Here is a 72,089-nt window from a genome sequence, read left to right as displayed (position 1 = left end):
CTAGGTATGCTCAGACGTGAGTCCCAGGCTCTCCACACCACTGGAGTCAAGCTATCCAGACTGATGAAGGCTGATAGCCAGAAACCGGTCCTTGGATGCTTGATTCCGGTCTGGGAAAGACATGGCTTGGTAGTTCGGACTAGACTGTTCCCATGAGGCACAGGGTCAGAGCTGATTTGCATATAGCCAGTGTCTAACCCAGGGTGGTGTGGAGTGCAATAAAACGATGGATTTAGGCCCAGATCTTTGTACTGGGGTGAATGTATGACATTGTTCTACATTCTGTCCTTCAACTGTGTTTTTTGCAATTTTCACCTCGAGTGGGCTGGGTATGCTCAGACGTGAGTCCCAGGCTCCCCACACCACTGGAGTCAAGCTATCCAGGCTGATGAAGGCTGATAGCCAGAAACCGGTCCTTGGATGCTTGATTCCGGTCTGGGAAAGACATGGCTTGGTAGTTCGGACTGGACTGTTCCCATGAGGCACAGGGTCAGAGCTGATTTGCATATAGCCAGTGTCTATCCCAGGGTGGTGTGGAGTGCAAAAAAACGATGGATTTAGGCCCAGATCTTTGTACTGGGGTGAATGTATGACATTGTTCTACATTCTGTCCATCAACTGTGTTTTTTGCAATTTTCACCTCGAGTGGGCTGGGTATGCTCAGACGTGAGTCCCAGGCTCTCCACACCACTGGAGTCAAGCTATCCAGGCTGATGAAGGCTGATAGCCAGAAACCGGTCCTTGGATGCTTGATTCCGGTCTGGGAAAGACAAGGCTTGGTAGTTCGGACTGGACTGTTCCCATGAGGCACAGGGTCAGAGCTGATTTGCATATAGCCAGTGTCTAACCCAGGGTGGTGTGGAGTGCAAAAAAATGATGGATTTAGGCACAGATCTTTGTACTGGGGTGAATGTATGACATTGTTCTACATTCTGTCCATCAACTGTGTTTTTTGCAATTTTCACCTCGAGTGGGCTGGGTATGCTCAGACGTGAGTCCCAGGCTCTCCACACCACTGGAGTCAAGCTATCCAGGCTGATGAAGGCTGATAGCCAGAAACCGGTCCTTGGATGCTTGATTCCGGTCTGGGAAAGACAAGGCTTGGTAGTTCGGACTGGACTGTTCCCATGAGGAACAGGGTCAGAACTGATTTGCATATAGCCAGTGTCTAACCCAGGGTGGTGTGGAGTGCAAAAAAATGATGGATTTAGGCCCAGATCTTTGTACTGGGGTGAATGTATGACATTGTTCTACATTCTGTCCATCAACTGTGTTTTTTGCAAATTTCACCTCGAGTGGGCTGGGTATGCTCAGACGTGAGTCCCAGGCTCTCCACACCACTGGAGTCAAGCTATCCAGGCTGATGAAGGCTGATAGCCAGAACCCGGTCCTTGGATGCTTGATTCCGGTCTGGGAAAGACATGGCTTGGTAGTTCGGACTGGACTGTTCCCATGAGGCACAGGGTCAGAGCTGATTTGCATATATCCAGTGTCTAACCCAGGGTGGTGTGGAGTGCAAAAAAACGATGGATTTAGGCCCAGATCTTTGTACTGGGGTGAATGTATGACATTGTTCTACATTCTGTCCATCAACTGTGTTTTTTGCAATTTTCACCTCGAGTGGGCTGGGTATGCTCAGACGTGAGTCCCAGGCTCTCCACACCACTGGAGTCAAGCTATACAGGCTGATGAAGGCTGATAGCCAGAAACCGGTCCTTGGATGCTTGATTCCGGTCTGGGAAAGACATGGCTTGGTAGTTCGGACTGGACTGTTCCCATGAGGCACAGGGTCAGAGCTGATTTGCATATAGCCAGTGTCTAACCCAGGGTGGTGTGGAGTGCAAAAAAACGATGGATTTAGGCCCAGATCTTTGTACTGGGGTGAATGTATGACATTGTTCTACATTCTGTCCATCAACTGTGTTTTTTGCAATTTTCACCCCGAGTGGGCTGGGTATGCTCAGACGTGAGTCCCAGGCTCTCCACACCACTGGAGTCAAGCTATCCAGGCTGATGAAGGCTGATAGCCAGAACCCGGTCCTTGGATGCTTGATTCCGGTCTGGGAAAGACATGGCTTGGTAGTTCGGACTGGACTGTTCCCATGAGGCACAGGGTCAGAGCTGATTTGCATATATCCAGTGTCTAACCCAGGGTGGTGTGGAGTGCAAAAAAACGATGGATTTAGGCCCAGATCTTTGTACTGGGGTGAATGTATGACATTGTTCTACATTCTGTCCATCAACTGTGTTTTTTGCAATTTTCACCTCGAGTGGGCTGGGTATGCTCAGACGTGAGTCCCAGGCTCTCCACACCACTGGAGTCAAGCTATCCAGGCTGATGAAGGCTGATAGCCAGAAACCGGTCCTTGGATGCTTGATTCCGGTCTGGGAAAGACATGGCTTGGTAGTTCGGACTGGACTGTTCCCATGAGGCACAGGGTCAGAGCTGATTTGCATATAGCCAGTGTCTAACCCAGGGTGGTGTGGAGTGCAAAAAAACGATGGATTTAGGCCCAGATCTTTGTACTGGGGTGAATGTATGACATTGTTCTACATTCTGTCCATCAACTGTGTTTTTTGCAATTTTCACCCCGAGTGGGCTGGGTATGCTCAGACGTGAGTCCCAGGCTCTCCACACCACTGGAGTCAAGCTATTCAGGCTGATGAAGGCTGATAGCCAGAAACCGGTCCTTGGATGCTTGATTCCGGTCTGGGAAAGACATGGCTTGGTAGTTCGGACTGGACTATTCCCATGAGGCACAGGGTCAGAGCTGATTTGCATATAGCCAGTGTCTAAACCAGGGTAGTGTGGAGTGCAAAAAAACGATGGATTTAGGCCCAGATCTTTGTACTGGGGTGAATGTATGACATTGTTCTACATTCTGTCCATCAACTGTGTTTTTGCAATTTTCACCTCGAGTGGGCTGGGTATGCTCAGACGTGAGTCCCAGGCTCTCCACACCACTGGAGTCAAGCTATCCAGGCTGATGAAGGCTGGTAGCCAGAAACCGGTCCTTGGATGCATGATTCCGGTCTGGGAAAGACATGGCTTGGTAGTTTGGACTGGACTGTTCCCATGAGGCACAGAGTCAGAGCTGATTTGCATATAGCCAGTGTCTAACCCAGGGTGGTGTGGAGTGCAAAAAAACGATGGATTTAGGGCCAGATGTTTGTACTGGGGTGGATGTATGACATTGTTCTACATTCTGTCCATCAACTCTGTTTTTTGCAATTTTCACCTCGAGTGGGCTGGGTATGCTCAGACGTGAGTCCCAGGCTCTCCACACCACTGGAGTCAAGCTATCCAGGCTGATGAAGGCTGATGGCCAGAAACCGGTCCTTGGATGCTTGATTCCGGTCTGGGAAAGACATGGCTTGGTAGTTCAGACTGGACTGTTCCCATGAGGCACAGGGTCAGAGCTGATTTGCATATAGCCAGTGTCTAACCCAGGGTGGTGTGGAGTGCAAAAAAACGATGGATTTAGGCCCAGATCTTTGTACTGGGGTGAATGTATGACATTGTTCTACATTCTGTCCATCAACTGTGTTTTTTGCAATTTTCACCTCGAGTGGGCTGGGTATGCTCAGACGTGAGTCCCAGGCTCTCCACACCACTGGAGTCAAGCTATCCAGGCTGATGAAGGCTGATAGCCAGAAACCGGTCCTTGGATGCTTGATTCCGGTCTGGGAAAGACATGACTTGGTAGTTCGGACTGGACTGTTCCCATGAGGCACAGGGTCAGAGCTGATTTGCATATAGCCAGTGTCTAACCCAGGGTGGTGTGGAGTGCAAAAAAACGATGGATTTAGGCCCAGATCTTTGTACTGCGGTGAATGTATTACATTGTTCTACATTCTGTCCATCAACTGTGTTTTTTGCAATTTTCACCTCGAGTGGGCTGGGTATGCTCAGACGTGAGTCCCAGGCTCTCCACACCACTGGAGTCAAGCTATCCAGACTGATGAAGGCTGATAGCCAGAAACCGGTCCTTGGATGCTTGATTCCAGTCTGGGAAAGACATGGCTTGGTAGTTCGGACTAGACTGTTCCCACGAGGCACAGGGTCAGAGCTGATTTGCATATAGCCAGTGTCTAACCCAGGGTGGTGTGGAGTGCAAAAAAACGATGGATTTAGGCCCAGATCTTTGTACTGGGGTGAATGTATGACATTGTTCTACATTCTGTCCATCAACTGTGTTTTTTGCAATTTTCACCTCGAGTGGGCTGGGTATGCTCAGACGTGAGTCCCAGGCTCTCCACACCACTGGAGTCAAGCTATCCAGGCTGATGAAGGCTGATAGCCAGAAACCGGTCCTTGGATGCTTGATTTCGGTCTGGAAAAGACATGGCTTGGTAGTTCGGACTGGACTGTTCCCATGAGGCACAGGGTCAGAGCTGATTTGCATATAGCCAGTGTCTAACCCAGGGTGGTGTGGAGTGCAAAAAAACGATGGATTTAGGCCCAGATCTTTGTACTGCGGTGAATGTATTACATTGTTCTACATTCTGTCCATCAACTGTGTTTTTTGCAATTTTCACCTCGAGTGGGCTGTGTATGCTCAGACGTGAGTCCCAGGCTCTCCACACCACTGGAGTCAAGCTATCCAGACTGATGAAGGCTGATAGCCAGAAACCGGTCCTTGGATGCTTGATTCCAGTCTGGGAAAGACATGGCTTGGTAGTTCGGACTAGACTGTTCCCACGAGGCACAGGGTCAGAGCTGATTTGCATATAGCCAGTGTCTAACCCAGGGTGGTGTGGAGTGCAAAAAAACGATGGATTTAGGCCCAGATCTTTGTACTGGGGTGAATGTATGACATTGTTCTACATTCTGTCCATCAACTGTGTTTTTTGCAATTTTCACCTCGAGTGGGCTGGGTATGCTCAGACGTGAGTCCCAGGCTCTCCACACCACTGGAGTCAAGCTATCCAGGCTGATGAAGGCTGATAGCCAGAAACCGGTCCTTGGATGCTTGATTTCGGTCTGGAAAAGACATGGCTTGGTAGTTCGGACTGGACTGTTCCCATGAGGCACAGGGTCAGAGCTGATTTGCATATAGCCAGTGTCTAACCCAGGGTGGTGTGGAGTGCAAAAAAACGATGGATTTAGGCCCAGATCTTTGTACTGCGGTGAATGTATTACATTGTTCTACATTCTGTCCATCAACTGTGTTTTTTGCAATTTTCACCTCGAGTGGGCTGGGTATGCTCAGACGTGAGTCCCAGGCTCTCCACACCACTGGAGTCAAGCTATCCAGACTGATGAAGGCTGATAGCCAGAAACCGGTCCTTGGATGCTTGATTCCGGTCTGGGAAAGACATGACTTGGTAGTTCGGACTGGACTGTTCCCATAAGGCACAGGGTCAGAGCTGATTTGCATATAGCCAGTGTCTAACCCAGGGTGGTGTGGAGTGCAAAAAAACGATGGATTTAGGCCCAGATCTTTGTACTGCGGTGAATGTATTACATTGTTCTACATTCTGTCCATCAACTGTGTTTTTTGCAATTTTCACCTCGAGTGGGCTGGGTATGCTCAGACGTGAGTCCCAGGCTCTCCACACCACTGGAGTCAAGCTATCCAGACTGATGAAGGCTGATAGCCAGAAACCGGTCCTTGGATGCTTGATTCCGGTCTGGGAAAGACATGGCCTGGAAGTTCGGACTAGACTGTTCCCATGAGGCACAGGGTCAGAGCTGATTTGCATATAGCCAGTGTCTAACCCAGGGTGGTGTGGAGTGCAATAAAACGATGGATTTAGGCCCAGATCTTTGTACTGGGGTGAATGTATGACATTGTTCTACATTCTGTCCTTCAACTGTGTTTTTTGCAATTTTCACCTCGAGTGGGCTGGGTATGCTCAGACGTGAGTCCCAGGCTCCCCACACCACTGGAGTCAAGCTATCCAGGCTGATGAAGGCTGATAGCCAGAAACCGGTCCTTGGATGCTTGATTCCGGTCTGGGAAAGACATGGCTTGGTAGTTCGGACTGGACTGTTCCCATGAGGCACAGGGTCAGAGCTGATTTGCATATAGCCAGTGTCTAACCCAGGGTGGTGTGGAGTGCAAATAAACGATGGATTTAGGCCCAGATCTTTGTACTGGGGTGAATGTATGACATTGTTCTACATTCTGTCCATCAACTGTGTTTTTTGCAATTTTCACCTCGAGTGGGCTGGGTATGCTCAGACGTGAGTCCCAGGCTCTCCACACCACTGGAGTCAAGCTATCCAGGCTGATGAAGGCTGATAGCCAGAAACCGGTCCTTGGATGCTTGATTCCGGTCTGGGAAAGACAAGGCTTGGTAGTTCGGACTGGACTGTTCCCATGAGGCACAGGGTCAGAGCTGATTTGCATATAGCCAGTGTCTAACCCAGGGTGGTGTGGAGTGCAAAAAAATGATGGATTTAGGCACAGATCTTTGTACTGGGGTGAATGTATGACATTGTTCTACATTCTGTCCATCAACTGTGTTTTTTGCAATTTTCACCTCGAGTGGGCTGGGTATGCTCAGACGTGAGTCCCAGGCTCTCCACACCACTGGAGTCAAGCTATCCAGGCTGATGAAGGCTGATAGCCAGAAACCGGTCCTTGGATGCTTGATTCCGGTCTGGGAAAGACAAGGCTTGGTAGTTCGGACTGGACTGTTCCCATGAGGAACAGGGTCAGAGCTGATTTGCATATAGCCAGTGTCTAACCCAGGGTGGTGTGGAGTGCAAAAAAATGATGGATTTAGGCCCAGATCTTTGTACTGGGGTGAATGTATGACATTGTTCTACATTCTGTCCATCAACTGTGTTTTTTGCAATTTTCACCTCGAGTGGGCTGGGTATGCTCAGACGTGAGTCCCAGGCTCTCCACACCACTGGAGTCAAGCTATCCAGGCTGATGAAGGCTGATAGCCAGAAACCGGTCCTTGGATGCTTGATTCCGGTCTGGGAAAGACATGGCTTGGTAGTTCGGACTGGACTGTTCCCATGAGGCACAGGGTCAGAGCTGATTTGCATATAGCCAGTGTCTAACCCAGGGTGGTGTGGAGTGCAAAAAAACGATGGATTTAGGCCCAGATCTTTGTACTGGGGTGAATGTATGACATTGTTCTACATTCTGTCCATCAACTGTGTTTTTTGCAATTTTCACCCCGAGTGGGCTGGGTATGCTCAGACGTGAGTCCCAGGCTCTCCACACCACTGGAGTCAAGCTATCCAGGCTGATGAAGGCTGATAGCCAGAAACCGGTCCTTGGATGCTTGATTCCGGTCTGGGAAAGACATGGCTTGGTAGTTCGGACTGGACTATTCCCATGAGGCACAGGGTCAGAGCTGATTTGCATATAGCCAGTGTCTAAACCAGGGTAGTGTGGAGTGCAAAAAAACGATGGATTTAGGCCCAGATCTTTGTACTGGGGTGAATGTATGACATTGTTCTACATTCTGTCCATCAACTGTGTTTTTGCACTTTTCACCTCGAGTGGGCTGGGTATGCTCAGACGTGAGTCCCAGGCTCTCCACACCACTGGAGTCAAGCTATCCAGGCTGATGAAGGCTGGTAGCCAGAAACCGGTCCTTGGATGCATGATTCCGGTCTGGGAAAGACATGGCTTGGTAGTTTGGACTGGACTGTTCCCATGTGGCACAGAGTCAGAGCTGATTTGCATATAGCCAGTGTCTAACCCAGGGTGGTGTGGAGTGCAAAAAAACGATGGATTTAGGGCCAGATGTTTGTACTGGGGTGAATGTATGACATTGTTCTACATTCTGTCCATCAACTCTGTTTTTTGCAATTTTCACCTCGAGTGGGCTGGGTATGCTCAGACGTGAGTCCCAGGCTCTCCACACCACTGGAGTCAAGCTATCCAGGCTGATGAAGGCTGATGGCCAGAAACCGTTCCTTGGATGCTTGATTCCGGTCTGGGAAAGACATGGCTTGGTAGTTCAGACTGGACTGTTCCCATGAGGCACAGGGTCAGAGCTGATTTGCATATAGCCAGTGTCTAACCCAGGGTGGTGTGGAGTGCAAAAAAACGATGGATTTAGGCCCAGATCTTTGTACTGGGGTGAATGTATGACATTGTTCTACATTCTGTCCATCAACTGTGTTTTTTGCAATTTTCACCTCGAGTGGGCTGGGTATGCTCAGACGTGAGTCCCAGGCTCTCCACACCACTGGAGTCAAGCTATCCAGGCTGATGAAGGCTGATAGCCAGAAACCGGTCCTTGGATGCTTGATTCCGGTCTGGGAAAGACATGACTTGGTAGTTCGGACTGGACTGTTCCCATGAGGCACAGGGTCAGAGCTGATTTGCATATAGCCAGTGTCTAACCCAGGGTGGTGTGGAGTGCAAAAAAACGATGGATTTAGGCCCAGATCTTTGTACTGCGGTGAATGTATTACATTGTTCTACATTCTGTCCATCAACTGTTTTTTTTGGAATTTTCACCTCGAGTGGGCTGGGTATGCTCAGACGTGAGTCCCAGGCTCTCCACACCACTGGAGTCAAGCTATCCAGACTGATGAAGGCTGATAGCCAGAAACCGGTCCTTGGATGCTTGATTCCAGTCTGGGAAAAACATGGCTTGGTAGTTCGGACTAGACTGTTCCCAAGAGGCACAGGGTCAGAGCTGATTTGCATATAGCCAGTGTCTAACCCAGGGTGGTGTGGAGTGCAAAAAAACGATGGATTTAGGCCCAGATCTTTGTACTGGGGTGAATGTATGACATTGTTCTACATTCTGTCCATCAACTGTGTTTTTTGCAATTTTCACCTCGAGTGGGCTGGGTATGCTCAGACGTGAGTCCCAGGCTCTCCACACCACTGGAGTCAAGCTATCCAGGCTGATGAAGGCTGATAGCCAGAAACCGGTCCTTGGATGCTTGATTCCGGTCTGGAAAAGACATGGCTTGGTAGTTCGGACTGGACTGTTCCCATGAGGCACAGGGTCAGAGCTGATTTGCATATAGCCAGTGTCTAACCCAGGGTGGTGTGGAGTGCAAAAAAACGATGGATTTAGGCCCAGATCTTTGTACTGCGGTGAATGTATTACATTGTTCTACATTCTGTCCATCAACTGTGTTTTTTGCAATTTTCACCTCGAGTGGGCTGGGTATGCTCAGACGTGAGTCCCAGGCTCTCCACACCACTGGAGTCAAGCTATCCAGACTGATGAAGGCTGATAGCCAGAAACCGGTCCTTGGATGCTTGATTCCGGTCTGGGAAAGACATGACTTGGTAGTTCGGACTGGACTGTTCCCATAAGGCACAGGGTCAGAGCTGATTTGCATATAGCCAGTGTCTAACCCAGGGTGGTGTGGAGTGCAAAAAAACGATGGATTTAGGCCCAGATCTTTGTACTGCGGTGAATGTATTACATTGTTCTACATTCTGTCCATCAACTGTGTTTTTTGCAATTTTCACCTCGAGTGGGCTGGGTATGCTCAGACGTGAGTCCCAGGCTCTCCACACCACTGGAGTCAAGCTATCCAGACTGATGAAGGCTGATAGCCAGAAACCGGTCCTTGGATGCTTGATTCCAGTCTGGGAAAGACATGGCTTGGTAGTTCGGACTAGACTGTTCCCATGAGGCACAGGGTCAGAGCTGATTTGCATATAGCCAGTGTCTAACCCAGGGTGGTGTGGAGTGCAAAAAAAGATGGATTTAGGCCCAGGTCTTTGTACTGGGGTGAATGTATGACATTGTTCTACATTCTGTCCATCAACTGTGTTTTTTGCAATTTTCACCTCGAGTGGGCTGGGTATGCTCAGACGTGAGTCCCAGGCTCTCCACACCACTGGAGTCAAGCTATCCAGGCTGATGAAGGCTGATAGCCAGAAACCGGTCCTTGGATGCTTGATTCCGGTCTGGGAAAGACATGGCTTGGTAGTTCGTACTGGACTGTTCCCATGAGGCACAGGGTCAGAGCTGATTTGCATATAGCCAGTGTCTAACCCAGGGTGGTGTGGAGTGCAAAAAAACGATGGATTTAGGCCCAGATCTTTGTACTGCGGTGAATGTATTACATTGTTCTACATTCTGTCCATCAACTGTGTTTTTTGCAATTTTCACCTCGAGTGGGCTGGGTATGCTCAGAAGTGAGTCCCAGGCTCTCCACACCACTGGAGTCAAGCTATCCAGACTGATGAAGGCTGATGGCCAGAAACCGGTCTTTGGATGCTTGATTCCGGTCTGGGAAAGACATGGCTTGGTAGTTCGGACTAGACTGTTCCCATGAGGCACAGGGTCAGAGCTGATTTGCATATAGCCAGTGTCTAACCCAGGGTGTTGTGGAGTGCAAAAAAACGATGGATTTAGGCCCAGATCTTTGTACTGGGGTGAATGTATGACATTGTTCTACATTCTGTCCATCAACTGTGTTTTTTGCAATTTTCACCTCGAGTGGGCTGGGTATGCTCAGACGTGAGTCCCAGGCTCTCCACACCACTGGAGTCAAGATATCCAGGCTGATGAAGGCTGATAGCCAGAAACCGGTCCTTGGATGCTTGATTCCGGTCTGGGAAAGACATGGCTTGGTAGTTCGGACTGGACTGTTCCCATGAGGCACAGGACCAGAGCTGATTTGCATATAGCCAGTGTCTAACCCAGGGTGGTGTGGAGTGCAAAAAAACGATGGATTTAGGCCCAGATCTTTGTACTGCGGTGAATGTATTACATTGTTCTACATTCTGTCCATCAACTGTGTTTTTTGCAATTTTCACCTCGAGTGGACTGGGTATGCTCAGACGTGAGTCCCAGGCTCTCCACACCACTGGAGTCAAGCTATCCAGACTGATGAAGGCTGATAGCCAGAAACCGGTCCTTGGATGCTTGATTCCAGTCTGGGAAAGACATGGCTTGGTAGTTCGGACTAGACTGTTCCCATGAGGCACAGGGTCAGAGCTGATTTGCATATAGCCAGTGTCTAACCCAGGGTGGTGTGGAGTGCAAAAAAAGATGGATTTAGGCCCAGGTCTTTGTACTGGGGTGAATGTATGACATTGTTCTACATTCTGTCCATCAACTGTGTTTTTTGCAATTTTCACCTCGAGTGGGCTGGGTATGCTCAGACGTGAGTCCCAGGCTCTCCACACCACTGGAGTCAAGCTATCCAGGCTGATGAAGGCTGATAGCCAGAAACCGGTCCTTGGATGCTTGATTCCGGTCTGGGAAAGACATGGCTTGGTAGTTCGGACTGGACTGTTCCCATGAGGCACAGGGTCAGAGCTGATTTGCATATAGCCAGTGTCTAACCCAGGGTGGTGTGGAGTGCAAAAAAACGATGGATTTAGGCCCAGATCTTTGTACTGCGGTGAATGTATTACATTGTTCTACATTCTGTCCATCAACTGTGTTTTTTGCAATTTTCACCTCGAGTGGGCTGGGTATGCTCAGAAGTGAGTCCCAGGCTCTCCACACCACTGGAGTCAAGCTATCCAGACTGATGAAGGCTGATAGCCAGAAACCGGTCTTTGGATGCTTGATTCCGGTCTGGGAAAGACATGGCTTGGTAGTTCGGACTAGACTGTTCCCATGAGGCACAGGGTCAGAGCTGATTTGCATATAGCCAGTGTCTAACCCAGGGTGTTGTGGAGTGCAAAAAAACGATGGATTTAGGCCCAGATCTTTGTACTGGGGTGAATGTATGACATTGTTCTACATTCTGTCCATCAACTGTGTGTTTTGCAATTTTCACCTCGAGTGGGCTGGGTATGCTCAGACGTGAGTCCCAGGCTCTCCACACCACTGGAGTCAAGATATCCAGGCTGATGAAGGCTGATAGCCAGAAACCGGTCCTTGGATGCTTGATTCCGGTCTGGGAAAGACATGGCTTGGTAGTTCGGACTGGACTGTTCCCATGAGGCACAGGACCAGAGCTGATTTGCATATAGCCAGTGTCTAACCCAGGGTGGTGTGGAGTGCAAAAAACGATGGATTTAGGCCCAGATCTTTGTACTGGGGTGAATGTATGACATTGTTCTACATTCTGTCCATCAACTGTGTTTTTTGCAATTTTCACCTCGAGTGGGCTGGGTATGCTCAGACGTGAGTCCCAGGCTCTCCACACCACTGGAGTCAAGCTATCCAGGCTGATGAAGGCTGATAGCCAGAAACCGGTCCTTGGATGCTTGATTCCGGTCTGGGAAAGACAAGGCTTGGTAGTTCGGACTGGACTGTTCCCATGAGGCACAGGGTCAGAGCTGATTTGCATATAGCCAGTGTCTAACCCAGGGTGGTGTGGAGTGCAAAAAAACGATGGATTTAGGCACAGATCTTTGTACTGGGGTGAATGTATGACATTGTTCTACATTCTGTCCATCAACTGTGTTTTTTGCAATTTTCACCTCGAGTGGGCTGGGTATGCTCAGACGTGAGTCCCAGGCTCTCCACACCACTGGAGTCAAGCTATACAGGCTGATGAAGGCTGATAGCCAGAAACCGGTCCTTGGATGCTTGATTCCAGTCTGGGAAAGACATGGCTTGGTAGTTCGGACTAGACTGTTCCCACGAGGCACAGGGTCAGAGCTGATTTGCATATAGCCAGTGTCTAACCCAGGGTGGTGTGGAGTGCAAAAAAACGATGGATTTAGGCCCAGATCTTTGTACTGGGGTGAATGTATGACATTGTTCTACATTCTGTCCATCAACTGTGTTTTTTGCAATTTTCACCTCGAGTGGGCTGGGTATGCTCAGTCGTGAGTCCCAGGCTCTCCACACCACTGGAGTCAAGCTATCCAGGCTGATGAAGGCTGATAGCCAGAAACCGGTCCTTGGATGCTTGATTCCGGTCTGGAAAAGACATGGCTTGGTAGTTCGGACTGGACTGTTCCCATGAGGCACAGGGTCAGAGCTGATTTGCATATAGCCAGTGTCTAACCCAGGGTGGTGTGGAGTGCAAAAAAACGATGGATTTAGGCCCAGATCTTTGTACTGCGGTGAATGTATTACATTGTTCTACATTCTGTCCATCAACTGTGTTTTTTGCAATTTTCACCTCGAGTGGGCTGGGTATGCTCAGACGTGAGTCCCAGGCTCTCCACACCACTGGAGTCAAGCTATCCAGACTGATGAAGGCTGATAGCCAGAAACCGGTCCTTGGATGCTTGATTCCGGTCTGGGAAAGACATGACTTGGTAGTTCGGACTGGACTGTTCCCATAAGGCACAGGGTCAGAGCTGATTTGCATATAGCCAGTGTCTAACCCAGGGTGGTGTGGAGTGCAAAAAAACGATGGATTTAGGCCCAGATCTTTGTACTGCGGTGAATGTATTACATTGTTCTACATTCTGTCCATCAACTGTGTTTTTTGCAATTTTCACCTCGAGTGGGCTGGGTATGCTCAGACGTGAGTCCCAGGCTCTCCACACCACTGGAGTCAAGCTATCCAGACTGATGAAGGCTGATAGCCAGAAACCGGTCCTTGGATGCTTGATTCCAGTCTGGGAAAGACATGGCTTGGTAGTTCGGACTAGACTGTTCCCATGAGGCACAGGGTCAGAGCTGATTTGCATATAGCCAGTGTCTAACCCAGGGTGGTGTGGAGTGCAAAAAAAGATGGATTTAGGCCCAGGTCTTTGTACTGGGGTGAATGTATGACATTGTTCTACATTCTGTCCATCAACTGTGTTTTTTGCAATTTTCACCTCGAGTGGGCTGGGTATGCTCAGACGTGAGTCCCAGGCTCTCCACACCACTGGAGTCAAGCTATCCAGGCTGATGAAGGCTGATAGCCAGAAACCGGTCCTTGGATGCTTGATTCCGGTCTGGGAAAGACATGGCTTGGTAGTTCGGACTGGACTGTTCCCATGAGGCACAGGGTCAGAGCTGATTTGCATATAGCCAGTGTCTAACCCAGGGTGGTGTGGAGTGCAAAAAAACGATGGATTTAGGCCCAGATCTTTGTACTGCGGTGAATGTATTACATTGTTCTACATTCTGTCCATCAACTGTGTTTTTTGCAATTTTCACCTCGAGTGGGCTGGGTATGCTCAGAAGTGAGTCCCAGGCTCTCCACACCACTGGAGTCAAGCTATCCAGACTGATGAAGGCTGATAGCCACAAACCGGTCTTTGGATGCTTGATTCCGGTCTGGGAAAGACATGGCTTGGTAGTTCGGACTAGACTGTTCCCATGAGGCACGGGGTCAGAGCTGATTTGCATATAGCCAGTGTCTAACCCAGGGTGGTGTGGAGTGCAAAAAAACGATGGATTTAGGCCCAGATCTTTGTACTGGGGTGAATGTATGACATTGTTCTACATTCTGTCCATCAACTGTGTTTTTTGCAATTTTCACCTCGAGTGGGCTGGGTATGCTCAGACGTGAGTCCCAGGCTCTCCACACCACTGGAGTCAAGATATCCAGGCTGATGAAGGCTGATAGCCAGAAACCGGTCCTTGGATGCTTGATTCCGGTCTGGGAAAGACATGGCTTGGTAGTTCGGACTGGACTGTTCCCATGAGGCACAGGACCAGAGCTGATTTGCATATAGCCAGTGTCTAACCCAGGGTGGTGTGGAGTGCAAAAAAACGATGGATTTAGGCCCAGATTTTTGTACTGGGGTGAATGTATGACATTGTTCTACATTCTGTCCATCAACTGTGTTTTTTGCAATTTTCACCTCGAGTGGGCTGGGTATGCTCAGACGTGAGTCCCAGGCTCTCCACACCACTGGAGTCAAGATATCCAGGCTGATGAAGGCTGATAGCCAGAAACCGGTCCTTGGATGCTTGATTCCGGTCTGGGAAAGACATGGCTTGGTAGTTCGGACTGGACTGTTCCCATGAGGCACAGGACCAGAGCTGATTTGCATATAGCCAGTGTCTAACCCAGGGTGGTGTGGAGTGCAAAAAACGATGGATTTAGGCCCAGATCTTTGTACTGGGGTGAATGTATGACATTGTTCTACATTCTGTCCATCAACTGTGTTTTTTGCAATTTTCACCTCGAGTGGGCTGGGTATGCTCAGACGTGAGTCCCAGGCTCTCCACACCACTGGAGTCAAGCTATCCAGGCTGATGAAGGCTGATAGCCAGAAACCGGTCCTTGGATGCTTGATTCCGGTCTGGGAAAGACAAGGCTTGGTAGTTCGGACTGGACTGTTCCCATGAGGCACAGGGTCAGAGCTGATTTGCATATAGCCAGTGTCTAACCCAGGGTGGTGTGGAGTGCAAAAAAACGATGGATTTAGGCACAGATCTTTGTACTGGGGTGAATGTATGACATTGTTCTACATTCTGTCCATCAACTGTGTTTTTTGCAATTTTCACCTCGAGTGGGCTGGGTATGCTCAGACGTGAGTCCCAGGCTCTCCACACCACTGGAGTCAAGCTATACAGGCTGATGAAGGCTGATAGCCAGAAACCGGTCCTTGGATGCTTGATTCCAGTCTGGGAAAGACATGGCTTGGTAGTTCGGACTAGACTGTTCCCACGAGGCACAGGGTCAGAGCTGATTTGCATATAGCCAGTGTCTAACCCAGGGTGGTGTGGAGTGCAAAAAAACGATGGATTTAGGCCCAGATCTTTGTACTGGGGTGAATGTATGACATTGTTCTACATTCTGTCCATCAACTGTGTTTTTTGCAATTTTCACCTCGAGTGGGCTGGGTATGCTCAGTCGTGAGTCCCAGGCTCTCCACACCACTGGAGTCAAGCTATCCAGGCTGATGAAGGCTGATAGCCAGAAACCGGTCCTTGGATGCTTGATTCCGGTCTGGAAAAGACATGGCTTGGTAGTTCGGACTGGACTGTTCCCATGAGGCACAGGGTCAGAGCTGATTTGCATATAGCCAGTGTCTAACCCAGGGTGGTGTGGAGTGCAAAAAAACGATGGATTTAGGCCCAGATCTTTGTACTGCGGTGAATGTATTACATTGTTCTACATTCTGTCCATCAACTGTGTTTTTTGCAATTTTCACCTCGAGTGGGCTGGGTATGCTCAGACGTGAGTCCCAGGCTCTCCACACCACTGGAGTCAAGCTATCCAGACTGATGAAGGCTGATAGCCAGAAACCGGTCCTTGGATGCTTGATTCCGGTCTGGGAAAGACATGACTTGGTAGTTTGGACTGGACTGTTCCCATAAGGCACAGGGTCAGAGCTGATTTGCATATAGCCAGTGTCTAACCCAGGGTGGTGTGGAGTGCAAAAAAACGATGGATTTAGGCCCAGATCTTTGTACTGCGGTGAATGTATTACATTGTTCTACATTCTGTCCATCAACTGTGTTTTTTGCAATTTTCACCTCGAGTGGGCTGGGTATGCTCAGACGTGAGTCCCAGGCTCTCCACACCACTGGAGTCAAGCTATCCAGACTGATGAAGGCTGATAGCCAGAAACCGGTCCTTGGATGCTTGATTCCAGTCTGGGAAAGACATGGCTTGGTAGTTCGGACTAGACTGTTCCCATGAGGCACAGGGTCAGAGCTGATTTGCATATAGCCAGTGTCTAACCCAGGGTGGTGTGGAGTGCAAAAAAAGATGGATTTAGGCCCAGGTCTTTGTACTGGGGTGAATGTATGACATTGTTCTACATTCTGTCCATCAACTGTGTTTTTTGCAATTTTCACCTCGAGTGGGCTGGGTATGCTCAGACGTGAGTCCCAGGCTCTCCACACCACTGGAGTCAAGCTATCCAGGCTGATGAAGGCTGATAGCCAGAAACCGGTCCTTGGATGCTTGATTCCGGTCTGGGAAAGACATGGCTTGGTAGTTCGGACTGGACTGTTCCCATGAGGCACAGGGTCAGAGCTGATTTGCATATAGCCAGTGTCTAACCCAGGGTGGTGTGGAGTGCAAAAAAACGATGGATTTAGGCCCAGATCTTTGTACTGCGGTGAATGTATTACATTGTTCTACATTCTGTCCATCAACTGTGTTTTTTGCAATTTTCACCTCGAGTGGGCTGGGTATGCTCAGAAGTGAGTCCCAGGCTCTCCACACCACTGGAGTCAAGCTATCCAGACTGATGAAGGCTGATAGCCACAAACCGGTCTTTGGATGCTTGATTCCGGTCTGGGAAAGACATGGCTTGGTAGTTCGGACTAGACTGTTCCCATGAGGCACGGGGTCAGAGCTGATTTGCATATAGCCAGTGTCTAACCCAGGGTGGTGTGGAGTGCAAAAAAACGATGGATTTAGGCCCAGATCTTTGTACTGGGGTGAATGTATGACATTGTTCTACATTCTGTCCATCAACTGTGTTTTTTGCAATTTTCACCTCGAGTGGGCTGGGTATGCTCAGACGTGAGTCCCAGGCTCTCCACACCACTGGAGTCAAGATATCCAGGCTGATGAAGGCTGATAGCCAGAAACCGGTCCTTGGATGCTTGATTCCGGTCTGGGAAAGACATGGCTTGGTAGTTCGGACTGGACTGTTCCCATGAGGCACAGGACCAGAGCTGATTTGCATATAGCCAGTGTCTAACCCAGGGTGGTGTGGAGTGCAAAAAAACGATGGATTTAGGCCCAGATTTTTGTACTGGGGTGAATGTATGACATTGTTCTACATTCTGTCCATCAACTGTGTTTTTTGCAATTTTCACCTCGAGTGGGCTGGGTATGCTCAGACGTGAGTCCCAGGCTCTCCACACCACTGGAGTCAAGCTATCCAGGCTGATGAAGGCTGATAGCCAGAAACCGGTCCTTGGATGCTTGATTCCGGTCTGGGAAAGACAAGGCTTGGTAGTTCGGACTGGACTGTTCCCATGAGGCACAGGGTCAGAGCTGATTTGCATATAGCCAGTGTCTAACCCAGGGTGGTGTGGAGTGCAAACAAACGATGGATTTAGGCCCAGATCTTTGTACTGCGGTGAATGTATTACATTGTTCTACATTCTGTCCATCAACTGTTTTTTGCAATTTTCACCTCGAAGGGGCTGGGTATGCTCAGAAGTGAGTCCCAGGCTCTCCACACCACTGGAGTCAAGCTATCCAGACTGATGAAGGCTGATAGCCAGAAACCGGTCTTTGGATGCTTGATTCCGGTCTGGGAAAGACATGGCTTGGTAGTTCGGACTAGACTGTTCCCATGAGGCACAGGGTCAGAGCTGATTTGCATATAGCCAGTGTCTAACCCAGGGTGGTGTGGAGTGCAAAAAAACGATGGATTTAGGCCCAGATCTTTGTACTGGGGTGAATGTATGACATTGTTCTACATTCTGTCCATCAACTGTGTTTTTTGCAATTTTCACCTCGAGTGGGCTGGGTATGCTCAGACGTGAGTCCCAGGCTCTCCACACCACTGGAGTCAAGATATCCAGGCTGATGAAGGCTGATAGCCAGAAACCGGTCCTTGGATGCTTGATTCCGGTCTGGGAAAGACATGGCTTGGTAGTTCGGACTGGACTGTTCCCATGAGGCACAGGACCAGAGCTGATTTGCATATAGCCAGTGTCTAACCCAGGGTGGTGTGGAGTGCAAAAAAACGATGGATTTAGGCCCAGATCTTTTTACTGGGGTGAATGTATGACATTGTTCTACATTCTGTCCATCAACTGTGTTTTTTGCAATTTTCACCTCGAGTGGGCTGGGTATGCTCAGATGTGAGTCCCAGGCTCTCCACACCACTGGAGTCAAGCTATCCAGGCTGATGAAGGCTGATAGCCAGAAACCGGTCCTTGGATGCTTGATTCCGGTCTGGGAAAGACAAGGCTTGGTAGTTCGGACTGGACTGTTCCCATGAGGCACAGGGTCAGAGCTGATTTGCATATAGCCAGTGTCTAACCCAGGGTGGTGTGGAGTGCAAAAAAACGATGGATTTAGGCACAGATCTTTGTACTGGGGTGAATGTATGACATTGTTCTACATTCTGTCCATCAACTGTGTTTTTTGCAATTTTCACCTCGAGTGGGCTGGGTATGCTCAGACGTGAGTCCCAGGCTCTCCACACCACTGGAGTCAAGCTATACAGGCTGATGAAGGCTGATAGCCAGAAACCGGTCCATGGATGCTTGATTCCGGTCTGGGAAAGACATGGCTTGGTAGTTCGGGCTGGACTGTTCCCATGAGGCACAGGGTCAGAGCTGATTTGCATATAGCCAGTGTCTAACCCAGGGTGGTGTGGAGTGCAAAAAACCGATGGATTTAGGTCCAGATCTTTGTACTGGGGTGAATGTATGACATTGTTCTACATTCTGTCCATCAACTGTGTTTATTGCAATTTTCACCTTGAGTGGGCTGGGTATGCTCAGACGTGAGTCCCAGGCTCTCCACACCACTGGAGTCAAGCTATCCAGACTGATGAAGGCTGATAGCCAGAAACCGGTCCTTGGATGCTTGATTCCGGTCTGGGAAAGACATGGCTTGGTAGTTCGGACTGGACTGTTCCCATGAGGCACAGGGTCAGAGCTGATTTGCATATAGCCAGTGTCTAACCCAGGGTGGTGTGGAGTGCAAAAAAACGATGGATTTAGGCCCAGATCTTTGTATTGGGTGAATGTATGACATTGTTCTACATTCTGTCCATCAACTGTGTTTTTTGCAATTTTCACCTCGAGTGGGCTGGGTATGCTCAGACGTGAGTCCCAGGCTCTCCACACCACTGGAGTCAAGCTATCCAGGCTGATGAAGGCTGATAGCCAGAAACCGGTCCTTGGATGCTTGATTCCGGTCTGGGAAAGACATGGCTTGGTAGTTCGGACTGGACTGTTCCCATGAGGCACAGGGTCAGAGCTGATTTGCATATAGCCAGTGTCTAACCCAGGGTGGTGTGGAGTGCAAAAAAACGATGGATTTAGGCCCAGATCTTTGTACTGCGGTGAATGTATTACATTGTTCTACATTCTGTCCATCAACTGTGTTTTTTGCAATTTTCACCTCGAGTGGGCTGGGTATGCTCAGAAGTGATTCCCAGGCTCTCCACACCACTGGAGTCAAGCTATCCAGACTGATGAAGGCTGATAGCCAGAAACCGGTCTTTGGATGCTTGATTCCGGTCTGGGAAAGACATGGCTTGGTAGTTCGGACTAGACTGTTCCCATGAGGCACAGGGTCAGAGCTGATTTGCATATAGCCAGTGTCTAACCCAGGGTGTTGTGGAGTGCAAAAAAACGATGGATTTAGGCCCAGATCTTTGTACTGGGGTGAATGTATGACATTGTTCTACATTCTGTCCATCAACTGTGTTTTTTGCAATTTTCACCTCGAGTGGGCTGGGTATGCTCAGACGTGAGTCCCAGGCTCTCCACACCACTGGAGTCAAGCTATCCAGACTGATGAAGGCTGATAGCCAGAAACCGGTCCTTGGATGCTTGATTCCGGTCTGGGAAAGACATGACTTGGTAGTTCGGACTGGACTGTTCCCATAAGGCACAGGGTCAGAGCTGATTTGCATATAGCCAGTGTCTAACCCAGGGTGGTGTGGAGTGCAAAAAAACGATGGATTTAGGCCCAGATCTTTGTACTGCGGTGAATGTATTACATTGTTCTACATTCTGTCCATCAACTGTGTTTTTTGCAATTTTCACCTCGAGTGGGCTGGGTATGCTCAGACGTGAGTCCCAGGCTCTCCACACCACTGGAGTCAAGCTATCCAGACTGATGAAGGCTGATAGCCAGAAACCGGTCCTTGGATGCTTGATTCCAGCCTGGGAAAGACATGGCTTGGTAGTTCGGACTAGACTGTTCCCATGAGGCACAGGGTCAGAGCTGATTTGCATATAGCCAGTGTCTAACCCAGGGTGGTGTGGAGTGCAAAAAAAGATGGATTTAGGCCCAGGTCTTTGTACTGGGGTGAATGTATGACATTGTTCTACATTCTGTCCATCAACTGTGTTTTTTGCAATTTTCACCTCGAGTGGGCTGGGTATGCTCAGACGTGAGTCCCAGGCTCTCCACACCACTGGAGTCAAGCTATCCAGGCTGATGAAGGCTGATAGCCAGAAACCGGTCCTTGGATGCTTGATTCCGGTCTGGGAAAGACATGGCTTGGTAGTTTGGACTGGACTGTTCCCATGAGGCACAGGGTCAGAGCTGATTTGCATATAGCCAGTGTCTAACCCAGGGTGGTGTGGAGTGCAAAAAAACGATGGATTTAGGCCCAGATCTTTGTACTGCGGTGAATGTATTACATTGTTCTACATTCTGTCCATCAACTGTGTTTTTTGCAATTTTCACCTCGAGTGGGCTGGGTATGCTCAGAAGTGAGTCCCAGGCTCTCCACACCACTGGAGTCAAGCTATCCAGACTGATGAAGGCTGATAGCCAGAAACCGGTCTTTGGATGCTTGATTCCGGTCTGGGAAAGACATGGCTTGGTAGTTCGGACTAGACTGTTCCCATGAGGCACAGGGTCAGAGCTGATTTGCATATAGCCAGTGTCTAACCCAGGGTGGTGTGGAGTGCAAAAAAACGATGGATTTAGGCCCAGATCTTTGTACTGGGGTGAATGTATGACATTGTTCTACATTCTGTCCATCAACTGTGTTTTTTGCAATTTTCACCTCGAGTGGGCTGGGTATGCTCAGACGTGAGTCCCAGGCTCTCCACACCACTGGAGTCAAGATATCCAGGCTGATGAAGGCTGATAGCCAGAAACCGGTCCTTGGATGCTTGATTCCGGTCTGGGAAAGACATGGCTTGGTAGTTCGGACTGGACTGTTCCCATGAGGCACAGGACCAGAGCTGATTTGCATATAGCCAGTGTCTAACCCAGGGTGGTGTGGAGTGCAAAAAAACGATGGATTTAGGCCCAGATCTTTGTACTGGGGTGAATGTATGACATTGTTCTACATTCTGTCCATCAACTGTGTTTTTTGCAATTTTCACCTCGAGTGGGCTGGGTATGCTCAGACGTGAGTCCCAGGCTCTCCACACCACTGGAGTCAAGCTATCCAGGCTGATGAAGGCTGATAGCCAGAAACCGGTCCTTGGATGCTTGATTCCGGTCTGGGAAAGACAAGGCTTGGTAGTTCGGACTGGACTGTTCCCATGAGGCACAGGGTCAGAGCTGATTTGCATATAGCCAGTGTCTAACCCAGGGTGGTGTGGAGTGCAAAAAAACGATGGATTTAGGCACAGATCTTTGTACTGGGGTGAATGTATGACATTGTTCTACATTCTGTCCATCAACTGTGTTTTTTGCAATTTTCACCTCGAGTGGGCTGGGTATGCTCAGACGTGAGTCCCAGGCTCTCCACACCACTGGAGTCAAGCTATACAGGCTGATGAAGGCTGATAGCCAGAAACCGGTCCATGGATGCTTGATTCCGGTCTGGGAAAGACATGGCTTGGTAGTTCGGGCTGGACTGTTCCCATGAGGCACAGGGTCAGAGCTGATTTGCATATAGCCAGTGTCTAACCCAGGGTGGTGTGGAGTGCAAAAAACCGATGGATTTAGGTCCAGATCTTTGTACTGGGGTGAATGTATGACATTGTTCTACATTCTGTCCATCAACTGTGTTTATTGCAATTTTCACCTTGAGTGGGCTGGGTATGCTCAGACGTGAGTCCCAGGCTCTCCACACCACTGGAGTCAAGCTATCCAGACTGATGAAGGCTGATAGCCAGAAACCGGTCCTTGGATGCTTGATTCCGGTCTGGGAAAGACATGGCTTGGTAGTTCGGACTGGACTGTTCCCATGAGGCACAGGGTCAGAGCTGATTTGCATATAGCCAGTGTCTAACCCAGGGTGGTGTGGAGTGCAAAAAAACGATGGATTTAGGCCCAGATCTTTGTATTGGGTGAATGTATGACATTGTTCTACATTCTGTCCATCAACTGTGTTTTTTGCAATTTTCACCTCGAGTGGGCTGGGTATGCTCAGACGTGAGTCCCAGGCTCTCCACACCACTGGAGTCAAGCTATCCAGGCTGATGAAGGCTGATAGCCAGAAACCGGTCCTTGGATGCTTGATTCCGGTCTGGGAAAGACATGGCTTGGTAGTTCGGACTGGACTGTTCCCATGAGGCACAGGGTCAGAGCTGATTTGCATATAGCCAGTGTCTAACCCAGGGTGGTGTGGAGTGCAAAAAAACGATGGATTTAGGCCCAGATCTTTGTACTGCGGTGAATGTATTACATTGTTCTACATTCTGTCCATCAACTGTGTTTTTTGCAATTTTCACCTCGAGTGGGCTGGGTATGCTCAGAAGTGATTCCCAGGCTCTCCACACCACTGGAGTCAAGCTATCCAGACTGATGAAGGCTGATAGCCAGAAACCGGTCTTTGGATGCTTGATTCCGGTCTGGGAAAGACATGGCTTGGTAGTTCGGACTAGACTGTTCCCATGAGGCACAGGGTCAGAGCTGATTTGCATATAGCCAGTGTCTAACCCAGGGTGTTGTGGAGTGCAAAAAAACGATGGATTTAGGCCCAGATCTTTGTACTGGGGTGAATGTATGACATTGTTCTACATTCTGTCCATCAACTGTGTTTTTTGCAATTTTCACCTCGAGTGGGCTGGGTATGCTCAGACGTGAGTCCCAGGCTCTCCACACCACTGGAGTCAAGCTATCCAGACTGATGAAGGCTGATAGCCAGAAACCGGTCCTTGGATGCTTGATTCCGGTCTGGGAAAGACATGACTTGGTAGTTCGGACTGGACTGTTCCCATAAGGCACAGGGTCAGAGCTGATTTGCATATAGCCAGTGTCTAACCCAGGGTGGTGTGGAGTGCAAAAAAACGATGGATTTAGGCCCAGATCTTTGTACTGCGGTGAATGTATTACATTGTTCTACATTCTGTCCATCAACTGTGTTTTTTGCAATTTTCACCTCGAGTGGGCTGGGTATGCTCAGACGTGAGTCCCAGGCTCTCCACACCACTGGAGTCAAGCTATCCAGACTGATGAAGGCTGATAGCCAGAAACCGGTCCTTGGATGCTTGATTCCAGTCTGGGAAAGACATGGCTTGGTAGTTCGGACTAGACTGTTCCCATGAGGCACAGGGTCAGAGCTGATTTGCATATAGCCAGTGTCTAACCCAGGGTGGTGTGGAGTGCAAAAAAAGATGGATTTAGGCCCAGGTCTTTGTACTGGGGTGAATGTATGACATTGTTCTACATTCTGTCCATCAACTGTGTTTTTTGCAATTTTCACCTCGAGTGGGCTGGGTATGCTCAGACGTGAGTCCCAGGCTCTCCACACCACTGGAGTCAAGCTATCCAGGCTGATGAAGGCTGATAGCCAGAAACCGGTCCTTGGATGCTTGATTCCGGTCTGGGAAAGACATGGCTTGGTAGTTCGGACTGGACTGTTCCCATGAGGCACAGGGTCAGAGCTGATTTGCATATAGCCAGTGTCTAACCCAGGGTGGTGTGGAGTGCAAAAAAACGATGGATTTAGGCCCAGATCTTTGTACTGCGGTGAATGTATTACATTGTTCTACATTCTGTCCATCAACTGTGTTTTTTGCAATTTTCACCTCGAGTGGGCTGGGTATGCTCAGAAGTGAGTCCCAGGCTCTCCACACCACTGGAGTCAAGCTATCCAGACTGATGAAGGCTGATAGCCAGAAACCGGTCTTTGGATGCTTGATTCCGGTCTGGGAAAGACATGGCTTGGTAGTTCGGACTAGACTGTTCCCATGAGGCACAGGGTCAGAGCTGATTTGCATATAGCCAGTGTCTAACCCAGGGTGGTGTGGAGTGCAAAAAAACGATGGATTTAGGCCCAGATCTTTGTACTGGGGTGAATGTATGACATGTTCTACATTCTGTCCATCAACTGTGTTTTTTGCAATTTTCACCTCGAGTGGGCTGGGTATGCTCAGACGTGAGTCCCAGGCTCTCCACACCACTGGAGTCAAGATATCCAGGCTGATGAAGGCTGATAGCCAGAAACCGGTCCTTGGATGCTTGATTCCGGTCTGGGAAAGACAAGGCTTGGTAGTTCGGACTGGACTGTTCCCATGAGGCACAGGGTCAGAGCTGATTTGCATATAGCCAGTGTCTAACCCAGGGTGGTGTGGAGTGCAAAAAAACGTTGGATTTAGGCACAGATCTTTGTACTGGGGTGAATGTATGACATTGTTCTACATTCTGTCCATCAACTGTGTTTTTTGCAATTTTCACCTCGAGTGGGCTGGGTATGCTCAGACGTGAGTCCCAGGCTCTCCACACCACTGGAGTCAAGCTATACAGGCTGATGAAGGCTGATAGCCAGAAACCGGTCCATGGATGCTTGATTCCGGTCTGGGAAAGACATGGCTTGGTAGTTCGGGCTGGACTGTTCCCATGAGGCACAGGGTCAGAGCTGATTTGCATATAGCCAGTGTCTAACCCAGGGTGGTGTGGAGTGCAAAAAACCGATGGATTTAGGTCCAGATCTTTGTACTGGGGTGAATGTATGACATTGTTCTACATTCTGTCCATCAACTGTGTTTATTGCAATTTTCACCTTGAGTGGGCTGGGTATGCTCAGACGTGAGTCCCAGGCTCTCCACACCACTGGAGTCAAGCTATCCAGACTGATGAAGGCTGATAGCCAGAAACCGGTCCTTGGATGCTTGATTCCGGTCTGGGAAAGACATGGCTTGGTAGTTCGGACTGGACTGTTCCCATGAGGCACAGGGTCAGAGCTGATTTGCATATAGCCAGTGTCTAACCCAGGGTGGTGTGGAGTGCAAAAAAACGATGGATTTAGGCCCAGATCTTTGTATTGGGTGAATGTATGACATTGTTCTACATTCTGTCCATCAACTGTGTTTTTTGCAATTTTCACCTCGAGTGGGCTGGGTATGCTCAGACGTGAGTCCTAGGCTCTCCACACCACTGGAGTCAAGCTATCCAGGCTGATGAAGGCTGATAGCCAGAAACCGGTCCTTGGATGCTTGATTCCGGTCTGGGAAAGACATGGCTTGGTAGTTCGGACTGGACTGTTCCCATGAGGCACAGGGTCAGAGCTGATTTGCATATAGCCAGTGTCTAACCCAGGGTGGTGTGGAGTGCAAAAAAACGATGGATTTAGGCCCAGATCTTTGTACTGCGGTGAATGTATTACATTGTTCTACATTCTGTCCATCAACTGTGTTTTTTGCAATTTTCACCTCGAGTGGGCTGGGTATGCTCAGAAGTGATTCCCAGGCTCTCCACACCACTGGAGTCAAGCTATCCAGACTGATGAAGGCTGATAGCCAGAAACCGGTCTTTGGATGCTTGATTCCGGTCTGGGAAAGACATGGCTTGGTAGTTCGGACTAGACTGTTCCCATGAGGCACAGGGTCAGAGCTGATTTGCATATAGCCAGTGTCTAACCCAGGGTGTTGTGGAGTGCAAAAAAACGATGGATTTAGGCCCAGATCTTTGTACTGGGGTGAATGTATGACATTGTTCTACATTCTGTCCATCAACTGTGTTTTTTGCAATTTTCACCTCGAGTGGGCTGGGTATGCTCAGACGTGAGTCCCAGGCTCTCCACACCACTGGAGTCAAGCTATCCAGACTGATGAAGGCTGATAGCCAGAAACCGGTCCTTGGATGCTTGATTCCGGTCTGGGAAAGACATGACTTGGTAGTTCGGACTGGACTGTTCCCATAAGGCACAGGGTCAGAGCTGATTTGCATATAGCCAGTGTCTAACCCAGGGTGGTGTGGAGTGCAAAAAAACGATGGATTTAGGCCCAGATCTTTGTACTGCGGTGAATGTATTACATTGTTCTACATTCTGTCCATCAACTGTGTTTTTTGCAATTTTCACCTCGAGTGGGCTGGGTATGCTCAGACGTGAGTCCCAGGCTCTCCACACCACTGGAGTCAAGCTATCCAGACTGATGAAGGCTGATAGCCAGAAACCGGTCCTTGGATGCTTGATTCCAGTCTGGGAAAGACATGGCTTGGTAGTTCGGACTAGACTGTTCCCATGAGGCACAGGGTCAGAGCTGATTTGCATATAGCCAGTGTCTAACCCAGGGTGGTGTGGAGTGCAAAAAAAGATGGATTTAGGCCCAGGTCTTTGTACTGGGGTGAATGTATGACATTGTTCTACATTCTGTCCATCAACTGTGTTTTTTGCAATTTTCACCTCGAGTGGGCTGGGTATGCTCAGACGTGAGTCCCAGGCTCTCCACACCACTGGAGTCAAGCTATCCAGGCTGATGAAGGCTGATAGCCAGAAACCGGTCCTTGGATGCTTGATTCCGGTCTGGGAAAGACATGGCTTGGTAGTTCGGACTGGACTGTTCCCATGAGGCACAGGGTCAGAGCTGATTTGCATATAGCCAGTGTCTAACCCAGGGTGGTGTGGAGTGCAAAAAAACGATGGATTTAGGCCCAGATCTTTGTACTGCGGTGAATGTATTACATTGTTCTACATTCTGTCCATCAACTGTGTTTTTTGCAATTTTCACCTCGAGTGGGCTGGGTATGCTCAGAAGTGAGTCCCAGGCTCTCCACACCACTGGAGTCAAGCTATCCAGACTGATGAAGGCTGATAGCCAGAAACCGGTCTTTGGATGCTTGATTCCGGTCTGGGAAAGACATGGCTTGGTAGTTCGGACTAGACTGTTCCCATGAGGCACAGGGTCAGAGCTGATTTGCATATAGCCAGTGTCTAACCCAGGGTGGTGTGGAGTGCAAAAAAACGATGGATTTAGGCCCAGATCTTTGTACTGGGGTGAATGTATGACATTGTTCTACATTCTGTCCATCAACTGTGTTTTTTGCAATTTTCACCTCGAGTGGGCTGGGTATGCTCAGTCGTGAGTCCCAGGCTCTCCACACCACTGGAGTCAAGATATCCAGGCTGATGAAGGCTGATAGCCAGAAACCGGTCCTTGGATGCTTGATTCCGGTCTGGGAAAGACATGGCTTGGTAGTTCGGACTGGACTGTTCCCATGAGGCACAGGACCAGAGCTGATTTGCATATAGCCAGTGTCTAACCCAGGGTGGTGTGGAGTGCAAAAAAACGATGGATTTAGGCCCAGATCTTTGTACTGGGGTGAATGTATGACATTGTTCTACATTCTGTCCATCAACTGTGTTTTTTGCAATTTTCACCTCGAGTGGGCTGGGTATGCTCAGACGTGAGTCCCAGGCTCTCCACACCACTGGAGTCAAGCTATCCAGGCTGATGAAGGCTGATAGCCAGAAACCGGTCCTTGGATGCTTGATTCCGGTCTGGGAAAGACAAGGCTTGGTAGTTCGGACTGGACTGTTCCCATGAGGCACAGGGTCAGAGCTGATTTGCATATAGCCAGTGTCTAACCCAGGGTGGTGTGGAGTGCAAAAAAACGATGGATTTAGGCACAGATCTTTGTACTGGGGTGAATGTATGACATTGTTCTACATTCTGTCCATCAACTGTGTTTTTTGCAATTTTCACCTCGAGTGGGCTGGGTATGCTCAGACGTGAGTCCCAGGCTCTCCACACCACTGGAGTCAAGCTATACAGGCTGATGAAGGCTGATAGCCAGAAACCGGTCCATGGATGCTTGATTCCGGTCTGGGAAAGACATGGCTTGGTAGTTCGGGCTGGACTGTTCCCATGAGGCACAGGGTCAGAGCTGATTTGCATATAGCCAGTGTCTAACCCAGGGTGGTGTGGAGTGCAAAAAAACGATGGATTTAGGTCCAGATCTTTGTACTGGGGTGAATGTATGACATTGTTCTACATTCTGTCCATCAACTGTGTTTATTGCAATTTTCACCTTGAGTGGGCTGGGTATGCTCAGACGTGAGTCCCAGGCTCTCCACACCACTGGAGTCAAGCTATCCAGACTGATGAAGGCTGATAGCCAGAAACCGGTCCTTGGATGCTTGATTCCGGTCTGGGAAAGACATGGCTTGGTAGTTCGGACTGGACTGTTCCCATGAGGCACAGGGTCAGAGCTGATTTGCATATAGCCAGTGTCTAACCCAGGGTGGTGTGGAGTGCAAAAAAACGATGGATTTAGGCCCAGATCTTTGTATTGGGTGAATGTATGACATTGTTCTACATTCTGTCCATCAACTGTGTTTTTTGCAATTTTCACCTCGAGTGGGCTAGGTATGCTCAGACGTGAGTCCCAGGCTCTCCACACCACTGGAGTCAAGCTATCCAGGCTGATGAAGGCTGATAGCCAGAAACCGGTCCTTGGATGCTTGATTCCGGTCTGGGAAAGACATGGCTTGGTAGTTCGGACTGGACTGTTCCCATGAGGCACAGGACCAGAGCTGATTTGCATATAGCCAGTGTCTAACCCAGGGTGGTGTGGAGTGCAAAAAAACGATGGATTTAGGCCCAGATCTTTGTACTGGGGTGAATGTATGACATTGTTCTACATTCTGTCCATCAACTGTGTTTTTTGCAATTTTCACCTAGAGTGGGCTGGGTATGCTCAGACGTGAGTCCAAGGCTCTCCACACCACTGGAGTCAAGCTATCCAGGCTGATGAAGGCTGATAGCCAGAAACCGGTCCTTGGATGCTTGATTCCGGTCTGGAAAAGACATGGCTTGGTAGTTCGGACTGGACTGTTCCCATGAGGCACAGGGTCAGAGCTGATTTGCATATAGCCAGTGTCTAACCCAGGGTGGTGTGGAGTGCAAAGAAACGATGGATTTAGGCCCAGATCTTTGTACTGGGGTGAATGTATGACATTGTTCTACATTCTGTCCATCAACTGTGTTTTTTGCAATTTTCACCTCGAGTGGGCTGGGTATGCTCAGACGTGAGTCCCAGGCTCTCCACACCACTGGAGTCAAGCTATACAGGCTGATGAAGGCTGATAGCCAGAAACCGGTCCTTGGATGCTTGATTCCGGTCTGGGAAAGACATGGCTTGGTAGTTCGGACTGGACTGTTCCCATGAGGCACAGGGTCAGAGCTGATTTGCATATATCCAGTGTCTAACCCAGGGTGGTGTGGAGTGCAAAAAAACGATGGATTTAGGCCCAGATCTTTGTACTGGAGTGAATGTATGACATTGTTCTACATTCTGTCCATCAACTGTGTTTTTTGCAATTTTCACCTCGAGTGGGCTGGGTATGCTCAGACGTGAGTCCCAGGCTCTCCACACCACTGGAGTCAAGCTATCCAGGCTGATGAAGGCTGATAGCCAGAAACCGGTCCATGGATGCTTGATTCCGGTCTGGGAAAGACATGGCTTGGTGGTTCGGGCTGGACTGTTCCCATGAGGCACAGGGTCAGAGCTGATTTGCATATAGCCAGTGTCTAACCCAGGGTGGTGTGGAGTGCAAAAAAACGATGGATTTAGGCCCAGATCTTTGTACTGGGGTGAATGTATGACATTGTTCTACATTCTGTCCATCAACTGTGTTTTTTGCAATTTTCACCTCGAGTGGGTTGGGTATGTTCAGACGTGAGTCCCAGGCTCTCCACACCACTGGAGTCAAGCTATACAGGCTGATGAAGGCTGATAGCCAGAAACCGGTCCTTGGATGCTTGATTCCGGTCTGGGAAAGACATGGCTTGGTAGTTCGGACTGGACTGTTCCCATGAGGCACAGGGTCAGAGCTGATTTGCATATATCCAGTGTCTAACCCAGGGTGGTGTGGAGTGCAAAAAAACGATGGATTTAGGCCCAGATCTTTGTACTGGAGTGAATGTATGACATTGTTCTACATTCTGTCCATCAACTGTGTTTTTTGCAATTTTCACCTCGAGTGGGCTGGGTATGCTCAGACGTGAGTCCCAGGCTCTCCACACCACTGGAGTCAAGCTATCCAGGCTGATGAAGGCTGATAGCCAGAAACCGGTTCTTGGATGCTTGATTCCGGAGTGGGAAAGACATGGCTTGGTAGTTCGGACTGGACTGTTCCCATGAGGCACAGGGTCAGAGCTGATTTGCATATAGCCAGTGTCTAACCCAGGGTGGTGTGGAGTGCAAAAAAATGATGGATTTAGGCCCAGATCTTTGTACTGGAGTGAATGTATGACATTGTTCTACATTCTGTCCATCAACTGTGTTTTTTGCAATTTTCACCTCGAGTGGGCTGGGTATGCTCAGACGTGAGTCCCAGGCTCTCCACACCACTGGAGTCAAGCTATCCAGGCTGATGAAGGCTGATAGCCAGAAACCGGTCCTTGGATGCTTGATTCCGGAGTGGGAAAGACATGGCTTGGTAGTTCGGACTGGACTGTTCCCATGAGGCACAGGGTCAGAGCTGATTTGCATATAGCCAGTGTCTAACCCAGGGTGGTGTGGAGTGCAAAAAAATGATGGATTTAGGCCCAGATCTTTGTACTGGGGTGAATGTATGACATTGTTCTACATTCTGTCCATCAACTGTGTTTTTTGCAATTTTCACCTCGAGTGGGCTGGGTATGCTCAGACGTGAGTCCCAGGCTCTCCACACCACTGGAGTCAAGCTATACAGGCTGATGAAGGCTGATAGCCAGAAACCGGTCCTTGGATGCTTGATTCCGGTCTGGGAAAGACATGGCTTGGTAATTCGGGCTGGACTGTTCCCATGAGGCACAGGGTCAGAGCTGATTTGCATATAGCCAGTGTCTAACCCAGGGTGGTGTGGAGTGCAAAAAAACGATGGATTTAGGTCCAGATCTTTGTACTGGGGTGAATGTATGATATTGTTCTACATTCTGTCCATCAACTGTGTTTATTGCAATTTTCACCTTGAGTGGGCTGGGTATGCTCAGACGTGAGTCCCAGGCTCTCCACACCACTGGAGTCAAGCTATCCAGGCTGATGAAGGCTGATAGCCAGAAACGGGTCCTTGGATGCTTGATTCCGGTCTGGGAAAGACATGGCTTGGTAGTTCGGGCTGGACTGTTCCCATGAGGCACAGGGTCAGAGCTGATTTGCATATAGCCAGTGTCTAACCCAGGGTGGTGTGGAGTGCAAAAAAACGATGGATTTAGGTCCAGATCTTTGTACTGGGGTGAATGTATGACATTGTTCTACATTCTGTCCATCAACTGTGTTTATTGCAATTTTCACCTTGAGTGGGCTGGGTATGCTCAGACGTGAGTCCCAGGCTCTCCACACCACTGGAGTCAAGCTATCCAGGCTGATGAAGGCTGATAGCCAGAAACGGGTCCTTGGATGCTTGATTCCGGTCTGGGAAAGACATGGCTTGGTAGTTCGGACTGGACTGTTCCCATGAGGCACAGGGTCAGAGCTGATTTGCATATAGCCAGTGTCTAACCCAGGGTGGTGTGGAGTGCAATAAAACGATGGATTTAGGCCCAGATCTTTGTACTGGGGTGAATGTATGACATTGTTCTACATTCTGTCCATCAACTGTGTTTTTTGCAATTTTCACCTTGAGTGGGCTAGGTATGCTCAGACGTGAGTCCCAGGCTCTCCACACCACTGGAGTCAAGCTATCCAGGCTGATGAATGCTGATAGCCAGAAACCGGTCCTTGGATGCTTGATTCCGGTCTGGGAAAGACATGGCTTGGTAGTTCGGACTGGACTGTTCCCATGAGGCACAGGACCAGAGCTGATTTGCATATAGCCAGTGTCTAACCCAGGGTGGTGTGGAGTGCAAAAAAATGATGGATTTAGGCCCAGATCTTTGTACTGGGGTGAATGTATGACATTGTTCTACATTCTGTCCATCAACTGTGTTTTTTGCAATTTTCACCTAGAGTGGGCTGGGTATGCTCAGACGTGAGTCCCAGGCTCTCCACACCACTGGAGTCAAGCTATCCAGGCTGATGAAGGCTGATAGCCAGAAACCGGTCCTTGGATGCTTGATTCCGGTCTGGGAAAGACATGGCTTGGTAGTTCGGACTGGACTGTTCCCATGAGGCACAGGGTCAGAGCTGATTTGCATATAGCCAGTGTCTAACCCAGGGTGGTGTGGAGTGCAAAAAAACGATGGATTTAGGCCCAGATCTTTGTACTGGGGTGAATGTATGACATTGTTCTACATTCTGTCCATCAACTGTGTTTTTTGCAATTTTCACCTCGAGTGGGCTGGGTATGCTCAGACGTGAGTCCCAGGCTCTCCACACCACTGGAGTCAAGCTATCCAGGCTGATGAAGGCTGATAGCCAGAAACCGGTCCTTGGATGCTTGATTCCGGTCTGGGAAAGACATGGCTTGGTAGTTCGGACTGGACTGTTCCCATGAGGCACAGGGTCAGAGCTGATTTGCATATATCCAGTGTCTAACCCAGGGTGGTGTGGAGTGCAAAAAAATGATGGATTTAGGCCCAGATCTTTGTACTGGAGTGAATGTATGACATTGTTCTACATTCTGTCCATCAACTGTGTTTTTTGCAATTTTCACCTCGAGTGGGCTGGGTATGCTCAGACGTGAGTCCCAGGCTCTCCACACCACTGGAGTCAAGCTATCCAGGCTGATGAAGGCTGATAGCCAGAAACCGGTCCTTGGATGCTTGATTCCGATGTGGGAAAGACATGGCTTGGTAGTTCGGACTGGACTGTTCCCATGAGGCACAGGGTCAGAGCTGATTTGCATATAGCCAGTGTCTAACCCAGGGTGGTGTGGAGTGCAAAAAACGATGGATTTAGGCCCAGATCTTTGTACTGGGATGAATGTATGACATTGTTCTACATTCTGTCCATCAACTGTGTTTTTTGCAATTTTCACCTCGAGTTGGCTGGGTATGCTCAGACGTGAGCCTCAGGCTCTCCACACCACTGGAGTCAAGCTATCCAGGCTTATGAAGGCTGATAGCCAGAAACCGGTCCTTGGATGCTTGATTCCGGTCTGGGAAAGACATGGCTTGGTAGTTCGGACTGGACTGTTCCCATGAGGCACAGGGTCAGAGCTGATTTGCATATAGCCAGTGTCTAACCCAGGGTGGTGTGGAGTGCAAAAAAACGATGGATTTAGGCCCAGATCTTTGTACTGGGGTGAATGTATGACATTGTTCTACATTCTGTCCATCAACTGTGTTTTTTGCAATTTTCACCTCGAGTGGGCTGGGTATGCTCAGACGTGAGTCCCAGGCTCTCCACACCACTGGAGTCAAGCTATCCAGGCTGATGAAGGCTGATAGCCAGAAACCGGTCCTTGGATGCTTGATTCCGGTCTGGGAAAGACCTGGCTTGGTAGTTCGGACAGGACTGTTCCCATGAGGCACAGGGTCAGAGCTGATTTGCATATAGCCAGTGTCTAACCCAGGGTGGTGTGGAGTGCAAAAAAACGATGGATTTAGGCACAGATCTTTGTACTGGGGTGAATGTATTACATTGTTCTACATTCTGTCCATCAACTGTGTTTTTTGCAATTTTCACCTCGAGTGGGCTGGGTATGCTCAGACGTGAGTCCCAGGCTCTCCACACCACTGGAGTCAAGCTATCCAGGCTGATGAAGGCTGATAGCCAGAAACCGGTCCTTGGCTGCTTGATTCCGGTCTGGGAAAGACATGGCTTGGTAGTTCGGACTGGACTGTTCCCATGAGGCACAGGGTCAGAGCTGATTTGCATATATCCAGTGTCTAACCCAGGGTGGTGTGGAGTGCAAAAAAACGATGGATTTAGGCCCAGATATTTGTACTGGGGTGAATGTATGACATTGTTCTACATTCTGTCCATCAACTGTGTTTTTTGCAATTTTCACCTCGAGTGGGCTGGGTATGCTCAGACGTGAGTCCCAGGCTCTCCACACCACTGGAGTCAAGCTATCCAGGCTGATGAAGGCTGATGGCCAGAAACCGGTCCTTGGATGCTTGATTCCGGTACGGGAAAGACATGGCTTGGTAGTTCAGACTGGACTGTTCCCATGAGGCACAGGGTCAGAGCTGATTTGCATATAGCCAGTGTCTAACCCAGGGTGGTGTGGAGTGCAAAAAAACGATGGATTTAGGCCCAGATCTTTGTACTGCGGTGAATGTATGACATTGTTCTACATTCTGTCCATCAACTGTGTTTTTTGCAATTTTCACCTCGAGTGGGCTACGTATGCTCAGACGTGAGTCCCAGGCTCTCCACACCACTGGAGTCAAGCTATCCAGACTGATGAAGGCTGATAGCCAGAAACCGGTCCTTGGATGCTTGATTCCGGTCTGGGAAAGACATGGCTTGGTAGTTCGGACTAGACTGTTCCCATGAGGCACAGGGTCAGAGCTGATTTGCATATAGCCAGTGTCTAACCCAGGGTGGTGTGGAGTGCAATAAAACGATGGATTTAGGCCCAGATCTTTGTACTGGGGTGAATGTATGACATTGTTCTACATTCTGTCCTTCAACTGTGTTTTTTGCAATTTTCACCTCGAGTGGGCTGGGTATGCTCAGACGTGAGTCCCAGGCTCCCCACACCACTGGAGTCAAGCTATCCAGGCTGATGAAGGCTGATAGCCAGAAACCGGTCCTTGGATGCTTGATTCCGGTCTGGGAAAGACATGGCTTGGTAGTTCGGACTGGACTGTTCCCATGAGGCACAGGGTCAGAGCTGATTTGCATATAGCCAGTGTCTAACCCAGGGTGGTGTGGAGTGCAAAAAAACGATGGATTTAGGCCCAGATCTTTGTACTGGGGTGAATGTATGACATTGTTCTACATTCTGTCCATCAACTGTGTTTTTTGCAATTTTCACCTCGAGTGGGCTGGGTATGCTCAGACGTGAGTCCCAGGCTCTCCACACCACTGGAGTCAAGCTATCCAGGCTGATGAAGGCTGATAGCCAGAAACCGGTCCTTGGATGCTTGATTCCGGTCTGGGAAAGACAAGGCTTGGTAGTTCGGACTGGACTGTTCCCATGAGGCACAGGGTCAGAGCTGATTTGCATATAGCCAGTGTCTAACCCAGGGTGGTGTGGAGTGCAAAAAAATGATGGATTTAGGCACAGATCTTTGTACTGGGGTGAATGTATGACATTGTTCTACATTCTGTCCATCAACTGTGTTTTTTGCAATTTTCACCTCGAGTGGGCTGGGTATGCTCAGACGTGAGTCCCAGGCTCTCCACACCACTGGAGTCAAGCTATCCAGGCTGATGAAGGCTGATAGCCAGAAACCGGTCCTTGGATGCTTGATTCCGGTCTGGGAAAGACAAGGCTTGGTAGTTCGGACTGGACTGTTCCCATGAGGAACAGGGTCAGAGCTGATTTGCATATAGCCAGTGTCTAACCCAGGGTGGTGTGGAGTGCAAAAAAACGATGGATTTAGGCCCAGATCTTTGTACTGGGGTGAATGTATGACATTGTTCTGCATTCTGTCCATCAACTGTGTTTTTTGCAAATTTCACCTCGAGTGGGCTGGGTATGCTCAGACGTGAGTCCCAGGCTCTCCACACCACTGGAGTCAAGCTATCCAGGCTGATGAAGGCTGATAGCCAGAACCCGGTCCTTGGATGCTTGATTCCGGTCTGGGAAAGACATGGCTTGGTAGTTCGGACTGGACTGTTCCCATGAGGCACAGGGTCAGAGCTGATTTGCATATATCCAGTGTCTAACCCAGGTTGGTGTGGAGTGCAAAAAAACGATGGATTTAGGCCCAGATCTTTGTACTGGGGTGAATGTATGACATTGTTCTACATTCTGTCCATCAACTGTGTTTTTTGCAATTTTCACCTCGAGTGGGCTGGGTATGCTCAGACGTGAGTCCCAGGCTCTCCACACCACTGGAGTCAAGCTATCCAGGCTGATGAAGGCTGATAGCCAGAAACCGGTCCTTGGATGCTTGATTCCGGTCTGGGAAAGACATTGCTTGGTAGTTCGGACTGGACTGTTCCCATGAGGCACAGGGTCAGAGCTGATTTGCATATAGCCAGTGTCTAACCCAGGGTGGTGTGGAGTGCAAAAAAACGATGGATTTAGGCCCAGATCTTTGTACTGGGGTGAATGTATGACATTGTTCTACATTCTGTCCATCAACTGTGTTTTTTGCAATTTTCACCTCGAGTGGGCTGGGTATGCTCAGACGTGAGTCCCAGATTCTCCACACCACTGGAGTCAAGCTATCCAGGCTGATGAAGGCTGATAGCCAGAAACCGGTCCTTGGATGCTTGATTCCGGTCTGGGAAAGACATGGCTTGGTAGTTCGGACTGGACTGTTCCCATGAGGCACAGGGTCAGAGCTGATTTGCATATATCCAGTGTCTAACCCAGGGTGGTGTGGAGTGCAAAAAAATGATGGATTTAGGCCCAGATCTTTGTACTGGAGTGAATGTATGACATTGTTCTACATTCTGTCCATCAACTGTGTTTTTTGCAATTTTCACCTCGAGTGGGCTGGGTATGCTCAGACGTGAGTCCCAGGCTCTCCACACCACTGGAGTCAAGCTATCCAGGCTGATGAAGGCTGATAGCCAGAAACCGGTCCTTGGATGCTTGATTCCGATGTGGGAAAGACATGGCTTGGTAGTTTGGACTGGACTGTTCCCATGAGGCACAGGGTCAGAGCTGATTTGCATATAGCCAGTGTCTAACCCAGGGTGGTGTGGAGTGCAAAAAACGATGGATTTAGGCCCAGATCTTTGTACTGGGATGAATGTATGACATTGTTCTACATTCTGTCCATCAACTGTGTTTTTTGCAATTTTCACCTCGAGTGGGCTGGGTATGCTCAGACGTGAGCCTCAGGCTCTCCACACCACTGGAGTCAAGCTATTCAGGCTGATGAAGGCTGATAGCCAGAAACCGGTCCTTGGATGCTTGATTCCGGTCTGGGAAAGACATGGCTTGGTAGTTCGGACTGGACTGTTCCCATGAGGCACAGGGTCAGAGCTGATTTGCATATAGCCAGTGTCTAACCCAGGGTGGTGTGGAGTGCAAAAAAACGATGGATTTAGGCCCAGATCTTTGTACTGGGGTGAATGTATGACATTGTTCTACATTCTGTCCATCAACTGTGTTTTTTGCAATTTTCACCTCGAGTGGGCTGGGTATGCTCAGACGTGAGTCCCAGGCTCTCCACACCACTGGAGTCAAGCTATCCAGGCTGATGAAGGCTGATAGTCAGAAACCGGTCCTTGGATGCTTGATTCCGGTCTGGGAAAGACATGGCTTGGTAGTTCGGACTGGACTGTTCCCATGAGGCACAGGGTCAGAGCTGATTTGCATATAGCCAGTGTCTAACCCAGGGTGGTGTGGAGTGCAAAAAAACGATGGATTTAGGCCCAGATCTTTGTACTGGGGTGAATGTATGACATTGTTCTACATTCTGTCCATCAACTGTGTTTTTTGCAATTTTCACCTCGAGTGGGCTGGGTATGCTCAGACGTGAGTCCCAGATTCTCCACACCACTGGAGTCAAGCTATCCAGGCTGATGAAGGCTGATAGCCAGAAACCGGTCCTTGGATGCTTGATTCCGGTCTGGGAAAGACATGGCTTGGTAGTTCGGACTGGACTGTTCCCATGAGGCACAGGGTCAGAGCTGATTTGCATATATCCAGTGTCTAACCCAGGGTGGTGTGGAGTGCAAAAAAATGATGGATTTAGGCCCAGATCTTTGTACTGGAGTGAATGTATGACATTGTTCTACATTCTGTCCATCAACTGTGTTTTTTGCAATTTTCACCTCGAGTGGGCTGGGTATGCTCAGACGTGAGTCCCAGGCTCTCCACACCACTGGAGTCAAGCTATCCAGGCTGATGAAGGCTGATAGCCAGAAACCGGTCCTTGGATGCTTGATTCCGATGTGGGAAAGACATGGCTTGGTAGTTTGGACTGGACTGTTCCCATGAGGCACAGGGTCAGAGCTGATTTGCATATAGCCAGTGTCTAACCCAGGGTGGTGTGGAGTGCAAAAAACGATGGATTTAGGCCCAGATCTTTGTACTGGGATGAATGTATGACATTGTTCTACATTCTGTCCATCAACTGTGTTTTTTGCAATTTTCACCTCGAGTGGGCTGGGTATGCTCAGACGTGAGCCTCAGGCTCTCCACACCACTGGAGTCAAGCTATTCAGGCTGATGAAGGCTGATAGCCAGAAACCGGTCCTTGGATGCTTGATTCCGGTCTGGGAAAGACATGGCTTGGTAGTTCGGACTGGACTGTTCCCATGAGGCACAGGGTCAGAGCTGATTTGCATATAGCCAGTGTCTAACCCAGGGTGGTGTGGAGTGCAAAAAAACGATGGATTTAGGCCCAGATCTTTGTACTGGGGTGAATGTATGACATTGTTCTACATTCTGTCCATCAACTGTGTTTTTTGCAATTTTCACCTCGAGTGGGCTGGGTATGCTCAGACGTGAGTCCCAGGCTCTCCACACCACTGGAGTCAAGCTATCCAGGCTGATGAAGGCTGATAGCCAGAAACCGGTCCTTGGATGCTTGATTCCGGTCTGGGAAAGACCTGGCTTGGTAGTTCGGACAGGACTGTTCCCATGAGGCACAGGGTCAGAGCTGATTTGCATATAGCCAGTGTCTAACCCAGGGTGGTGTGGAGTGCAAAAAAACGATGGATTTAGGCACAGTTCTTTGTACTGGGGTGAATGTATTCCATTGTTCTACATTCTGTCCATCAACTGTGTTTTTTGCAATTTTCACCTCGAGTGGGCTGGGTATGCTCAGACGTGAGCCCCAGGCTCTCCACACCACTGGAGTCAAGCTATCCAGGCTGATGAAGGCTGATAGCCAGAAACCGGTCCTTGGCTGCTTGATTCCGGTCTGGGAAAGACATGGCTTGATAGTTCGGACTGGACTGTTCCCATGAGGCACAGGGTCAGAGCTGATTTGCATATATCCAGTGTCTAACCCAGGGTGGTGTGGAGTGCAAAAAAACGATGGATTTAGGCCCAGATATTTGTACTGGGGTGAATGTATGACATTGTTCTACATTCTGTCCATCAACTGTGTTTTTTGCAATTTTCACCTCGAGTGGGCTGGGTATGCTCAGACGTGAGTCCCAGGCTCTCCACACCACTGGAGTCAAGCTATCCAGGCTGATGAAGGCTGATGGCCAGAAACCGGTCCTTGGATGCTTGATTCCGGTACGGGAAAGACATGGCTTGGTAGTTCAGACTGGACTGTTCCCATGAGGCACAGGGTCAGAGCTGATTTGCATATAGCCAGTGTCTAACCCAGGGTGGTGTGGAGTGCAAAAAAACGATGGATTTAGGCCCAGATCTTTGTACTGCGGTGAATGTATGACATTGTTCTACATTCTGTCCATCAACTGTGTTTTTTGCAATTTTCACCTCGAGTGGGCTAGGTATGCTCAGACGTGAGTCCCAGGCTCTCCACACCACTGGAGTCAAGCTATCCAGACTGATGAAGGCTGATAGCCAGAAACCGGTCCTTGGATGCTTGATTCCGGTCTGGGAAAGACATGGCTTGGTAGTTCGGACTAGACTGTTCCCATGAGGCACAGGGTCAGAGCTGATTTGCATATAGCCAGTGTCTAACCCAGGGTGGTGTGGAGTGCAATAAAACGATGGATTTAGGCCCAGATCTTTGTACTGGGGTGAATGTATGACATTGTTCTACATTCTGTCCTTCAACTGTGTTTTTTGCAATTTTCACCTCGAGTGGGCTGGGTATGCTCAGACGTGAGTCCCAGGCTCCCCACACCACTGGAGTCAAGCTATCCAGGCTGATGAAGGCTGATAGCCAGAAACCGGTCCTTGGATGCTTGATTCCGGTCTGGGAAAGACATGGCTTGGTAGTTCGGACTGGACTGTTCCCATGAGGCACAGGGTCAGAGCTGATTTGCATATAGCCAGTGTCTAACCCAGGGTGGTGTGGAGTGCAAAAAAACGATGGATTTAGGCCCAGATCTTTGTACTGGGGTGAATGTATGACATTGTTCTACATTCTGTCCATCAACTGTGTTTTTTGCAATTTTCACCTCGAGTGGGCTGGGTATGCTCAGACGTGAGTCCCAAGCTCTCCACACCACTGTAGTCAAGCTATCCAGGCTGATGAAGGCTGATAGCCAGAAACCGGTCCTTGGATGCTTGATTCCGGTCTGGGAAAGACAAGGCTTGGTAGTTCGGACTGGACTGTTCCCATGAGGCACAGGGTCAGAGCTGATTTGCATATAGCCAGTGTCTAACCCAGGGTGGTGTGGAGTGCAAAAAAATGATGGATTTAGGCACAGATCTTTGTACTGGGGTGAATGTATGACATTGTTCTACATTCTGTCCATCAACTGTGTTTTTTGCAATTTTCACCTCGAGTGGGCTGGGTATGCTCAGACGGGAGTCCCAGGCTCTCCACACCACTGGAGTCAAGCTATCCAGGCTGATGAAGGCTGATAGCCAGAAACCGGTCCTTGGATGCTTGATTCCGGTCTGGGAAAGACAAGGCTTGGTAGTTCGGACTGGACTGTTCCCATGAGGAACAGGGTCAGAGCTGATTTGCATATAGCCAGTGTCTAACCCAGGGTGGTGTGGAGTGCAAAAAAACGATGGATTTAGGCCCAGATCTTTGTACTGGGGTGAATGTATGACATTGTTCTACATTCTGTCCATCAACTGTGTTTTTTGCAAATTTCACCTCGAGTGGGCTGGGTATGCTCAGACGTGAGTCCCAGGCTCTCCACACCACTGGAGTCAAGCTATCCAGGCTGATGAAGGCTGATAGCCAGAACCCGGTCCTTGGATGCTTGATTCCGGTCTGGGAAAGACATGGCTTGGTAGTTCGGACTGGACTGTTCCCATGAGGCACAGGGTCAGAGCTGATTTGCATATATCCAGTGTCTAACCCAGGGTGGTGTGGAGTGCAAAAAAACGATGGATTTAGGCCCAGATCTTTGTACTGGGGTGAATGTATGACATTGTTCTACATTCTGTCCATCAACTGTGTTTTTTGCAATTTTCACCTCGAGTGGGCTGGGTATGCTCAGACGTGAGTCCCAGGCTCTCCACACCACTGGAGTCAAGCTATCCAGGCTGATGAAGGCTGATAGCCAGAAACCGGTCCTTGGATGCTTGATTCCGGTCTGGGAAAGACATGGCTTGGTAGTTCGGACTGGACTGTTCCCATGAGGCACAGGGTCAGAGCTGATTTGCATATAGCCAGTGTCTAACCCAGGGTGGTGTGGAGTGCAAAAAAACGATGGATTTAGGCCCAGATCTTTGTACTGGGGTGAATGTATGACATTGTTCTACATTCTGTCCATCAACTGTGTTTTTTGCAATTTTCACCCCGAGTGGGCTGGGTATGCTCAGACGTGAGTCCCAGGCTCTCCACACCACTGGAGTCAAGCTATCCAGGCTGATGAAGGCTGATAGCCAGAAACCGGTCCTTGGATGCTTGATTCCGGTCTGGGAAAGACATGGCTTGGTAGTTCGGACTGGACTGTTCCCATGAGGCACAGGGTCAGAGCTGATTTGCATATAGCCAGTGTCTAAACCAGGGTAGTGTGGAGTGCAAAAAAACGATGGATTTAGGCCCAGATCTTTGTACTGGGGTGAATGTATGACATTGTTCTACATTCTGTCCATCAACTGTGTTTTTTGCAATTTTCACCTCGAGTGGGCTGGGTATGCTCAGACGTGAGTCCCAGGCTCTCCACACCACTGGAGTCAAGCTATCCAGGCTGATGAAGGCTGGTAGCCAGAAACCGGTCCTTGGATGCATGATTCCGGTCTGGGAAAGACATGGCTTGGTAGTTTGGACTGGACTGTTCCCATGAGGCACAGAGTCAGAGCTGATTTGCATATAGCCAGTGTCTAACCCAGGGTGGTGTGGAGTGCAAAAAAACGATGGATTTAGGGCCAGATGTTTGTACTGGGGTGAATGTATGACATTGTTCTACATTCTGTCCATCAACTCTGTTTTTTGCAATTTTCACCTCGAGTGGGCTGGGTATGCTCAGACGTGAGTCCCAGGCTCTCCACACCACTGGAGTCAAGCTATCCAGGCTGATGAAGGCTGATGGCCAGAAACCGGTCCTTGGATGCTTGATTCCGGTCTGGGAAAGACATGGCTTGGTAGTTCAGACTGGACTGTTCCCATGAGGCACAGGGTCAGAGCTGATTTGCATATAGCCAGTGTCTAACCCAGGGTGGTGTGGAGTGCAAAAAAAACGATGGATTTAGGCCCAGATCTTTGTACTGGGGTGAATGTATGACATTGTTCTACATTCTGTCCATCAACTGTGTTTTTTGCAATTTTCACCTCGAGTGGGCTGGGTATGCTCAGACGTGAGTCCCAGGCTCTCCACACCACTGGAGTCAAGCTATCCAGGCTGATGAAGGCTGATAGCCAGAAACCGGTCCTTGGATGCTTGATTCCGGTCTGGGAAAGACATGACTTGGTAGTTCGGACTGGACTGTTCCCATGAGGCACAGGGTCAGAGCTGATTTGCATATAGCCAGTGTCTAACCCAGGGTGGTGTGGAGTGCAAAAAACGATGGATTTAGGCCCAGATCTTTGTACTGCGGTGAATGTATTACATTGTTCTACATTCTGTCCATCAACTGTGTTTTTTGCAATTTTCACCTCGAGTGGGCTGGGTATGCTCAGACGTGAGTCCCAGGCTCTCCACACCACTGGAGTCAAGCTATCCAGACTGATGAAGGCTGATAGCCAGAAACCGGTCCTTGGATGCTTGATTCCAGTCTGGGAAAGACATGGCTTGGTAGTTCGGACTAGACTGTTCCCACGAGGCACAGGGTCAGAGCTGATTTGCATATAGCCAGTGTCTAACCCAGGGTGGTGTAGAGTGCAAAAAAACGATGGATTTAGGCCCAGATCTTTGTACTGGGGTGAATGTATGACATTGTTCTACATTCTGTCCATCAACTGTGTTTTTTGCAATTTTCACCTCGAGTGGGCTGGGTATGCTCAGACGTGAGTCCCAGGCTCTCCACACCACTGGAGTCAAGCTATCCAGGCTGATGAAGGCTGATAGTCAGAAACCGGTCCTTGGATGCTTGATTCCGGTCTGGAAAAGACATGGCTTGGTAGTTCGGACTGGACTGTTCCCATGAGGCACAGGGTCAGAGCTGATTTGCATATAGCCAGTGTCTAACCCAGGGTGGTGTGGAGTGCAAAAAAACGATGGATTTAGGCCCAGATCTTTGTACTGCGGTGAATGTATTACATTGTTCTACATTCTGTCCATCAACTGTGTTTTTTGCAATTTTCACCTCGAGTGGGCTGGGTATGCTCAGACGTGAGTCCCAGGCTCTCCACACCACTGGAGTCAAGCTATCCAGACTGATGAAGGCTGATAGCCAGAAACCGGTCCTTGAATGCTTGATTCCGGTCTGGGAAAGACATGACTTGGTAGTTCGGACTGGACTGTTCCCATAAGGCACAGGGTCAGAGCTGATTTGCATATAGCCAGTGTCTAACCCAGGGTGGTGTGGAGTGCAAAAAAACGATGGATTTAGGCCCAGATCTTTGTACTGCGGTGAATGTATTACATTGTTCTACATTCTGTCCATCAACTGTGTTTTTTGCAATTTTCACCTCGAGTGGGCTGGGTATGCTCAGACGTGAGTCCCAGGCTCTCCACACCACTGGAGTCAAGCTATCCAGACTGATGAAGGCTGATAGCCAGAAACCGGTCCTTGGATGCTTGATTCCAGTCTGGGAAAGACATGGCTTGGTAGTTCGGACTAGACTGTTCCCATGAGGCACAGGGTCAGAGCTGATTTGCATATAGCCAGTGTCTAACCCAGGGTGGTGTGGAGTGCAAAAAAAGATGGATTTAGGCCCAGGTCTTTTTACAGGGGTGAATGTATGACATTGTTCTACATTCTGTCCATCAACTGTGTTTTTTGCAATTTTCACCTCGAGTGGGCTGGGTATGCTCAGACGTGAGTCCCAGGCTCTCCACACCACTGGAGTCAAGCTATCCAGGCTGATGAAGGCTGATAGCCAGAAACCGGTCCTTGGATGCTTGATTCCGGTCTGGGAAAGACATGGCTTGGTAGTTCGGACTGGACTGTTCCCATGAGGCACAGGGTCAGAGCTGATTTGCATATAGCCAGTGTCTAACCCAGGGTGGTGTGGAGTGCAAAAAAACGATGGATTTAGGCCCAGATCTTTGTACTGCGGTGAATGTATTACATTGTTCTACATTCTGTCCATCAACTGTGTTTTTTGCAATTTTCACCTCGAGTGGGCTGGGTATGCTCAGAAGTGAGTCCCAGGCTCTCCACACCACTGGAGTCAAGCTATCCAGACTGATGAAGGCTGATAGCCAGAAACCGGTCTTTGGATGCTTGATTCCGGTCTGGGAAAGACATGGCTTGGTAGTTCGGACTAGACTGTTCCCATGAGGCACAGGGTCAGAGCTGATTTGCATATAGCCAGTGTCTAACCCAGGGTGGTGTGGAGTGCAAAAAAACGATGGATTTAGGCCCAGATCTTTGTACTGGGGTGAATGTATGACATTGTTCTACATTCTGTCCATCAACTGTGTTTTTTGCAATTTTCACCTCGAGTGGGCTGGGTATGCTCAGACGTGAGTCCCAGGCTCTCCACACCACTGGAGTCAAGATATCCAGGCTGATGAAGGCTGATAGCCAGAAACCGGTCCTTGGATGCTTGATTCCGGTCTGGGAAAGACATGGCTTGGTAGTTCGGACTGGACTGTTCCCATGAGGCACAGGACCAGAGCTGATTTGCATATAGCCAGTGTCTAACCCAGGGTGGTGTGGAGTGCAAAAAAACGATGGATTTAGGCACAGATCTTTGTACTGGGGTGAATGTATGACATTGTTCTACATTCTGTCCATCAACTGTGTTTTTTGCAATTTTCACCTCGAGTGGGCTGGGTATGCTCAGACGTGAGTCCCAGGCTCTCCACACCACTGGAGTCAAGCTATACAGGCTGATGAAGGCTGATAGCCAGAAACCGGTCCATGGATGCTTGATTCCGGTCTGGGAAAGACATGGCTTGGTAGTTCGGGCTGGACTGTTCCCATGAGGCACAGGGTCAGAGCTGATTTGCATATAGCCAGTGTCTAACCCAGGGTGGTGTGGAGTGCAAAAAAACGATGGATTTAGGCACAGATCTTTGTACTGGGGTGAATGTATTACATTGTTCTACATTCTGTCCATCAACTGTGTTTTTTGCAATTTTCACCTCGAGTGGGCTGGGTATGCTCAGACGTGAGTCCCAGGCTCTCCACACCACTGGAGTCAAGCTATCCAGGCTGATGAAGGCTGATAGCCAGAAACCGGTCCTTGGCTGCTTGATTCCGGTCTGGGAAAGACATGGCTTGGTAGTTCGGACTGGACTGTTCCCATGAGGCACAGGGTCAGAGCTGATTTGCATATATCCAGTGTCTAACCCAGGGTGGTGTGGAGTGCAAAAAAACGATGGATTTAGGCCCAGATATTTGTACTGGGGTGAATGTATGACATTGTTCTACATTCTGTCCATCAACTGTGTTTTTTGCAATTTTCACCTCGAGTGGGCTGGGTATGCTCAGACGTGAGTCCCAGGCTCTCCACACCACTGGAGTCAAGCTATCCAGGCTGATGAAGGCTGATGGCCAGAAACCGGTCCTTGGATGCTTGATTCCGGTACGGGAAAGACATGGCTTGGTAGTTCAGACTGGACTGTTCCCATGAGGCACAGGGTCAGAGCTGATTTGCATATAGCCAGTGTCTAACCCAGGGTGGTGTGGAGTGCAAAACAACGATGGATTTAGGCCCAGATCTTTGTACTGGGGTGAATGTATGACATTGTTCTACATTCTGTCCATCAACTGTGTTTTTTGCAATTTTCACCTCGAGTGGGCTGGGTATGCTCAGACGTGAGTCCCAGGCTCTCCACACCACTGGAGTCAAGCTATCCAGGCTGATGAAGGCTGATAGCCAGAAACCGGTCCTTGGATGCTTGATTCCGGTCTGGGAAAGACAAGGCTTGGTAGTTCGGACTGGACTGTTCCCATGAGGCACAGGGTCAGAGCTGATTTGCATATAGCCAGTGTCTAACCCAGGGTGGTGTGGAGTGCAAAAAAATGATGGATTTAGGCACAGATCTTTGTACTGGGGTGAATGTATGACATTGTTCTACATTCTGTCCATCAACTGTGTTTTTTGCAATTTTCACCTCGAGTGGGCTGGGTATGCTCAGACGTGAGTCCCAGGCTCTCCACACCACTGGAGTCAAGCTATCCAGACTGATGAAGGCTGATAGCCAGAAACCGGTCCTTGGATGCTTGATTCCAGTCTGGGAAAGACATGGCTTGGTAGTTCGGACTAGACTGTTCCCACGAGGCACAGGGTCAGAGCTGATTTGCATATAGCCAGTGTCTAACCCAGGGTGGTGTGGAGTGCAAAAAAACGATGGATTTAGGCCCAGATCTTTGTACTGGGGTGAATGTATGACATTGTTCTACATTCTGTCCATCAACTGTGTTTTTTGCAATTTTCACCTCGAGTGGGCTGGGTATGCTCAGACGTGAGTCCCAGGCTCTCCACACCACTGGAGTCAAGCTATCCAGGCTGATGAAGGCTGATAGTCAGAAACCGGTCCTTGGATGCTTGATTCCGGTCTGGAAAAGACATGGCTTGGTAGTTCGGACTGGACTGTTCCCATGAGGCACAGGGTCAGAGCTGATTTGCATATAGCCAGTGTCTAACCCAGGGTGGTGTGGAGTGCAAAAAAACGATGGATTTAGGCCCAGATCTTTGTACTGCGGTGAATGTATTACATTGTTCTACATTCTGTCCATCAACTGTGTTTTTTGCAATTTTCACCTCGAGTGGGCTGGGTATGCTCAGACGTGAGTCCCAGGCTCTCCACACCACTGGAGTCAAGCTATCCAGACTGATGAAGGCTGATAGCCAGAAACCGGTCCTTGGATGCTTGATTCCGGTCTGGGAAAGACATGACTTGGTAGTTCGGACTGGACTGTTCCCATAAGGCACAGGGTCAGAGCTGATTTGCATATAGCCAGTGTCTAACCCAGGGTGGTGTGGAGTGCAAAAAAACGATGGATTTAGGCCCAGATCTTTGTACTGCGGTGAATGTATTACATTGTTCTACATTCTGTCCATCAACTGTGTTTTTTGCAATTTTCACCTCGAGTGGGCTGGGTATGCTCAGACGTGAGTCCCAGGCTCTCCACACCACTGGAGTCAAGCTATCCAGACTGATGAAGGCTGATAGCCAGAAACCGGTCCTTGGATGCTTGATTCCAGTCTGGGAAAGACATGGCTTGGTAGTTCGGACTAGACTGTTCCCATGAGGCACAGGGTCAGAGCTGATTTGCATATAGCCAGTGTCTAACCCAGGGTGGTGTGGAGTGCAAAAAAAGATGGATTTAGGCCCAGGTCTTTGTACTGGGGTGAATGTATGACATTGTTCTACATTCTGTCCATCAACTGTGTTTTTTGCAATTTTCACCTCGAGTGGGCTGGGTATGCTCAGACGTGAGTCCCAGGCTCTCCACACCACTGGAGTCAAGCTATCCAGGCTGATGAAGGCTGATAGCCAGAAACCGGTCCTTGGATGCTTGATTCCGGTCTGGGAAAGACATGGCTTGGTAGTTCGGACTGGACTGTTCCCATGAGGCACAGGGTCAGAGCTGATTTGCATATAGCCAGTGTCTAACCCAGGGTGGTGTGGAGTGCAAAAAAACGATGGATTTAGGCCCAGATCTTTGTACTGCGGTGAATGTATTACATTGTTCTACATTCTGTCCATCAACTGTGTTTTTTGCAATTTTCACCTCGAGTGGGCTGGGTATGCTCAGAAGTGAGTCCCAGGCTCTCCACACCACTGGAGTCAAGCTATCCAGACTGATGAAGGCTGATAGCCAGAAACCGGTCTTTGGATGCTTGATTCCGGTCTGGGAAAGACATGGCTTGGTAGTTCGGACTAGACTGTTCCCATGAGGCACAGGGTCAGAGCTGATTTGCATATAGCCAGTGTCTAACCCAGGGTGGTGTGGAGTGCAAAAAAACGATGGATTTAGGCCCAGATCTTTGTACTGGGGTGAATGTATGACATTGTTCTACATTCTGTCCATCAACTGTGTTTTTTGCAATTTTCACCTCGAGTGGGCTGGGTATGCTCAGACGTGAGTCCCAGGCTCTCCACACCACTGGAGTCAAGATATCCAGGCTGATGAAGGCTGATAGCCAGAAACCGGTCCTTGGATGCTTGATTCCGGTCTGGGAAAGACATGGCTTGGTAGTTCGGACTGGACTGTTCCCATGAGGCACAGGACCAGAGCTGATTTGCATATAGCCAGTGTCTAACCCAGGGTGGTGTGGAGTGCAAAAAAACGATGGATTTAGGCACAGATCTTTGTACTGGGGTGAATGTATGACATTGTTCTACATTCTGTCCATCAACTGTGTTTTTTGCAATTTTCACCTCGAGTGGGCTGGGTATGCTCAGACGTGAGTCCCAGGCTCTCCACACCACTGGAGTCAAGCTATACAGGCTGATGAAGGCTGATAGCCAGAAACCGGTCCATGGATGCTTGATTCCGGTCTGGGAAAGACATGGCTTGGTAGTTCGGGCTGGACTGTTCCCATGAGGCACAGGGTCAGAGCTGATTTGCATATAGCCAGTGTCTAACCCAGGGTGGTGTGGAGTGCAAAAAAACGATGGATTTAGGCACAGATCTTTGTACTGGGGTGAATGTATTACATTGTTCTACATTCTGTCCATCAACTGTGTTTTTTGCAATTTTCACCTCGAGTGGGCTGGGTATGCTCAGACGTGAGTCCCAGGCTCTCCACACCACTGGAGTCAAGCTATCCAGGCTGATGAAGGCTGATAGCCAGAAACCGGTCCTTGGCTGCTTGATTCCGGTCTGGGAAAGACATGGCTTGGTAGTTTGGACTGGACTGTTCCCATGAGGCACAGGGTCAGAGCTGATTTGCATATATCCAGTGTCTAACCCAGGGTGGTGTGGAGTGCAAAAAAACGATGGATTTAGGCCCAGATATTTGTACTGGGGTGAATGTATGACATTGTTCTACATTCTGTCCATCAACTGTGTTTTTTGCAATTTTCACCTCGAGTGGGCTGGGTATGCTCAGACGTGAGTCCCAGGCTCTCCACACCACTGGAGTCAAGCTATCCAGGCTGATGAAGGCTGATGGCCAGAAACCGGTCCTTGGATGCTTGATTCCGGTACGGGAAAGACATGGCTTGGTAGTTCAGACTGGACTGTTCCCATGAGGCACAGGGTCAGAGCTGATTTGCATATAGCCAGTGTCTAACCCAGGGTGGTGTGGAGTGCAAAAAAACGATGGATTTAGGCCCAGATCTTTGTACTGCGGTGAATGTATGACATTGTTCTACATTCTGTCCATCAACTGTGTTTTTTGCAATTTTCACCTCGAGTGGGCTACGTATGCTCAGACGTGAGTCCCAGGCTCTCCACACCACTGGAGTCAAGCTATCCAGACTGATGAAGGCTGATAGCCAGAAACCGGTCCTTGGATGCTTGATTCCGGTCTGGGAAAGACATGGCTTGGTAGTTCGGACTAGACTGTTCCCATGAGGCACAGGGTCAGAGCTGATTTGCATATAGCCAGTGTCTAACCCAGGGTGGTGTGGAGTGCAAAAAAACGATGGATTTAGGCCCAGATCTTTGTACTGGGGTGAATGTATGACATTGTTCTACATTCTGTCCATCAACTGTGTTTTTTGCAATTTTCACCTCGAGTGGGCTGGGTATGCTCAGACGTGAGTCCCAGGCTCTCCACACCACTGGAGTCAAGATATCCAGGCTGATGAAGGCTGATAGCCAGAAACCGGTCCTTGGATGCTTGATTCCGGTCTGGGAAAGACATGGCTTGGTAGTTCGGACTGGACTGTTCCCATGAGGCACAGGACCAGAGCTGATTTGCATATAGCCAGTGTCTAACCCAGGGTGGTGTGGAGTGCAAAAAAACGATGGATTTAGGCACAGATCTTTGTACTGGGGTGAATGTATGACATTGTTCTACATTCTGTCCATCAACTGTGTTTTTTGCAATTTTCACCTCGAGTGGGCTGGGTATGCTCAGACGTGAGTCCCAGGCTCTCCACACCACTGGAGTCAAGCTATACAGGCTGATGAAGGCTGATAGCCAGAAACCGGTCCATGGATGCTTGATTCCGGTCTGGGAAAGACATGGCTTGGTAGTTCGGGCTGGACTGTTCCCATGAGGCACAGGGTCAGAGCTGATTTGCATATAGCCAGTGTCTAACCCAGGGTGGTGTGGAGTGCAAAAAAACGATGGATTTAGGCACAGATCTTTGTACTGGGGTGAATGTATTACATTGTTCTACATTCTGTCCATCAACTGTGTTTTTTGCAATTTTCACCTCGAGTGGGCTGGGTATGCTCAGACGTGAGTCCCAGGCTCTCCACACCACTGGAGTCAAGCTATCCAGGCTGATGAAGGCTGATAGCCAGAAACCGGTCCTTGGCTGCTTGATTCCGGTCTGGGAAAGACATGGCTTGGTAGTTTGGACTGGACTGTTCCCATGAGGCACAGGGTCAGAGCTGATTTGCATATATCCAGTGTCTAACCCAGGGTGGTGTGGAGTGCAAAAAAACGATGGATTTAGGCCCAGATATTTGTACTGGGGTGAATGTATGACATTGTTCTACATTCTGTCCATCAACTGTGTTTTTTGCAATTTTCACCTCGAGTGGGCTGGGTATGCTCAGACGTGAGTCCCAGGCTCTCCACACCACTGGAGTCAAGCTATCCAGGCTGATGAAGGCTGATGGCCAGAAACCGGTCCTTGGATGCTTGATTCCGGTACGGGAAAGACATGGCTTGGTAGTTCAGACTGGACTGTTCCCATGAGGCACAGGGTCAGAGCTGATTTGCATATAGCCAGTGTCTAACCCAGGGTGGTGTGGAGTGCAAAAAAACGATGGATTTAGGCCCAGATCTTTGTACTGCGGTGAATGTATGACATTGTTCTACATTCTGTCCATCAACTGTGTTTTTTGCAATTTTCACCTCGAGTGGGCTACGTATGCTCAGACGTGAGTCCCAGGCTCTCCACACCACTGGAGTCAAGCTATCCAGACTGATGAAGGCTGATAGCCAGAAACCGGTCCTTGGATGCTTGATTCCGGTCTGGGAAAGACATGGCTTGGTAGTTCGGACTAGACTGTTCCCATGAGGCACAGGGTCAGAGCTGATTTGCATATAGCCAGTGTCTAACCCAGGGTGGTGTGGAGTGCAATAAAACGATGGATTTAGGCCCAGATCTTTGTACTGGGGTGAATGTATGACATTGTTCTACATTCTGTCCTTCAACTGTGTTTTTTGCAATTTTCACCTCGAGTGGGCTGGGTATGCTCAGACGTGAGTCCCAGGCTCCCCACACCACTGGAGTCAAGCTATCCAGGCTGATGAAGGCTGATAGCCAGAAACCGGTCCTTGGATGCTTGATTCCGGTCTGGGAAAGACATGGCTTGGTAGTTCGGACTGGACTGTTCCCATGAGGCACAGGGTCAGAGCTGATTTGCATATAGCCAGTGTCTAACCCAGGGTGGTGTGGAGTGCAAAAAAACGATGGATTTAGACCCAGATCTTTGTACTGGGGTGAATGTATGACATTGTTCTACATTCTGTCCATCAACTGTGTTTTTTGCAATTTTCACCTCGAGTGGGCTGGGTATGCTCAGACGTGAGTCCCAGGCTCTCCACACCACTGGAGTCAAGCTATCCAGGCTGATGAAGGCTGATAGCCAGAAACCGGTCCTTGGATGCTTGATTCCGGTCTGGGAAAGACAAGGCTTGGTAGTTCGGACTGGACTGTTCCCATGAGGCACAGGGTCAGAGCTGATTTGCATATAGCCAGTGTCTAACCCAGGGTGGTGTGGAGTGCAAAAAAATGATGGATTTAGGCACAGATCTTTGTACTGGGGTGAATGTATGACATTGTTCTACATTCTGTCCATCAACTGTGTTTTTTGCAATTTTCACCTCGAGTGGGCTGGGTATGCTCAGACGTGAGTCCCAGGCTCTCCACACCACTGGAGTCAAGCTATCCAGGCTGATGAAGGCTGATAGCCAGAAACCGGTCCTTGGATGCTTGATTCCGGTCTGGGAAAGACAAGGCTTGGTAGTTCGGACTGGACTGTTCCCATGAGGAACAGGGTCACAGCTGATTTGCATATAGCCAGTGTCTAACCCAGGGTGGTGTGGAGTGCAAAAAAACGATGGATTTAGGCCCAGATCTTTGTACTGGGGTGAATGTATGACATTGTTCTACATTCTGTCCATCAACTGTGTTTTTTGCAAATTTCACCTCGAGTGGGCTGGGTATGCTCAGACGTGAGTCCCAGGCTCTCCACACCACTGGAGTCAAGCTATCCAGGCTGATGAAGGCTGATAGCCAGAACCCGGTCCTTGGATGCTTGATTCCGGTCTGGGAAAGACATGGCTTGGTAGTTCGGACTGGACTGTTCCCATGAGGCACAGGGTCAGAGCTGATTTGCATATATCCAGTGTCTAACCCAGGGTGGTGTGGAGTGCAAAAAAACGATGGATTTAGGCCCAGATCTTTGTACTGGGGTGAATGTATGACATTGTTCTACATTCTGTCCATCAACTGTGTTTTTTGCAATTTTCACCTCGAGTGGGCTGGGTATGCTCAGACGTGAGTCCCAGGCTCTCCACATCAAGCTATCCAGGCTGATGAAGGCTGATAGCCAGAAACCGGTCCTTGGATGCTTGATTCCGGTCTGGGAAAGACATGGCTTGGTAGTTCGTACTGGACTGTTCCCATGAGGCACAGGGTCAGAGCTGATTTGCATATAGCCAGTGTCTAACCCAGGGTGGTGTGGAGTGCAAAAAAACGATGGATTTAGGCCCAGATCTTTGTACTGGGGTGAATGTATGACATTGTTCTACATTCTGTCCATCAACTGTGTTTTTTGCAATTTTCACCTCGAGTGGGCTGGGTATGCTCAGACGTGAGTCCCAGGCTCTCCACACCACTGGAGTCAAGCTATCCAGGCTGATGAAGGCTGATAGCCAGAAACCGGTCCTTGGATGCTTGATTCCGGTCTGGGAAAGACATGGCTTGGTAGTTCGGACTGGACTGTTCCCATGAGGCACAGGGTCAGAGCTGATTTGCATATATCCAGTGTCTAACCCAGGGTGGTGTGGAGTGCAAAAAAATGATGGATTTAGGCCCAGATCTTTGTACTGGAGTGAATGTATGACATTGTTCTACATTCTGTCCATCAACTGTGTTTTTTGCAATTTTCACCTCGAGTGGGCTGGGTATGCTCAGACGTGAGTCCCAGGCTCTCCACACCACTGGAGTCAAGCTATCCAGGCTGATGAAGGCTGATAGCCAGAAACCGGTCCTTGGATGCTTGATTCCGATGTGGGAAAGACATGGCTTGGTAGTTCGGACTGGACTGTTCCCATGAGGCACAGGGTCAGAGCTGATTTGCATATAGCCAGTGTCTAACCCAGGGTGGTGTGGAGTGCAAAAAACGATGGATTTAGGCCCAGATCTTTGTACTGGGATGAATGTATGACATTGTTCTACATTCTGTCCATCAACTGTGTTTTTTGCAATTTTCACCTCGAGTGGGCTGGGTATGCTCAGACGTGAGCCTCCGGCTCTCCACACCACTGGAGTCAAGCTATCCAGGCTGATGAAGGCTGATAGCCAGAAACCGGTCCTTGGATGCTTGATTCTGGTCTGGGAAAGACATGGCTTGGTAGTTCGGACTGGACTGTTCCCATGAGGTACAGGGTCAGAGCTGATTTGCATATAGCCAGTGTCTAACCCAGGGTGGTGTGGAGTGCAAAAAAACGATGGATTTAGGCCCAGATCTTTGTACTGGGGTGAATGTATGACATTGTTCTACATTCTGTCCATCAACTGTGTTTTTTGCAATTTTCACCTCGAGTGGGCTGGGTATGCTCAGACGTGAGTCCCAGGCTCTCCACACCACTGGATTCAAGCTATCCAGGCTGATGAAGGCTGATAGCCAGAAACCGGTCCTTGGATGCTTGATTCCTGTCTGGGAAAGACCTGGCTTGGTAGTTCGGACAGGACTGTTCCCATGAGGCACAGGGTCAGAGCTGATTTGCATATAGCCAGTGTCTAACCCAGGGTGGTGTGGAGTGCAAAAAAACGATGGATTTAGGCACAGATCTTTGTACTGGGGTGAATGTATTACATTGTTCTACATTCTGTCCATCAACTGTGTTTTTTGCAATTTTCACCTCGAGTGGGCTGGGTATGCTCAGACGTGAGTCCCAGGCTCTCCACACCACTGGAGTCAAGCTATCCAGGCTGATGAAGGCTGATAGCCAGAAACCGGTCCTTGGCTGCTTGATTCCGGTCTGGGAAAGACATGGCTTGGTAGTTCGGACTGGACTGTTCCCATGAGGCACAGGGTCAGAGCTGATTTGCATATATCCAGTGTCTAACCCAGGGTGGTGTGGAGTGCAAAAAAACGATGGATTTAGGCCCAGATATTTGTACTGGGGTGAATGTATGACATTGTTCTACATTCTGTCCATCAACTGTGTTTTTTGCAATTTTCACCTCGAGTGGGCTGGGTATGCTCAGACGTGAGTCCCAGGCTCTCCACACCACTGGAGTCAAGCTATCCAGGCTGATGAAGGCTGATGGCCAGAAACCGGTCCTTGGATGCTTGATTCCGGTACGGGAAAGACATGGCTTGGTAGTTCAGACTGGACTGTTCCCATGAGGCACAGGGTCAGAGCTGATTTGCATATAGCCAGTGTCTAACCCAGGGTGGTGTGGAGTGCAAAAAAACGATGGATTTAGGCCCAGATCTTTGCACTGGGGTGAATGTATGACATTGTTCTACATTCTGTCCTTCAACTGTGTTTTTTGCAATTTTCACCTCGAGTGGGCTGGGTATGCTCAGACGTGAGTCCCAGGCTCTCCACACCACTGGAGTCAAGCGATCCAGGCTGATGAAGGCTGATAGCCAGAAACCGGTCCTTGGATGCTTGATTCCGATCTGGGAACGACATGGCTTGGTAGTTCGGACTAGACTGTTCCCATGAGGCACAGGGTCAGAGCTGATTTGCATATAGCCAGTGTCTAACCCAGGGTGGTGTGGAGTGCAAAAAACGATGGATTTAGGCCCAGATCTTTGTACTGGGGTGAATGTATGACATTGTTCTACATTCTGTCCATCAACTGTGTTTTTTGCAATTTTCACCTCGAGTGGGCTGGGTATGCTCAGACGTGAGTCCCAGGCTCTCCACACCACTGGAGTCAAGCTATCCAGGCTGATGAAGGCTGATAGCCAGAAACCGGTCCTTGGATGCTTGATTCCGGTCTGGGAAAGACATGGCTTGGTAGTTCGGACTGGACTGTTCCCATGAGGCACAGGGTCAGAGCTGATTTGCATATAGCCAGTGTCTAACCCAGGGTGGTGTGGAGTGCAAAAAAACGATGGATTTAGGCCCAGATCTTTGTACTGGGGTGAATGTATGACATTGTTCTACATTCTGTCCATCAACTGTGTTTTTTGCAATTTTCACCTCGAGTGGGCTGGGTATGCTCAGACGTGAGTCCCAGGCTCTCCACACCACTGGAGTCAAGCTATCCAGGCTGATGAAGGCTGATAGCCAGAAACCGGTCCTTGGATGCTTGATTCCGGTCTGGGAAAGACAAGGCTTGGTAGTTCGGACTGGACTGTTCCCATGAGGCACAGGGTCAGAGCTGATTTGCATATAGCCAGTGTCTAACCCAGGGTGGTGTGGAGTGCAAAAAAATGATGGATTTAGGCACAGATCTTTGTACTGGGGTGAATGTATGACATTGTTCTACATTCTGTCCATCAACTGTGTTTTTTGCAATTTTCACCTCGAGTGGGCTGGGTATGCTCAGACGGGAGTCCCAGGCTCTCCACACCACTGGAGTCAAGCTATCCAGGCTGATGAAGGCTGATAGCCAGAAACCGGTCCTTGGATGCTTGATTCCGGTCTGGGAAAGACAAGGCTTGGTAGTTCGGACTGGACTGTTCCCATGAGGAACAGGGTCAGAGCTGATTTGCATATAGCCAGTGTCTAACCCAGGGTGGTGTGGAGTGCAAAAAAACGATGGATTTAGGCCCAGATCTTTGTACTGGGGTGAATGTATGACATTGTTCTACATTCTGTCCATCAACTGTGTTTTTTGCAAATTTCACCTCGAGTGGGCTGGGTATGCTCAGACGTGAGTCCCAGGCTCTCCACACCACTGGAGTCAAGCTATCCAGGCTGATGAAGGCTGATAGCCAGAACCCGGTCCTTGGATGCTTGATTCCGGTCTGGGAAAGACATGGCTTGGTAGTTCGGACTGGACTGTTCCCATGAGGCACAGGGTCAGAGCTGATTTGCATATATCCAGTGTCTAACCCAGGGTGGTGTGGAGTGCAAAAAAACGATGGATTTAGGCCCAGATCTTTGTACTGGGGTGAATGTATGACATTGTTCTACATTCTGTCCATCAACTGTGTTTTTTGCAATTTTCACCTCGAGTGGGCTGGGTATGCTCAGACGTGAGTCCCAGGCTCTCCACACCACTGGAGTCAAGCTATCCAGGCTGATGAAGGCTGATAGCCAGAAACTGGTCCTTGGATGCTTGATTCCGGTCTGGGAAAGACATGGCTTGGTAGTTCGGACTGGACTGTTCCCATGAGGCACAGGGTCAGAGCTGATTTGCATATAGCCAGTGTCTAACCCAGGGTGGTGTGGAGTGCAAAAAAACGATGGATTTAGGCCCAGATCTTTGTACTGGGGTGAATGTATGACATTGTTCTACATTCTGTCCATCAACTGTGTTTTTTGCAATTTTCACCCCGAGTGGGCTGGGTATGCTCAGACGTGAGTCCCAGGCTCTCCACACCACTGGAGTCAAGCTATCCAGGCTGATGAAGGCTGATAGCCAGAAACCGGTCCTTGGATGCTTGATTCCGGTCTGGGAAAGACATGGCTTGGTAGTTCGGACTGGACTGTTCCCATGAGGCACAGGGTCAGAGCTGATTTGCATATAGCCAGTGTCTAAACCAGGGTAGTGTGGAGTGCAAAAAAACGATGGATTTAGGCCCAGATCTTTGTACTGGGGTGAATGTATGACATTGTTCTACATTCTGTCCATCAACTGTGTTTTTTGCAATTTTCACCTCGAGTGGGCTGGGTATGCTCAGACGTGAGTCCCAGGCTCTCCACACCACTGGAGTCAAGCTATCCAGGCTGATGAAGGCTGGTAGCCAGAAACCGGTCCTTGGATGCATGATTCCGGTCTGGGAAAGACATGGCTTGGTAGTTTGGACTGGACTGTTCCCATGAGGCACAGAGTCAGAGCTGATTTGCATATAGCCAGTGTCTAACCCAGGGTGGTGTGGAGTGCAAAAAAACGATGGATTTAGGGCCAGATGTTTGTACTGGGGTGAATGTATGACATTGTTCTACATTCTGTCCATCAACTCTGTTTTTTGCAATTTTCACCTCGAGTGGGCTGGGTATGCTCAGACGTAAGTCCCAGGCTCTCCACACCACTGGAGTCAAGCTATCCAGGCTGATGAAGGCTGATGGCCAGAAACCGGTCCTTGGATGCTTGATTCCGGTCTGGGAAAGACATGGCTTGGTAGTTCAGACTGGACTGTTCCCATGAGGCACAGGGTCAGAGCTGATTTGCATATAGCCAGTGTCTAACCCAGGGTGGTGTGGAGTGCAAAAAAAACGATGGATTTAGGCCCAGATCTTTGTACTGGGGTGAATGTATGACATTGTTCTACATTCTGTCCATCAACTGTGTTTTTTGCAATTTTCACCTCGAGTGGGCTGGGTATGCTCAGACGTGAGTCCCAGGCTCTCCACACCACTGGAGTCAAGCTATCCAGGCTGATGAAGGCTGATAGCCAGAAACCGGTCCTTGGATGCTTGATTCCGGTCTGGGAAAGACATGACTTGGTAGTTCGGACTGGACTGTTCCCATGAGGCACAGGGTCAGAGCTGATTTGCATATAGCCAGTGTCTAACCCAGGGTGGTGTGGAGTGCAAAAAAACGATGGATTTAGGCCTAGATCTTTGTACTGCGGTGAATGTATTACATTGTTCTACATTCTGTCCATCAACTGTGTTTTTTGCAATTTTCACCTCGAGTGGGCTGGGTATGCTCAGACGTGAGTCCCAGGCTCTCCACACCACTGGAGTCAAGCTATCCAGACTGATGAAGGCTGATAGCCAGAAACCGGTCCTTGGATGCTTGATCCCAGTCTGGGAAAGACATGGCTTGGTAGTTCGGACTAGACTGTTCCCACGAGGCACAGGGTCAGAGCTGATTTGCATATAGCCAGTGTCTAACCCAGGGTGGTGTGGAGTGCAAAAAAACGATGGATTTAGGCCCAGATCTTTGTACTGGGGTGAATGTATGACATTGTTCTACATTCTGTCCATCAACTGTGTTTTTTGCAATTTTCACCTCGAGTGGGCTGGGTATGCTCAGACGTGAGTCCCAGGCTCTCCACACCACTGGAGTCAAGCTATCCAGGCTGATGAAGGCTGATAGCCAGAAACCGGTCCTTGGATGCTTGATTCCGGTCTGGAAAAGACATGGCTTGGTAGTTCGGACTGGACTGTTCCCATGAGGCACAGGGTCAGAGCTGATTTGCATATAGCCAGTGTCTAACCCAGGGTGGTGTGGAGTGCAAAAAAACGATGGATTTAGGCCCAGATCTTTGTACTGCGGTGAATGTATTACATTGTTCTACATTCTGTCCATCAACTGTGTTTTTTGCAATTTTCACCTCGAGTGGGCTGGGTATGCTCAGACGTGAGTCCCAGGCTCTCCACACCACTGGAGTCAAGCTATCCAGACTGATGAAGGGTGATAGCCAGAAACCGGTCCTTGGATGCTTGATTCCGGTCTGGGAAAGACATGACTTGGTAGTTCGGACTGGACTGTTCCCATAAGGCACAGGGTCAGAGCTGATTTGCATATAGCCAGTGTCTAACCCAGGGTGGTGTGGAGTGCAAAAAAACGATGGATTTAGGCCCAGATCTTTGTACTGCGGTGAATGTATTACATTGTTCTACATTCTGTCCATCAACTGTGTTTTTTGCAATTTTCACCTCGAGTGGGCTGGGTATGCTCAGACGTGAGTCCCAGGCTCTCCACACCACTGGAGTCAAGCTATCCAGACTGATGAAGGCTGATAGCCAGAAACCGGTCCTTGGATGCTTGATTCCAGTCTGGGAAAGACATGGCTTGGTAGTTCGGACTAGACTGTTCCCATGAGGCACAGGGTCAGAGCTGATTTGCATATAGCCAGTGTCTAACCCAGGGTGGTGTGGAGTGCAAAAAAAGATGGATTTAGGCCCAGGTCTTTGTACTGGGGTGAATGTATGACATTGTTCTACATTCTGTCCATCAACTGTGTTTTTTGCAATTTTCACCTCGAGTGGGCTGGGTATGCTCAGACGTGAGTCCCAGGCTCTCCACACCACTGGAGTCAAGCTATCCAGGCTGATGAAGGCTGATAGCCAGAAACCGGTCCTTGGATGCTTGATTCCGGTCTGGGAAAGACATGGCTTGGTAGTTCGGACTGGACTGTTCCCATGAGGCACAGGGTCAGAGCTGATTTGCATATAGCCAGTGTCTAACCCAGGGTGGTGTGGAGTGCAAAAAAACGATGGATTTAGGCCCAGATCTTTGTACTGCGGTGAATGTATTACATTGTTCTACATTCTGTCCATCAACTGTGTTTTTTGCAATTTTCACCTCGAGTGGGCTGGGTATGCTCAGAAGTGAGTCCCAGGCTCTCCACACCACTGGAGTCAAGCTATCCAGACTGATGAAGGCTGATAGCCAGAAACCGGTCTTTGGATGCTTGATTCCGGTCTGGGAAAGACATGGCTTGGTAGTTCGGACTAGACTGTTCCCATGAGGCACAGGGTCAGAGCTGATTTGCATATAGCCAGTGTCTAACCCAGGGTGGTGTGGAGTGCAAAAAAACGATGGATTTAGGCCCAGATCTTTGTACTGGGGTGAATGTATGACATTGTTCTACATTCTGTCCATCAACTGTGTTTTTTGCAATTTTCACCTCGAGTGGGCTGGGTATGCTCAGACGTGAGTCCCAGGCTCTCCACACCACTGGAGTCAAGATATCCAGGCTGATGAAGGCTGATAGCCAGAAACCGGTCCTTGGATGCTTGATTCCGGTCTGGGAAAGACATGGCTTGGTAGTTCGGACTGGACTGTTCCCATGAGGCACAGGACCAGAGCTGATTTGCATATAGCCAGTGTCTAACCCAGGGTGGTGTGGAGTGCAAAAAAACGATGGATTTAGGCCCAGATCTTTGTACTGGGGTGAATGTATGACATTGTTCTACATTCTGTCCATCAACTGTGTTTTTTGTAATTTTCACCTCGAGTGGGCTGGGTATGCTCAGACGTGAGTCACAGGCTCTCCACACCACTGGAGTCAAGCTATCCAGGCTGATGAAGGCTGATAGCCAGAAACCGGTCCTTGGATGCTTGATTCCGGTCTGGGAAAGACAAGGCTTGGTAGTTCGGACTGGACTGTTCCCATGAGGCACAGGGTCAGAGCTGATTTGCATATAGCCAGTGTCTAACCCAGGGTGGTGTGGAGTGCAAAAAAACGATGGATTTAGGCACAGATCTTTGTACTGGGGTGAATGTATGACATTGTTCTACATTCTGTCCATCAACTGTGTTTTTTGCAATTTTCACCTCGAGTGGGCTGGGTATGCTCAGACGTGAGTCCCAGGCTCTCCACACCACTGGAGTCAAGCTATACAGGCTGATGAAGGCTGATAGCCAGAAACCGGTCCATGGATGCTTGATTCCGGTCTGGGAAAGACATGGCTTGGTAGTTCGGGCTGGACTGTTCCCATGAGGCACAGGGTCAGAGCTGATTTGCATATAGCCAGTGTCTAACCCAGGGTGGTGTGGAGTGCAAAAAAACGATGGATTTAGGTCCAGATCTTTGTACTGGGGTGAATGTATGACATTGTTCTACATTCTGTCCATCAACTGTGTTTATTGCAATTTTCACTTTGAGTCGGCTGGGTATGCTCAGACGTGAGTCCCAGGCTCTCCACACCACTGGAGTCAAGCTATCCAGACTGATGAAGGCTGATAGCCAGAAACCGGTCCTTGGATGCTTGATTCCGGTCTGGGAAAGACATGGCTTGGTAGTTCGGACTGGACTGTTCCCATGAGGCACAGGGTCAGAGCTGATTTGCATATAGCCAGTGTCTAACCCAGGGTGGTGTGGAGTGCAAAAAAACGATGGATTTAGGCCCAGATCTTTGTATTGGGTGAATGTATGACATTGTTCTACATTCTGTCCATCAACTGTGTTTTTTGCAATTTTCACCTCGAGTGGGCTGGGTATGCTCAGACGTGAGTCCCAGGCTCTCCACACCACTGGAGTCAAGCTATCCAGGCTGATGAAGGCTGATAGCCAGAAACCGGTCCTTGGATGCTTGATTCCGGTCTGGAAAAGACATGGCTTGGTAGTTCGGACTGGACTGTTCCCATGAGGCACAGGGTCAGAGCTGATTTGCATATAGCCAGTGTCTAACCCAGGGTGGTGTGGAGTGCAAAAAAACGATGGATTTAGGCCCAGATCTTTGTACTGCGGTGAATGTATTACATTGTTCTACATTCTGTCCATCAACTGTGTTTTTTGCAATTTTCACCTCGAGTGGGCTGGGTATGCTCAGACGTGAATCCCAGGCTCTCCACACCACTGGAGTCAAGCTATCCAGACTGATGAAGGCTGATAGCCAGAAACCGGTCCTTGGATGCTTGATTCCGGTCTGGGAAAGACATGACTTGGTAGTTCGGACTGGACTGTTCCCATAAGGCACAGGGTCAGAGCTGATTTGCATATAGCCAGTGTCTAACCCAGGGTGGTGTGGAGTGCAAAAAAACGATGGATTTAGGCCCAGATCTTTGTACTGCTGTGAATGTATTACATTGTTCTACATTCTGTCCATCAACTGTGTTTTTTGCAATTTTCACCTCGAGTGGGCTGGGTATGCTCAGACGTGAGTCCCAGGCTCTCCACACCACTGGAGTCAAGCTATCCAGACTGATGAAGGCTGATAGCCAGAAACCGGTCCTTGGATGCTTGATTCCAGTCTGGGAAAGACATGGCTTGGTAGTTCGGACTAGACTGTTCCCATGAGGCACAGGGTCAGAGCTGATTTGCATATAGCCAGTGTCTAACCCAGGGTGGTGTGGAGTGCAAAAAAAGATGGATTTAGGCCCAGGTCTTTGTACTGGGGTGAATGTATGACATTGTTCTACATTCTGTCCATCAACTGTGTTTTTTGCAATTTTCACCTCGAGTGGGCTGGGTATGCTCAGACGTGAGTCCCAGGCTCTCCACACCACTGGAGTCAAGCTATCCAGGCTGATGAAGGCTGATAGCCAGAAACCGGTCCTTGGATGCTTGATTCCGGTCTGGGAAAGACATGGCTTGGTAGTTCGGACTGGACTGTTCCCATGAGGCACAGGACCTGAGCTGATTTGCATATAGCCAGTGTCTAACCCAGGGTAGTGTGGAGTGCAAAAAAACGATGGATTTAGGCCCAGATCTTTGTACTGGGGTGAATGTATGACATTGTTCTACATTCTGTCCATCAACTGTGTTTTTTGCAATTTTCACCTAGAGTGGGCTGGGTATGCTCAGACGTGAGTCCCAGGCTCTCCACACCACTGGAGTCAAGCTATCCAGGCTGATGAAGGCTGATAGCCAGAAACCGGTCCTTGGATGCTTGATTCCGGTCTGGGAAAGACATGGCTTGGTAGTTCGGACTGGACTGTTCCCATGAGGCACAGGGTCAGAGCTGATTTGCATATATCCAGTGTCTAACCCAGGGTGGTGTGGAGTGCAAAAAAACGATGGATTTAGGCCCAGATCTTTGTACTGGAGTGAATGTATGACATTGTTCTACATTCTGTCCATCAACTGTGTTTTTTGCAATTTTCACCTCGAGTGGGCTGGGTATGCTCAGACGTGAGTCCCAGGCTCTCCACACCACTGGAGTCAAGCTATCCAGGCTGATGAAGGCTGATAGCCAGAAACCGGTCCTTGGATGCTTGATTCCGGAGTGGGAAAGACATGGCTTGGTAGTTCGGACTGGACTGTTCCCATGAGGCACAGGGTCAGAGCTGATTTGCATATAGCCAGTGTCTAACCCAGGGTGGTGTGGAGTGCAAAAAAATGATGGATTTAGGCCCAGATCTTTGTACTGGGGTGAATGTATGACATTGTTCTACATTCTGTCCATCAACTGTGTTTTTTGCAATTTTCACCTCGAGTGGGCTGGGTATGCTCAGACGTGAGTCCCAGGCTCTCCACACCACTGGAGTCAAGCGATCCAGGCTGATGAAGGCTGATAGCCAGAAACCGGTCCTTGGATGCTTGATTCCGATCTGGGAAAGACATGGCTTGGTAGTTCGGACTAGACTGTTCCCATGAGGCACAGGGTCAGAGCTGATTTGCATATAGCCAGTGTCTAACCCAGGGTGGTGTGGAGTGCAAAAAAACGATGGATTTAGGCCCAGATCTTTGTACTGGGGTGAATGTATGACATTGTTCTACATTCTGTCCATCAACTGTGTTTTTTGCAATTTTCACCTCGAGTGGGCTGGGTATGCTCAGACGTGAGTCCCAGGCTCTCCACACCACTGGAGTCAAGCTATCCAGGCTGATGAAGGCTGATAGCCAGAAACCGGTCCTTGGATGCTTGATTCCGGTCTGGGAAAGACAAGGCTTGGTAGTTCGGACTGGACTGTTCCCATGAGGCACAGGGTCAGAGCTGATTTGCATATAGCCAGTGTCTAACCCAGGGTGGTGTGGAGTGCAAAAAAACGATGGATTTAGGCACAGATCTTTGTACTGGGGTGAATGTATGACATTGTTCTACATTCTGTCCCTCAACTGTGTTTTTTGCAATTTTCACCTCGAGTGGGCTGGGTATGCTCAGACGTGAGTCCCAGGCTCTCCACACCACTGGAGTCAAGCTATACAGGCTGATGAAGGCTGATAGCCAGAAACCGGTCCTTGGATGCTTGATTCCGGTCTGGGAAAGACATGGCTTGGTAATTCGGGCTGGACTGTTCCCATGAGGCACAGGGTCAGAGCTGATTTGCATATAGCCAGTGTCTAACCCAGGGTGGTGTGGAGTGCAAAAAAACGATGGATTTAGGTCCAGATCTTTGTACTGGGGTGAATGTATGACATTGTTCTACATTCTGTCCATCAACTGTGTTTATTGCAATTTTCACCTTGAGTGGGCTGGGTATGCTCAGACGTGAGTCCCAGGCTCTCCACACCACTGGAGTCAAGCTATCCAGGCTGATGAAGGCTGATAGCCAGAAACCGGTCCTTGGATGCTTGATTCCGGTCTGGGAAAGACATGGCTTGGTAGTTCGGGCTGGACTGTTCCCATGAGGCACAGGGTCAGAGCTGATTTGCATATAGCCAGTGTCTAACCCAGGGTGGTGTGGAGTGCAAAAAAACGATGGATTTAGGCCCAGATCTTTGTACTGGGGTGAATGTATTACATTGTTCTACATTCCGTCCATCAACTGTGTTTTTTGCAATTTTCACCTCGAGTGGGCTGGGTATGCTCAGACGTGAGTCCCAGGCTCTCCACACCACTGGAGTCAAGCTATCCAGACTGATGAAGGCTGATAGCCAGAAACCGGTCCTTGGATGCTTGATTCCAGTCTGGGAAAGACATGGCTTGGTAGTTCGGACTAGACTGTTCCCATGAGGCACAGGGTCAGAGCTGATTTGCATATAGCCAGTGTCTAACCCAGGGTGGTGTGGAGTGCAAAAAAAGATGGATTTAGGCCCAGGTCTTTGTACTGGGGTGAATGTATGACATTGTTCTACATTCTGTCCATCAACTGTGTTTTTTGCAATTTTCACCTCGAGTGGGCTGGGTATGCTCAGACGTGAGTCCCAGGCTCTCCACACCACTGGAGTCAAGCTATCCAGGCTGATGAAGGCTGATAGCCAGAAACCGGTCCTTGGATGCTTGATTCCGGTCTGGGAAAGACATGGCTTGGTAGTTCGGACTGGACTGTTCCCATGAGGCACAGGGTCAGAGCTGATTTGCATATAGCCAGTGTCTAACCCAGGGTGGTGTGGAGTGCAAAAAAACAATGGATTTAGGCCCAGATCTTTGTACTGCGGTGAATGTATTACATTGTTCTACATTCTGTCCATCAACTGTGTTTTTTGCAATTTTCACCTCGAGTGGGCTGGGTATGCTCAGAAGTGAGTCCCAGGCTCTCCACACCACTGGAGTCAAGCTATCCAGACTGATGAAGGCTGATAGCCAGAAACCGGTCTTTGGATGCTTGATTCCGGTCTGGGAAAGACATGGCTTGGTAGTTCGGACTAGACTGTTCCCATGATGCACAGGGTCAGAGCTGATTTGCATATAGCCAGTGTCTAACCCAGGGTGGTGTGGAGTGCAAAAAAACGATGGATTTAGGCCCAGATCTTTGTACTGGGGTGAATGTATGACATTGTTCTACATTCTGTCCATCAACTGTGTTTTTTGCAATTTTCACCTCGAGTGGGCTGGGTATGCTCAGACGTGAGTCCCAGGCTCTCCACACCACTGGAGTCAAGATATCCAGGCTGATGAAGGCTGATAGCCAGAAACCGGTCCTTGGATGCTTGATTCCGGTCTGGGAAAGACATGGCTTGGTAGTTCGGACTGGACTGTTCCCATGAGGCACAGGACCAGAGCTGATTTGCATATAGCCAGTGTCTAACCCAGGGTGGTGTGGAGTGCAAAAAAACGATGGATTTAGGCCCAGATCTTTGTACTGGGGTGAATGTATGACATTGTTCTACATTCTGTCCATCAACTGTGTTTTTTGCAATTTTCACCTCGAGTGGGCTGGGTATGCTCAGACGTGAGTCCCAGGCTCTCCACACCACTGGAGTCAAGCTATCCAGGCTGATGAAGGCTGATAGCCAGAAACCGGTCCTTGGATGCTTGATTCCGGTCTGGGAAAGACAAGGCTTGGTAGTTCGGACTGGACTGTTCCCATGAGGCACAGGGTCAGAGCTGATTTGCATATAGCCAGTGTCTAACCCAGGGTGGTGTGGAGTGCAAAAAAACGATGGATTTAGGCACAGATCTTTGTACTGGGGTGAATGTATGACATTGTTCTACATTCTGTCCATCAACTGTGTTTTTTGCAATTTTCACCTCGAGTGGGCTGGGTATGCTCAGACGTGAGTCCCAGGCTCTCCACACCACTGGAGTCAAGCTATACAGGCTGATGAAGGCTGATAGCCAGAAACCGGTCCATGGATGCTTGATTCCGGTCTGGGAAAGACATGGCTTGGTAGTTCGGGCTGGACTGTTCCCATGAGGCACAGGGTCAGAGCTGATTTGCATATAGCCAGTGTCTAACACAGGGTGGTGTGGAGTGCAAAAAAACGATGGATTTAGGCCCAGATCTTTGTATTGGGTGAATGTATGACATTGTTCTACATTCTGTCCATCAACTGTGTTTTTTGCAATTTTCACCTCGAGTGGGCTGGGTATGCTCAGACGTGAGTCCCAGGCTCTCCACACCACCGGAGTCAAGCTATCCAGGCTGATGAAGGCTGATAGCCAGAAACCGGTCCTTGGATGCTTGATTCCGGTCTGGAAAAGACATGGCTTGGTAGTTCGGACTGGACTGTTCCCATGAGGCACAGGGTCAGAGCTGATTTGCATATAGCCAGTGTCTAACCCAGGGTGGTGTGGAGTGCAAAAAAACGATGGATTTAGGCCCAGATCTTTGTACTGCGGTGAATGTATTACATTGTTCTACATTCTGTCCATCAACTGTGTTTTTTGCAATTTTCACCTCGAGTGGGCTGGGTATGCTCAGACGTGAGTCCCAGGCTCTCCACACCACTGGAGTCAAGCTATCCAGACTGATGAAGGCTGATAGCCAGAAACCGGTCCTTGGATGCTTGATTCCGGTCTGGGAAAGACATGACTTGGTAGTTCGGACTGGACTGTTCCCATAAGGCACAGGGTCAGAGCTGATTTGCATATAGCCAGTGTCTAACCCAGGGTGGTGTGGAGTGCAAAAAAACGATGGATTTAGGCCCAGATCTTTGTACTGCGGTGAATGTATTACATTGTTCTACATTCTGTCCATCAACTGTGTTTTTTGCAATTTTCACCTCGAGTGGGCTGGGTATGCTCAGACGTGAGTCCCAGGCTCTCCACACCACTGGAGTCAAGCTATCCAGACTGATGAAGGCTGATAGCCAGAAACCGGTCCTTGGATGCTTGATTCCAGTCTGGGAAAGACATGGCTTGGTAGTTCGGACTAGACTGTTCCCATGAGGCACAGGGTCAGAGCTGATTTGCATATAGCCAGTGTCTAACCCAGGGTGGTGTGGAGTGCAAAAAAACGATGGATTTAGGCCCAGATCTTTGTACTGGGGTGAATGTATGACATTGTTCTACATTCTGTCCATCAACTGTGTTTTTTGCAATTTTCACCTCGAGTGGGCTGGGTATGCTCAGACGTGAGTCCCAGGCTCTCCACACCACTGGAGTCAAGATATCCAGGCTGATGAAGGCTGATAGCCAGAAACCGGTCCTTGGATGCTTGATTCCGGTCTGGGAAAGACATGGCTTGGTAGTTCGGACTGGACTGTTCCCATGAGGCACAGGACCAGAGCTGATTTGCATATAGCCAGTGTCTAACCCAGAGTGGTGTGGAGTGCAAAAAAACGATGGATTTAGGCCCAGATCTTTGTACTGGGGTGAATGTATGACATTGTTCTACATTCTGTCCATCAACTGTGTTTTTTGCAATTTTCACCTAGAGTGGGCTGGGTATGCTCAGACGTGAGTCCCAGGCTCTCCACACCACTGGAGTCAAGCTATCCAGGCTGATGAAGGCTGATAGCCAGAAACCGGTCCTTGGATGCTTGATTCCGGTCTGGGAAAGACATGGCTTGGTAGTTCGGACTGGACTGTTCCCATGAGGCACAGGGTCAGAGCTGATTTGCATATAGCCAGTGTCTAACCCAGGGTGGTGTGGAGTGCAAAAAAACGATGGATTTAGGCCCAGATCTTTGTACTGGGGTGAATGTATGACATTGTTCTACATTCTGTCCATCAACTGTGTTTTTTGCAATTTTCACCTCGAGTGGGCTGGGTATGCTCAGACGTGAGTCCCAGGCTCTCCACACCACTGGAGTCAAGCTATACAGGCTGATGAAGGCTGATAGCCAGAAACCGGTCCTTGGATGCTTGATTCCGGTCTGGGAAAGACATGGCTTGGTAGTTCGGACTGGACTGTTCCCATGAGGCACAGGGTCAGAGCTGATTTGCATATATCCAGTGTCTAACCCAGGGTGGTGTGGAGTGCAAAAAAACGATGGATTTAGGCCCAGATCTTTGTACTGGAGTGAATGTATGACATTGTTCTACATTCTGTCCATCAACTGTGTTTTTTGCAATTTTCACCTCGAGTGGGCTGGGTATGCTCAGACGTGAGTCCCAGGCTCTCCACACCACTGGAGTCAAGCTATCCAGGCTGATGAAGGCTGATAGCCAGAAACCGGTCCTTGGATGCTTGATTCCGGAGTGGGAAAGACATGGCTTGGTAGTTCGGACTGGACTGTTCCCATGAGGCACAGGGTCAGAGCTGATTTGCATATAGCCAGTGTCTAACCCAGGGTGGTGTGGAGTGCAAAAAAATGATGGATTTAGGCCCAGATCGTTGTACTGGGGTGAATGTATGACATTGTTCTACATTCTGTCCATCAATTGTGTTTTTTGCAATTTTCACCTCGAGTGGGCTGGGTATGCTCAGACGTGAGTCCCAGGCTCTCCACACCACTGGAGTCAAGCGATCCAGGCTGATGAAGGCTGATAGCCAGAAACCGGTCCTTGGATGCTTGATTCCGATCTGGGAAAGACATGGCTTGGTAGTTCGGACTAGACTGTTCCCATGAGGCACAGGGTCAGAGCTGATTTGCATATAGCCAGTGTCTAACCCAGGGTGGTGTGGAGTGCAAAAAAACGATGGATTTAGGCCCAGATCTTTGTACTGGGGTGAATGTATGACATTGTTCTACATTCTGTCCATCAACTGTGTTTTTTGCAATTTTCACCTCGAGTGGGCTGGGTATGCTCAGACGTGAGTCCCAGGCTCTCCACACCACTGGAGTCAAGCTATCCAGGCTGATGAAGGCTGATAGCCAGAAACCGGTCCTTGGATGCTTGATTCCGGTCTGGGAAAGACAAGGCTTGGTAGTTCGGACTGGACTGTTCCCATGAGGCACAGGGTCAGAGCTGATTTGCATATAGCCAGTGTCTAACCCAGGGTGGTGTGGAGTGCAAAAAAACGATGGACTTAGGCACAGATCTTTGTACTGGGGTGAATGTATGACATTGTTCTACATTCTGTCCCTCAACTGTGTTTTTTGCAATTTTCACCTCGAGTGGGCTGGGTATGCTCAGACGTGAGTCCCAGGCTCTCCACACCACTGGAGTCAAGCTATACAGGCTGATGAAGGCTGATAGCCAGAAACCGGTCCTTGGATGCTTGATTCCGGTCTGGGAAAGACATGGCTTGGTAATTCGGGCTGGACTGTTCCCATGAGGCACAGGGTCAGAGCTGATTTGCATATAGCCAGTGTCTAACCCAGGGTGGTGTGGAGTGCAAAAAAACGATGGATTTAGGTCCAGATCTTTGTACTGGGGTGAATGTATGACATTGTTCTACATTCTGTCCATCAACTGTGTTTATTGCAATTTTCACCTTGAGTGGGCTGGGTATGCTCAGACGTGAGTCCCAGGCTCTCCACACCACTGGAGTCAAGCTATCCAGGCTGATGAAGGCTGATAGCCAGAAACGGGTCCTTGGATGCTTGATTCCGGTCTGGGAAAGACATGGCTTGGTAGTTCGGGCTGGACTGTTCCCATGAGGCACAGGGTCAGAGCTGATTTGCATATAGCCAGTGTCTAACCCAGGGTGGTGTGGAGTGCAAAAAAACGATGGATTTAGGCCCAGATCTTTGTACTGGGGTGAATGTATGACATTGTTCTACATTCCGTCCATCAACTGTGTTTTTTGCAATTTTCACCTCGAGTGGGCTGGGTATGCTCAGACGTGAGTCCCAGGCTCTCCACACCACTGGAGTCAAGCTATCCAGGCTGATGAAGGCTGATAGCCAGAAACCGGTCCTTGGATGCTTGATTCCGGTCTGGGAAAGACAAGGCTTGGTAGTTCGGACTGGACTGTTCCCATGAGGCACAGGGTCAGAGCTGATTTGCATATAGCCAGTGTCTAACCCAGGGTGGTGTGGAGTGCAAAAAAACGATGGATTTAGGCACAGATCTTTGTACTGGGGTGAATGTATGACATTGTTCTACATTCTGTCCATCAACTGTGTTTTTTGCAATTTTCACCTCGAGTGGGCTGGGTATGCTCAGACGTGAGTCCCAGGCTCTCCACACCACTGGAGTCAAGCTATACAGGCTGATGAAGGCTGATAGCCAGAAACCGGTCCTTGGATGCTTGATTCCGGTCTGGGAAAGACATGGCTTGGTAGTTCGGGCTGGACTGTTCCCATGAGGCACAGGGTCAGAGCTGATTTGCATATAGCCAGTGTCTAACCCAGGGTGGTGTGGAGTGCAAAAAAACGATGGATTTAGGCCCAGATCTTTGTACTGCGGTGAATGTATTACATTGTTCTACATTCTGTCCATCAACTGTGTTTTTTGCAATTTTCACCTCGAGTGGGCTGGGTATGCTCAGACGTGAGTCCCAGGCTCTCCACACCACTGGAGTCAAGCTATCCAGGCTGATGAAGGCTGATAGCCAGAAACCGGTCCTTGGATGCTTGATTCCGGTCTGGGAAAGACATGGCTTGGTAGTTCGGACTGGACTGTTCCCATGAGGCACAGGGTCAGAGCTGATTTGCATATAGCCAGTGTCTAACCCAGGGTGGTGTGGAGTGCAAAAAAACGATGGATTTAGGCCCAGATCTTTGTACTGCGGTGAATGTATTACATTGTTCTACATTCTGTCCATCAACTGTGTTTTTTGCAATTTTCACCTCGAGTGGGCTGGGTATGCTCAGAAGTGAGTCCCAGGCTCTCCACACCACTGGAGTCAAGCTATCCAGACTGATGAAGGCTGATAGCCAGAAACCGGTCTTTGGATGCTTGATTCCGGTCTGGGAAAGACATGGCTTGGTAGTTCGGACTAGACTGTTCCCATGAGGCACAGGGTCAGAGCTGATTTGCATATAGCCAGTGTCTAACCCAGGGTGGTGTGGAGTGCAAAAAAACGATGGATTTAGGCCCAGATCTTTGTACTGGGGTGAATGTATGACATTGTTCTACATTCTGTCCATCAACTGTGTTTT

The sequence above is a fragment of the Lissotriton helveticus genome, chromosome 2_2, assembly GCF_964261635.1.
Source record: "Lissotriton helveticus chromosome 2_2, aLisHel1.1, whole genome shotgun sequence".
Taxonomy (NCBI): Eukaryota; Metazoa; Chordata; class Amphibia; order Caudata; family Salamandridae; genus Lissotriton; species Lissotriton helveticus.
The sequence above is the reverse complement of the archived record's forward strand: the minus strand, read 5'-3'. Positions refer to the sequence as shown.